General features: G+C 40.5%; 3 protein-coding genes across 6 annotated transcripts; 1 reads left to right on the top strand and 2 right to left on the bottom strand.

Annotated features, from left to right (window-relative positions):
* Nucleotides 1-12,774: 12,774 nt before the first annotated feature.
* Nucleotides 12,775-25,940, bottom strand: tctn1 (tectonic family member 1). 4 transcript variants are annotated; one of them, XM_084061382.1, is made up of 15 exons: nt 25,737-25,940; nt 24,559-24,665; nt 23,723-23,847; nt 23,446-23,575; nt 22,745-22,881; nt 22,556-22,652; nt 21,827-21,939; nt 21,396-21,416; nt 20,292-20,426; nt 19,611-19,736; nt 17,761-17,849; nt 15,937-16,074; nt 14,983-15,136; nt 13,910-14,041; nt 12,775-13,394 (listed from the first exon to the last, which is right to left on the bottom strand). In XM_084061382.1, the coding sequence occupies exons 1-15, from the start codon at nt 25,934-25,936 to the stop codon at nt 13,248-13,250; spliced, it is 1,851 nt and encodes a 616-aa protein (XP_083917508.1). In that variant the 5' UTR covers nt 25,937-25,940; the 3' UTR covers nt 12,775-13,247. The 4 variants fall into 4 exon arrangements, with proteins under 4 accessions (XP_083917508.1, XP_083917511.1, XP_083917509.1 ...); XM_084061385.1 differs by having other exon boundaries at nt 15,937-16,061; nt 17,799-17,849; XM_084061383.1 differs by having other exon boundaries at nt 24,559-24,662.
* Nucleotides 25,941-28,346: 2,406 nt separating this feature from the next.
* LOC311048249 (LETM1 domain-containing protein LETM2, mitochondrial-like) lies at nt 28,347-40,274 on the bottom strand. The gene is made up of 12 exons (XM_084061396.1): nt 40,145-40,274; nt 36,535-36,604; nt 35,549-35,854; nt 34,685-34,847; nt 34,111-34,254; nt 33,651-33,791; nt 32,706-32,909; nt 30,778-30,897; nt 30,024-30,143; nt 29,688-29,792; nt 29,488-29,565; nt 28,347-29,354 (listed from the first exon to the last, which is right to left on the bottom strand). The coding sequence occupies exons 2-12, from the start codon at nt 36,579-36,581 to the stop codon at nt 29,301-29,303; spliced, it is 1,482 nt and encodes a 493-aa protein (XP_083917522.1). The 5' UTR covers nt 36,582-36,604; nt 40,145-40,274; the 3' UTR covers nt 28,347-29,300.
* A 6,746-nt stretch (nt 40,275-47,020) lies between these two features.
* On the top strand, nt 47,021-49,727 carry btg2 (B-cell translocation gene 2). The gene is made up of 2 exons (XM_084061409.1): nt 47,021-47,520; nt 48,115-49,727. Exons 1-2 carry the CDS (start codon nt 47,355-47,357, stop codon nt 48,477-48,479), a joined length of 531 nt encoding a protein of 176 aa, XP_083917535.1. The 5' UTR covers nt 47,021-47,354; the 3' UTR covers nt 48,480-49,727.
* Nucleotides 49,728-72,089: the final 22,362 nt, after the last annotated feature.

Here is a 72,089-nt window from a genome sequence, read left to right as displayed (position 1 = left end):
ACCGAAACGAAAGTTAAATCCGAAAAAGTGTGGAGGCCAAAATCGTCCCCCCAAAAACCTGTTAGGAGTACGTTTCAGGCAATTTAGAGTTGATTGGTAGTACTTTGTAGTGACTTTTTTTTTTGTCCCTAACATTCATCGAGCTCTGGACTTAGTAAACATTTTTTTCACCATTGTGTCACTACCGAAACGAAAGTTTGTCACTACCGAAGCAAAAGTTAAATCCGAAAAAATCACTAAGTGTGGAGGCCAAAATCGTCCCCCCAAAAACCTGTTAGGAGTACGTTTCAGGCAATTTAAAGTTGATTGGTAGTGACTTTTTTTTTGGTCCCTAACATTCATCGAGCTCTGGACTTAGTACATTTTTTTCCGTTTCGGTAGTGACACTACCGAAACGAAAAGAATAAAAAATTCCCCCAAAAACCTGTTAGGAGTACGTTTCAGGCAATTTAAAGTTGATTTGTAGTGACTTTTTTTTTGGTCCCTAACATTCATCGAGCTCTGGACTTTGTAATTTTTTTTCCGTTTCGGTAGTGACACTACCGAAACGAAAAAAAAAATGTTCCCCCAAACACCTGTTAGGAGTATGTTTCAGGCAATTTAAAGTTGATTGGTAGTGACTTTTTTTTTGGTCCCTAACTTTCATCGAGCTCTGGACTTAGTACATTTTTTTCCGTTTCGGTAGTGACACATACCGAAACGAAAAAAAAAAAGTTCCCCCAAAAACCTGTTAGGAGTACGTTTCAGGCAATTTAAAGTTGATTGGTAGTGACTTTTCTTTTGGTCCCTAACATTCATCGAGCTCTGGACTTAGTACATTTTTTTCCGTTTCGGTAGTGACACTGCCGAAACGAAAAGAATAAAAAATTCCCCCAAAAACCTGTTAGGAGTACGTTTCAAGCAATTTAAAGTTGATTGGTAGTGACTTTTTTTTTGGTCCCTAACATTCATCGAGCTCTGGACTTAGTACATTTTTTTCCGTTCCGGTAGTGACACTACCGAAACGAATAAAAAACATTTTTCCCCCAAAAACCTGTTAGGAGTACGTTTCAGGCAATTTAAAGTTGATTGGTAGTGACTTTTTTTTTTGTCCCTAACATTCATCGAGCTCTGGACTTCGTAATTTTTTTTCCGTTTCGGTAGTGACACTACCGAAACGAAAAAAAAAATGTTCCCCCAAAAACCTGTTAGGAGTACGTTTCAGGCAATTTAAAGTTGATTGGTAGTGACTTTTTTTTTTGTCCCTAACATTCATCGAGCTCTGGACTTAGTAATTTTTTTTCCGTTTCGGTAGTGACACTACCGAAACGAAAAAAAAAATGTTCCCCCAAAAACCTGTTAGGAGTATGTTTCAGGCAATTTAAAGTTGATTGGTAGTGACTTTTTTTTTGGTCCCTAACTTTCATCGAGCTCTGGACTTAGTACATTTTTTTCCGTTTCGGTAGTGACACATACCGAAACGAAAAAAAATTGTTCCCCCAAAAACCTGTTAGGAGTACGTTTCAGGCAATTTAAAGTTGATTGGTAGTGACTTTTCTTTTGGTCCCTAACATTCATCGAGCTCTGGACTTAGTACATTTTTTTCCGTTTCGGTAGTGACACTGCCGAAACGAAAAGAATAAAAAATTCCCCCAAAAACCTGTTAGGAGTACGTTTCAAGCAATTTAAAGTTGATTGGTAGTGACTTTTTTTTTGGTCCCTAACATTCATCGAGCTCTGGACTTAGTACATTTTTTTCCGTTCCGGTAGTGACACTACCGAAACGAATAAAAAACATTTTTCCCCCAAAAACCTGTTAGGAGTACGTTTCAGGCAATTTAAAGTTGATTGGTAGTGACTTTTTTTTTTGTCCCTAACATTCATCGAGCTCTGGACTTCGTAATTTTTTTTCCGTTTCGGTAGTGACACTACCGAAACGAAAAAAAAAAAGTTCCCCCAAAAACCTGTTAGGAGTACGTTTCAGGCAATTTAAAGTTGATTGGTAGTGACTTTTTTTTTGGTCCCTAACATTCATCGAGCTCTGGACTTAGTACATTTTTTTCCGTTTCGGTAGTGACACTGCCGAAACGAAAAGAATAAAAAATTCCCCCAAAAACCTGTTAGGAGTACGTTTCAAGCAATTTAAAGTTGATTGGTAGTGACTTTTTTTTTGGTCCCTAACATTCATCGAGCTCTGGACTTAGTACATTTTTTTCCGTTCCGGTAGTGACACTACCGAAACGAATAAAAAACATTTTTCCCCCAAAAACCTGTTAGGAGTACGTTTCAGGCAATTTAAAGTTGATTGGTAGTGACTTTTTTTTTTGTCCCTAACATTCATCGAGCTCTGGACTTCGTAATTTTTTTTCCGTTTCGGTAGTGACACTACCGAAACGAAAAAAAAAATGTTCCCCCAAAAACCTGTTAGGAGTACGTTTCAGGCAATTTAAAGTTGATTGGTAGTGACTTTTTTTTTTGTCCCTAACATTCATCGAGCTCTGGACTTAGTAATTTTTTTTCCGTTTCGGTAGTGACACTACCGAAACGAAAAAAAAAATGTTCCCCCAAAAACCTGTTAGGAGTATGTTTCAGGCAATTTAAAGTTGATTGGTAGTGACTTTTTTTTTGGTCCCTAACTTTCATCGAGCTCTGGACTTAGTACATTTTTTTCCGTTTCGGTAGTGACACATACCGAAACGAAAAAAAAATTGTTCCCCCAAAAACCTGTTAGGAGTACGTTTCAGGCAATTTAAAGTTGATTGGTAGTGACTTTTCTTTTGGTCCCTAACATTCATCGAGCTCTGGACTTAGTACATTTTTTTCCGTTTCGGTAGTGACACTGCCGAAACGAAAAGAATAAAAAATTCCCCCAAAAACCTGTTAGGAGTACGTTTCAAGCAATTTAAAGTTGATTGGTAGTGACTTTTTTTTTGGTCCCTAACATTCATCGAGCTCTGGACTTAGTACATTTTTTTCCGTTCCGGTAGTGACACTACCGAAACGAATAAAAAACATTTTTCCCCCAAAAACCTGTTAGGAGTACGTTTCAGGCAATTTAAAGTTGATTGGTAGTGACTTTTTTTTTTGTCCCTAACATTCATCGAGCTCTGGACTTCGTAATTTTTTTTCCGTTTCGGTAGTGACACTACCGAAACGAAAAAAAAAAAGTTCCCCCAAAAACCTGTTAGGAGTACGTTTCAGGCAATTTAAAGTTGATTGGTAGTGACTTTTTTTTTGGTCCCTAACATTCATCGAGCTCTGGACTTAGTAATTTTTTTTCCGTTTCGGTAGTGACACTACCGAAACGAAAAAAAAATTGTTCCCTCAAAAACCTGTTAGGAGTACGTTTCAGGCAATTTAAAGTTGATTGGTAGTGACTTTTTTTTGGTCCCTAACATTCATCGAGCTCTGGACTTAGTAATTTTTTTTCCGTTTCGGTAGTGACACTACCGAAACGAAAAAAAAAATGTTCCCCCAAAAACCTGTTAGGAGTACGTTTCAGGCAATTTAAAGTTGATTGGTAGTGACTTTTTTTTTGGTCCCTAACATTCATCGAGCTCTGGACTTAGTAATTTGGTAGCACTTTACAATAATGACCCGTTATAAAGCATTTATAAACGTTTATAAGTAGTTTGTAGACTATTAACAAATCATTAACAACCTGTTTGTTGACATTCGTAAATGATTACTAAAACCTTTATAACTACAGTTACAAATCATTTGTAAAGTATTAGTAAGTAGTGAACTATTCATGAATAAGCCATTTATATACATCTGTAAAAGATTATTAAAGCATTTGTAACGACCCATTCTAAAGCATTTATAAACGTTTATAAGCAGTTTCTAGACTATTAACAAATCATTAACAACCTGTTTATTGACATTCGTAAATGATTACTAAAACCTTTATAACTACGGTTACAAATCATCTATAAAGGTATTAGTAACTATTCATGAATAAGCCATGTATAACACATCTGTAAATGATTATTAAAGCATTTGTAACTGATGTTACATAATATATACAAGCTATTGGTAGCTTGTTCATGTTTAACATATGCTTTGTTAAACATTCCTAAAGTATCTATAAATCCTTAGTACATGTTATTATGTGCCCTATAGTAAAGTGAAGACAGTTCATCATTTACAACTGTCTGTTAATGTGTTTGTTCATGTTTAACATGCTTTGTAAAACATTCCTAAAATATCTATAAATCCTTTGTACATGTTATTATGTGCCCTACAGTAAAGTGAAGACAGTTCATCATTTATGACTGTCTGTTAATGTGGACTTTCTCCTTACCTGTTGCAAACTACCTGGCTTTCATGAATGCAGACACCAAACAATTACTAGAATTATCATTCATGTTAAGCAAATGATGCGTAAGACATTCGTAAAGAGTATGTAAACATTTGTGGTGTTAGGGACCAAAAAAGTCACTACAAAGTACTACCAATCAACTCTAAATTGCCTGAAACGTACTCCTAACAGGTTTTTGGGGGGACGATTTTGGCCTCCACACTTAGTGATTATTTCGGATTTAACTTTCGTTTCGGTGGTGACCAACTTTCGTTTCGGTAGTTTAATTACAAAATGTAAGTTGTGTAAAAGATAATCTGACTATACTAAGTTGTTATTTGTTTGTTTAAGTCAGGCTATACTCTACTCAGAGTCATAAGTTTACAAAATGTACTAAAGTACAGTGAACGTCTGTGCGGTTTGTCTTCATCACTGAAAATAACGTACATGTAAACTGATGTCATGTGCAGTTGGGGTGAAGAAACACAACCATTTCACTCCTAATAATACCTATTTGATTTAACATCCTGACTTGCTGCTGTAGCTGAGGCTTGAACCTGTTACCTGCGGCTCACTAGTCAGTGACTCTATCCATTCACCTACAGCTGTTTCCTTGGAATCTGTGGTTCTGAAACGTTTTGTTGTCAACCCCCCAAATTGACATGTATTTGGGCAGTGGACCCCAATGTGAAAAGATGTAGTGTCAGGGCCCCCCATGAAAAAGATTTATATTTATGCTGTAACACTTTTAAAAAAAAGTTATTTGTCTTGTTTGTTGTTCAAGTCAAAGCACCAGGAAGGCTGTACTTGTCAGCCATCTGTTAGCTCAATGGGTTGAGACGCAGTATTCATGATCCAGAGGCCATGAGTTCAAATCCTATTGATGTCTTTCCTATGATTCTTTCCTTTGCAGACTGGCTTCCAGAAGATCAACTGAAAACTACCAGGAAGGCTATATTTGCCATCCAACTGTTAGCTCAATGGGTTGAGACGCAGTATACATGATCCAGAGGCCATGAGTTCAAATCCCATTGATGTCTTTCCTATGATTCTTTCCTTTGCAGACTGGCTTCCAGAAGATCAACTGAAAACTACCAGGAAGGCTGTACTTGTCAGCCATCTGTTAGCTCAATGGGTTGAGACGCAGTATTCATGATCCAGAGGCCATGAGTTCAAATCCCATTGATGTCTTTCCTATGATTCTTTCCTTTGCAGACTGGCTTCCAGAAGATCAACTGAAAACTACCAGGAAGGCTATATTTGTCATCCAACTGTTAGCTCAATGGGTTGAGACGCAGTATACATGATCCAGAGGCCATGAGTTCAAATCCCATTGATGTCTTTCCTATGATTCTTTCCTTTGCAGACTGGCTTCCAGAAGATCAACTGAAAACTACCAGGAAGGCTGTACTTGTCAGCCATCTGTTAGCTCAATGGGTTGAGACGCAGTATTCATGATCCAGAGGCCATGAGTTCAAATCCCACTGGTGTCTTTACTGTGATGCTTTCCTTTGCAGACTAACTTCTAGAAAAACAAGTAAAAACCACCAGGAAACCTGTAACTCTCAGCCAACAGCTTAGCTCAACTGGTAGAGCGTCTGTCCAATAACATGACTTGACTTGACTTGAGTAGGTTCGATTCCCACTCGAGTCAAGTGTCCCCGGTAACTTGAGGCAACGGATAAATTGACTGATATCCTTAGAGATGCTTCCCTTTGCAGACTAACTTCTAGAAAAACAAGTTAAAACCACCAGGAAACCTGTAACTCTCAGCCAACAGCTTAGCTCAACTGGTAGAGCGTCTGTCCAATAACATAACATGACTTGACCTGACTTGAGTGGGTTCGATTCCCACTCCGAGTCATGTGTCCCCGGTAACTTGGGACAACGGATAAATTGACTGATATTCTTCGTGATGCTTCCCTTTGCAGAATAACTTCTACAAAAACAAGTTAAAACCACCAGGAAACCTGTAACTCTCAGCCAACAGCATAGCTCAACTGGTAGAGCGTCTGTCCAATAACATGACTTGACTTGACTTGAGTGGGTTCGATTCCCACTCGAGTCAAGTGTCCCCGGTAACTTGGGGCAACGGATAAATTGACTGATATCCGTAGAATAACTTGTAGGAGTGTGCTGGTTCAATCCAGTTCTGGATTTGAGTGGGAATCGAACCCACTCAAGTCAAGTCATATTATTGGACAGACGCTCTACCAGTTGAGCTAAGCTGTTGGCTGAGAGTTACAGGTTTCCTGGTGGTTTTAACTTGTTTTTCTAGAAGTTAGTCTGCAAAGGAAAGCATCACAGTAAAGACACCAGTGGGATTTGAACTCATGGCCTCTGGATCATGTATACTGCGTCTCAACCCATTGAGCTAACAGATGGCTGACAAGTACAGCCTTCCTGGTAGTTTTCAGTTGATCTTCTGGAAGCCAGTCTGCAAAGGAAAGAATCGTAGGAAAGACATCAATGGGATTTGAACTCATGGCCTCTGGATCATGAATACTGCGTCTCAACCCATTGAGCTAACAGATGGCTGACAAGTACAGCCTTCCTGGTAGTTTTCAGTTGATCTTCTGGAAGCCAGTCTGCAAAGGAAAGAATCATAGGAAAGACATCAATGGGATTTGAACTCATGGCCTCTGGATCATGTATACTGCGTCTCAACCCATTGAGCTAACAGATGGATGACAAATATAGCCTTCCTGGTAGTTTTCAGTTGATCTTCTGGAAGCCAGTCTGCAAAGGAAAGAATCATAGGAAAGACATCAATGGGATTTGAACTCATGGCCTCTGGATCATGAATACTGCGTCTCAACCCATTGAGCTAACAGATGGCTGACAAGTACAGCCTTCCTGGTAGTTTTCAGTTGATCTTCTGGAAGCCAGTCTGCAAAGGAAAGAATCATAGGAAAGACATCAATGGGATTTGAACTCATGGCCTCTGGATCATGTATACTGCGTCTCAACCCATTGAGCTAACAGTTGGATGACAAATATAGCCTTCCTGGTAGTTTTCAGTTTATCTTCTGGAAGCCAGTCTGCAAAGGAAAGAATCATAGGAAAGACATCAATGGGATTTGAACTCATGGCCTCTGGATCATGAATACTGCGTCTCAACCCATTGAGCTAACAGATGGCTGACAAGTACAGCCTTCCTGGTGCTTTGACTTGAACAACAAACAAGACAAATAACTTTAAAAAAATGTGTTACAGCATAAATATAAATCTTTTTCATGGGGGGCCCTGACACTACATCTTTTCACATTGGGGTCCACTGCCCAAATACATGTCAATTTGGGGGGTTGACAACAAAACGTTTCAGAACCACAGATTCCAAGGAAACAGCTTTAGGTGAATGGATAGAGTCACTGACTAGTGAGCCGCAGGTAACAGGTTCAAGCCTCAGCTCCAGCAGCAAGTCAGGATGTCAAATCAAATAGGTATTATTAGGAGTGAAATGGTTGTGTTTCTTCACCCCAACTGCACATGACATCAGTTTACATGTACGTTATTTTCAGTGATGAAGACAAACCGCACAGACGTTCACTGTACTTTAGTACATTTTGTAAACTTATGACTCTGAGTAGAGTATAGCCTGACTTAAACAAACAAATAACAACTTAGTATAGTCAGATTATTTTTTACACAACTTACATTTTGTAATCAAACTACCGAAACGAAAGTTGGTCACCACCGAAACGAAAGTTAAATCCGAAATAATCACTAAGTGTGGAGGCCAAAATCGTCCCCCCAAAAACCTGTTAGGAGTACGTTTCAGGCAATTTTCAAGTTGATTGGTAGTGACTTTTTTTTTGGTCCCTAACATTCATCGAGCTCTGGACTTAGTAATTTTTTTCCCGTTTCGGTAGTGACACTACCGAAACGAAAAAAAGAATTGTTCCCCCAAAAACCTGTTAGGAGTACGTTTCAGGCAATTTAAAGTTGATTGGTAGTGATTTTTTTTTGGTCCCTAACATTCATCGAGCTCTGGACTTAGTAATTTTTTTTCCGTTTCGGTAGTGACACTACCGAAACGGAAAAAAAAATGTTCCCCCAAAAACCTGTTAGGAGTACGTTTCAGGCAATTTAAAGTTGATTGGTAGTGACTTTTTTTTTGGTCCCTAACATTCATCGAGCTCTGGACTTAGTCATTTTTTTTCCGTTTCGGTAGTGACACTACCGAAACGAAAAAAACAAAGTTCCCCCAAAAACCTGTTAGGAGTACGTTTCAGGCAATTTAAAAGGAAGGCTATTCCAGAGCCTCGGGGCAGCCGCAGCAAAGGCTCGGTCACCTCTAGATCTTTTGTTGTTGTGAAGACCGGGCCCATTGCAAGCTGCTTTATTCTGTCCTCTGATGATGATGATGACAACAATCTAACCTCTGACTCAGACACATGATTAGACTGCCCATGGCTGCCTTTTTCCAATTGTGATACTGAATGTGCATACAGTAAATAGTTGAAGAAATGAGCTGAGAGAAAAATCGTTTTCACTTTCAAAATGGACACTTCAGGTTATCAGAATCAGAATCAGAATCAGTTTTTATTGTCACTTCCAATACACACAAGGCATACAGGGAGCAAAATACCGTTCTCCACAACTCATAGTTATATGAGTTATAGAACTACTATAGTTATAGAACTACTATAAATTAAATGTATGTCATAGATAACACAGTTAAAACAACTTACAAGTGCAAAATCAGTATAATTCACGATGAGCTCTAGTCAAGAAACATGTAATAGTCACATAGGTAAAGTGCAAAAGACAGTGTTTCAAAGACAGTAGTTACAAAAGACAACAATGTAGTGCTTCAAAGAAAGTATATCAGGAACACAATGAACCTATCATCTGTCTAAACAACATCAACCACCAGGTAAACAATGAAGCTAGTATCTGTCTATACCAGTGTTTCTCAAACCTTTTCATTTCAAGGATCCCCAGTTTGGTAAGCATTAACCCATTAAGACCTGAGGCCGATTCTACAAATGCCTTGTAAATCAGTAGTTCTGAAACTTTATTGTGCCAAGTATATCCCAAAATGATATTTATTTGGACACTTGAACCAGTTCATGTCCTCACTCTGGGGGTCTACTGTCCTTGTGAAATCCTCCCCGTTTAGACATCCCTAACTCCTCATCTCCCTCTCCATTATGTCTCTAAAGGACACCAAGGGACATGCTAATCCTCTCTGCCGTCTTCTCTGTCAGGTTTCGACCGACGCCCTTTAGGAAGGATTTCAAGAAGCTGTTGAGGTGCCTGCCTCCCCTTGGTCAGCCGGGGTGCCTGATGTAGGGGGAAGTAACTGGTTGGAATAACACGTCCTACCGGGGAAACCCCCCTGTCAGGTGATGAGAAGCGGCCTGCTCACTCCTCATGCATTGAATGACGCATAAGCTCAGTTCGGAGATCTCCCCAGGCTGGCAGAGGGAGATTAGTTGCCCAGGATTACAGTTTAGGCAATTGGCACTGGGTGAAAAAATGGGTTACAAAAATCGTGGGATAAAAAAAGGTAAAGTTTACTAAGTATTGACCGTTTAAGTGGTTACATTTCTGAAAATACAGATTGACGTGAATCCAACATAATTGAGAGAAACAATAATGTGTAAACTGTATGAAACTATGAAATCTACAAAAAAGTTAATCTGCAACACAATTTTATACAATATGTAGTGGGAGCTCCCTGCTTCATCGCTCTCTCAGCTAAGGGGTCCTTGCTTATCACCTTCTTCAGGGTGAGATGATCATCAATAAAATAAATAAAAGATTATCTGATTCATTGTTGTTTAATAAAACATTATAATCCTTCTCTCAGTCCATTTATTGTCACATGTATTTGTATTAAGAATCTGTTGGTCATATAGGACACATAGACACAGAACACATAACTATCTAACTCCCCAGATCGACGTTTGACACGTGACAGCAGTTCATACTCTTTGACCATCACAAAAATCTCACTATATCATCTTTAACATTCTGCTTAGTGTATTTTATCCTCAGGGAGATCCTGAACATGTCCTGTACATTCAAATTATGTTGCTTTGTTGCTTGAACACACATTTCAAATTTCGCATTTTTCGTCATAGTTTTAGTGGACAAAATGAACACTGCTCCACACGCTGCTTATCGTGAACGCAGAAACCCCTGTTTCTGTTGGCTAATTAGTGTCCATTTTTAGTTTCTGTTGAATTAATGTGTGAATTAATTAATGAATGAATGAATGAATTAATTAATGTGTGGCTATATATATATATAAAATATAATATAATGTTGACATAAAAAAAGTTAGAGAACCACATATAACATAAGTGTTTCAGAAAACTTAGGATTTGGAAGACATTTGTAAAGACTTGCCATGATTTTTCAAAAATAGCAGATCTACAAGCTCATAGTGCGGCACTCAGTGCCGCACTATGAGCTTGTATATCTGCCATTTCTGAATAGCCAAATACATCTTAAAATCCGGCCTGAGGCTCTCTCCCTTTCTCTCTCTCTGCTGCAAAGAAGGAGAGGCGGGTGCTGCAAAGCGCCGTCTCCCCATTGGCTTAAAGGGGGGGAAGTGTGAAGGACAGCCAGGACAGCCAATGACAAATAGGTGTCAAAGGAGGAGAGGCGGGTGCTGCAAAGGACCGTCTCCCCATTGGCGGGAAGTGTGAAGGACAGCCAGGACAGCCAATGACACTTAGGTGTCACTCAGGTGTCGGACTAGGACTAGTGCTGTCTGTAGAGCCGCTAGCTTTCAGCATGCGGCTAAAAAGAAGTTACAGGAGTACTACTGGTATCCCTCAGACCACAGTGCTCATGAAAGGGAACAATGTTCAAGAGAGAGGCTTTGTACATTACATTACATTACATTACAGTCATTTAGCAGACGCTTTTATCCAAAGCGACTTACAATAAGTGCATTCAACATAGGTAGGGAACGAAACAACTAATCACCAGAAGTCTTAAGTGCATTTCTTGTAAAAAACAAGCAACCAAGAGTATACCTAGCGCCAAGGTAAAAGTGCAATATATCAGCTATCTACTTTCATAAACACATGAGATAAAATAGCCAAATCAAATGAGCACGAGCTAATAGATCCAATACAACAATACAACAATAGTTTCTACAACTAGTTAACAACAAGTAGGCCAGGCAAAGAGGAAGGGTAGTGTTTCCTGAAGAGGTGGGTTTTCAGCCTGCGGCGAAAGATGGGCAGTGACTCTGCTGTCCTGACATCAGTGGGAAGTTCATTCCACCACTGTGGGGCCAGAACAGAAAAAAGTCGTGACCGTGTCGATCGACCAGAAGGACCGTTGAGTGGCGAGGGAGTCAGTCGCCCCGAGGTTGCAGACCGGAGTGGTCGGGCAGGGGTGTGGGCATTGACCAAAACCCGGAGGTAAGAAGGAGCTGTTCCTTTCACTGCCCTATAGGCTAGCACCAGGGTTTTAAACTGAATGCGAGCCGCTACGGGGAGCCAGTGCAGAGAACGGAGAAGGATAGTTGTGTGAGAGAACTTGGGGCGGTTGAACACCAGACGAGCCGCAGCTTTCTGAACAAGCTCCAGAGGTCTGATGGCAGATGCCGGAGCACCAGCCAGGAGGGAGTTGCAGTAGTCCAGGCGGGAGATGACAAGAGCCTGGATGAGCACCTGGGCTGCCTTCTCCGTGAGGAAGGGGCGAATTCTCCTGTAGGTAAAAGGCCTAGGTAAAAGGCCTTTATTAAACATGGGCTACAAACATTGAAAAACACCAACGCGTGTCGGCTTGCACCTTCTTCAGGGTGAGATGATCATCAATAAAATAAATAAAAGATTATCTGATTCATTGTTGTTTAATAAAACATTATAATCCTTGTCTCAGTCCATTTATTGTCACATGTATTTGTATTAAGGATCTGTTGGTCATATAGGACACATAGACACAGAACACATAACTATCTAACTCCCCAGATCGACGTTTGACACGTGACAGCAGTTCATACTCTTTGACTCTTTGATCACAAAAATCTCACTATATCATCTTTAACATTCTGCTTAGTGTATTTTATCCTCAGGGAGATCCTGAACATGTCCTGTACATTCAAATTATGTTGCTTTGTTGCTTGAACACACATTTCATATTTCGCATTTTTCGTCATAGTTTTAGTGGACAAAATGAACACTGCTCCACACGCTGCTTATCATGAACGCAGAAACCCCTGTTTCTGTTGGCTAATTAGTGTCCATTTTTAGTTTCTGTTGAATTAATGTGTGAATGAATGAATTAATGAATTAATTAATTAATGTGTGGCTATATATATATATATAAAATATAATATAATGTTGACATAAAAAAAGTTAGAGAACCACATATAACATAAGTGTTTCAGAAAACTTAGGATTTGGAAGACATTTGTGAAGACTTGCCATGATTTTTCAAAAATAGCAGATCTACAAGCTCATAGTGCGGCACTATGAGCTTGTATATCTGCCATTTCTGAAAACTTTTTTTTAAAACTTAAGTAAAAGTAGCTATACCACAATATAAAAATACTCCGTTGCAAGTAAAAGTCCTCTGTTCAAAATGTTACTTGTGTGAAAGTGCCAAAGTAAAAAGTACACAAAAATGTTTCAAAATCTGTCACGCTTTCTCAAAAATAGCAGATCTACATACAAGCTCAGCTTGTAGATCAGTGTCAGCATTGTGCCTAGTGATATCAACTGTGGCCTGCACCTCGTGATATCAACTGTGGGCTGTATATTTTCATATCAACCGTGTGCTGTACCTTCTGTTCTCTCTGTTGTATGTTAATGGAATGAAATCAGCCTGTGAGTGTGATCTTTTCCTCTATGGTGATGCTAGTCTCTCATCAGGACAAACAAGAGGTTGAAAAAACTCTTATCCATGTGCTCCACAACATCAGCTCTTGGTTGGTGGATAACAGTACTCAACGTTCCTTAAATTAATACTCAGGTTCTTTGCAGTGTGAAGGCGCCTTTTACACGAAAGGGAAGAAGAAGTGGAAGGGTAGTTTGGCGTCCAGGGTGGGCGGGGCCCTGAAGCCTGGCACTGCCTCCGCAGACACCGGGGTGAAGGTCACCGAGGTCGTGACCTCTATGACCCTGCTGCCTCCAGAGAGCAACGCCTGAGGAACGACCAATCAGAAACAAGATAATTTACATGAACAACCAGTGAGATACAACATCTCATTCTTCAGCTTAGTTTAGTCAAAGATGGTTAATTTATGAAGATACACCATCCCGATTGGAGCCACTAGAGGCGACATGGTACACAAATATTACAAATTGTCTCCTAAGTGGGCACCGGCGTCTGACGGCAAATCTCGTGTCCTATGTTTACTGGTGCTAGATCCCGCGAGAGTGTGTTGCTGGGACAGAGAAAGGTTGATAATAAAGTACATTTTTCTCCTGATTTGTCTCACTGAAAAAAGCCAATTTTGTATGAAAATCTTGGGAATATTGTGTGGCTTGTGACGATAGGATCCAATATTTACTTCAGTGACCATGGGGCAAAAGAATAGTTCAGAAACTGTGTTCACGGTCACTCTTCCATTGAAATGAATAGACTCCAACGTGCTTCCGGTCTCCTAGAAAGTTACTTCATACTTTAGTACAGAATTAGATAGAATGGTGATCTTACCAAGTCACTGGTATTAGTGTTGATGGTCTCTGTGATGCTGACAACCTGTGCTTGAGCGTTATGTAAAGATCCATACTGGGTCCACTGAACCTCCAGGTTCAGCGACAGAGGGATGCTGCAGCCCTGGGCTTCCTGAACCAATCACAACACACCACATGTTTTTTAATTTAAAAACATCAATCGGGATTATACACAACAATTTACAAATACACAATACAGTCACAAAAAGTGGGGTTCACATTTCACAAAGTATTTTCTTAACAGGTTTACCTATGTACCTACATATGCATTTATTTTACCTTTTTTTGGGCGGTGTAACCGCCCCTATATGTGAGGTTTGGACATCGACATTCGCTGCACTGTGATTGGCCACCATTGTACCCCCCTAACCCTGCACCGTGATTGGCCACCATTGTACACCCCTAACCCCTACATATTCAATGCAAATCTATACTTTTCTTTAAGTGAGCTTCCATCACTGTGATGACCACTAGCTGCAATGTGATTGGCTGACTCTATTGACTGACTCTATTCAGGACTGTGGACAGGACAAAAATGGCGGTGTCAGTGATTTTCCACATTGTTTTGTGGTCAACGCATGACTTGTCTTAACATAATGATCCTGTAAAAAAAACATCAATTTAATCACAGTTTCTTCAGGGATATTGAATTTTTGGCAAACCCAAAGGTTTCTGGCTTTCCACAGACTTTCCTTGATGCAATTTACAATGACCCACCATTTATCAAAATTCCTTCCCAAGCAACCATAGTCTATGTCTTCATAGCATGCAGTAGTACCAAATAGTTCCCGCTGGGGATTAACCAAATGAACCCTAGCATCCCTATTCTGGGGGTGAACATTAAGCAAAAATTGCAGATCTTCAAGCTCACTATTTTCCCTATTTCTGCATGGCACCGTCGTACAAAAAAGTATAAAATAAGAGGTTAATACGGCCAGCCTCGGCTCACCTAATCATGTTGCAAAGTCACATTTATTCTCTGTAGTACGCTGGTGTCGCTTGCCGAAAATACCTGATCTTGTTGGCAAGCGACGCTGTGTAAATAAAGCTCACCGTGGGCTTGTATGTGTAACTGATGGGGAGCCAGTCCAGGGGGCTGTTGGCTGCAGAATTCCCAAACGAGGAGACGTACTGAGGGAAGCTTTGTCCTCTCAGAACATCCAGAAGAACCTGGGACACCCAGGAGCAGTTTGCTGCCTCCTCCAGGCTGCAGGCAGACACACATACAGATGTATGTCAGTTACTGGCTCACATACCGTATAACGTATGTTAGATAGACATGTGCTGTTTGCTTGCACACAAATGCACAAAATGTTATTTAGATGTTACTTTGAAGCACTTAATTGGTTTCTTTGCATTCTATGTCACATAGATGTCATTTTCTCTGATCTTACATTTTGTAAGTCACTCTGGATAAGAGCGTCTGAAAATGTCTAAATTGTAAATTGTTCTCTTTGCAAATCATCATCATCATCATCATTTCCTTTGGACTATATATGTCTGCATTTCTGTAGTGCAGGGGTCTTCAACATTGTTCAGCCAAAGGACCCCTTAGCTGAGAGAGAGATGATCAAGCAAGGACCCCCCACTACATTGTGTAAAATTGTGTTGCAGATTAAAGTTTTTTTGTAGATTTCGAAGATGGCTCATAGACTTGTCTGACAGCACCATCACCAGTATTGGATTCATGTTCATAATGTATTTTCAAACATTTAACCAATTAAACCGTCTCTTGTTTCCCTCTACAGTCTACACCAAACCTTGTTGCCAAAAATAGCCGATCTACAAGCTCACAACACCTTGCGCGTTGTGAGCTTGTAGATCTACTAATGTTCCCCTCAGAATAGGGATGCTAGAGTTCAAGTGGTTAATGTGAAGAAAAAAAAACATTCCTATCACACAAAGATTTGGCGGCCCCCCTGTAGTAACTCTGAGGACCACCTAGGGGTCCCGGACCCCCTGTTGAAGACCCCTGCTGTAGTGCCTTGACACAGCTCATCGACTCACCTTAACGTGCATCCAGACAGCGTGTCCACACCAAACAGCACATGGGAGCGGTGGTGAGGTCCTTGAAGACATTCCTGCTGTGCTGAACCCTGCAAAACAGTCAGCATGCCCCTCCTATCGCTGCTCTGAATCATCCCTGTGAAGAGATCCGTTAAGGATTTGAACCAGTGGAAAATATAGGCATATAAAATACTGCCTTTGTCTTGGTAGGGTCAGTGTGAACATGAGCAACGTGAGCCTGCAAAGTCTTCGGCTATGTTCACAGCCCAAACCCAATATCTGGCCTATCCACATGGTTTTTTATCAAGTCTGAACAGCAACAAACACATGGAAACAGGTTTTGTGAATGAGATTTGAACCACATTCCTAGGCGGTTTGAAATGCGATCCAAATCTGATTTCAAGTGATGAGTCTCAGTTTGTAAGCCCGATTGACAATGAAGCCAGATTTATACTTGATCGTATGACAGTGTCACTCGCCACATTCACTGGTCATAAACCTCAGAATTTGGGTAAAGTGATGATAAGATAATGACACATGTAAGTATCTGACAATATATAAAGTCACAATAGACCAACTTTGATGAGGCAGTATTGTGTTGTTTTAAAAACATGTTTTTTTTTCTTCATTTCCTGAAAAGTTAATATTTTGGACATAGTTGGTTTCTGCCCGACAGCAGAGATATAATAGATCTGCGACTGATCACTTGTAAATATCAGTGTGGACAGACAGTCCTTAAAGATGAGAAACACCTCAGATTTGCCTGCAGTCTGAGCAAAGCCTTTAAAGGGATATTTCACTTTCAAACTCATTTTGGGTCATTTTATCATCTACTCAGGCTTTTGTGAGCACCCCGGACAGTTTTTAAGTTGCTTGATTCAGTATTTAGATATTTGATATTCATTTTATCAGGGCCGAGCTCATGCATCCTTCAATGCATGAGAGCCAACTGACGTTCTTGTCACCTGACAGGGGAGAGTTTCCCTGGTTGGACGTAGCGCGTGGAAGGAACACGTTATTCCAACCAGTTCCTTTCCCCTCCATCCGTCGCCCCGGGTGGCCAGGGGGAGGCAGTATAGTGACCAGGATTACTGCATGTTTTTGTGAGGGTACCTACCCTAGGAGACACGGGGAGAACATGCAAAATCCACACAGAAAGGCCCTTTCGCCAACCCCACCTAGGGTATGGGCACTGATGACGCGGAGGAGAGAACACGCCCCCAGTGCCCACAGCGTCCCCTGCGGGAATCGAACCCAGGACCTTCTAGCTGTGAGGCGACAGCTCTACCGACTGCGTCACCATGCCCCCGCGCCATTGTGCCCCCACGTATTAGAAGGATGTTGTCCTTCTAATTTTGGAAAATTAAAAAAACTAAATACAACAAAAACAATTAATGAAAAAAGTAATCGGAAAAACACGTTCCCCCTCACGTATTAGTACAGTATGAGTCACCAGAACCAAGGACGGGTGTTTTTGATAAATCTAACATGGTTAAAATGGAGTTTGAAGTTACAATGGGTTTGTATAGGAAGGGGGTGTGTTTGATAAAACGAATATCAAATATCTAAATACTGAATCAAGCACCTTAAAAACTGACTGGGGGGCTCACAAAAGCCTGAGTAGACGATAAAATGACGCAAAAAAAATGTGGCGAGTGAAATCAACAAGCTCAAAACACGGCGCGCTGCGACACTTTTTGAGCTTGGCGATCAGCTATTTTCAGCAAAAAACAAAATATACACTAATCCTGAGGGACTCCGCTCAGTTAATCCAGCTCTGCTCCAACATGGTTACTGATCTCATCCTCAGCAAGTAAAGGATATTCTGTAGATTTTGTTCCAGCCACAAGGGGGAGTCCTACCACATAACCTGGATTTCCACTGTAGGGGAGATTGTCTTGCTCCACACCATCCTGTGAAACAGAGAAATGACAAATCAATCAACAAACAAATCAAGATTTCACACTTGAGTGTCCACTGAAAACTCTAAATCCTAATCGATTCTCTATCGCACAATGCTTTTGATTGCCGACTAGTCTTTTGAGACGCTTCCGCCATACAGTCTGTGCAAAGTCTGAAAATGCGCTGCCTTTGCTGACTTGCAGTCAAATAAATACGTCCTACTGTAAAGCAAATTAGGCGGAGCATATCGTCGGTGTCCAGGACGAACCAGCTAACTCCATTTTCATCTTTTTTTTTTTTTTTCATAAATCGACGCTATTGAACACCCTTCACATCTGTGTAAAAAATCTAAACATTTGAACCAATGAAAAGTATTAAAACGCGCCTCAGACGAAAACTCCCAACTCCATTGGATCCTCAAACTGTCCGTCAAAAACGAACAACTCCCCCCTCTCCTCTACACAGTGCTACTGAGCTACTGAGCTCACCGAACTGTGTGTTTATGTAGATATGAACTATATTTTAATTACGGACACATTTTTGTTTTTCCTTAACTTATTACGTACATTAAGCCACTCTCTCAAATGCACTTTACTGTACTTCTACCTCTTCTATCTTTTAACTGCATTAATGGGCTTGTACAATTAAGAATTTCACCCATATTACCTGTAATGTGATGTGACAATAAAGTTTGATTCTCTGATTCTCTGCTACAGCACAGCATTAGCAGAGCGCGTTGCGCAGTGAACGAGGAGTAGGAACACGTAAACAGACTCCCCGTAGTCTGTTAAAACTATGCAGTGTACCTGTTTATCAAACAGCACTGACGCTAATGTTATGAAAACAAGTAATTATATTTCTAAAATCTATGAAGTGTTTAATGAGGAGAGCATTGTGATAAGAAGAAAGACGTTCATAGCATTTCTGTCGCGCTAGTGTTCTACTACCTCTTAGCAGAAGTTATTGTAATATTTAAAGTCCTGTTTATTGTTGTAGGCCTATATAATAAGTGTCATGAAGCATCAGGGCATTAATTCACACGTTGTTGTGATGCATTGTGAGCTTGGAGATCCATTGTTAGCTTTTGGGAATCTGTACCCTTTTGAAACCTCTCTCTCAGCAGCGAGTGGAGCTACTGTTGTTTGGACACCTAACTCCATTTCAGCTTGATTTCTGCTTGTCTGAAACTTCTAACTCCACTCGCGCTGGGTAAAGTGTTGATTTACCCGCGATTTGGGTAAAGTGTTGATAATATAATGACACATGCAAGTATCTCACAATATATACAGTCACTATACCAACTTTGATGAGGTAGTATTGCTTTGTTTTAAAAATATAAGGTTTTCTTCATTTTCTGAAAAACGTATATTTTGTTTTTTCGTTTCCTGAACAATGAGCGTTTTGGAGTTAGCAGTTTCGCGCTGGACAGCAGAGATATATAACTTGCCGTTTAGCAGAAATGGACATTCAAAAAATACAGTTTAAAGATAAGACAGATGACAGCTTTCTGTGCGTTGCTTCCAGGAGGCGTAGTTACAGACTCTATGTAGCGTTCTTAAATTGTGGAATACTTGTCTGGCTTGAGAGACTACAGCTATTATCGGCAAGGGACACCATCATAAGCAATATCCTTCACATATTCAACAAATTTGACCATTTGTTGTGTAGATATTACAGCACTTCAGGTGCAATATTGATATTCATTAGTTTTTCAGTCTGTCTCATTATAGTATTATAATTGGAAAAATAAAAGTTGCGATATCATTTATTACCTGGACGAATGAAATAATAAATTGCTGCTCCATGGTCAGTGCACGTCCACGCACGGATCCAAGTGTCACGGACGCACTGCAGTTCACTATTTCACCAGCAGGGGTGTACTTCACCACAAAGTCCACCTGAGGTGAGAAAAAATACATTATTTACATATTATTATGACTATAATAAAACAAGTTCTACATTCATTTGGAATAAAAACAGGCAGGCTTCCATGGACCGCTACAGTTACGTATTGAGCGGTTCCATGGATTGTGAATGTGGTCTCTCTCTCTCTGGAATTGTTCGGTCTCTGTAAGAGTATGGTCTTGACCAGCTCTATATGTAAAGTGTCTAAATTAAAATGTATTGAAGGACCATTTCACCCATTTGACTCACACACCACCCATCATTTTTAACCTTATCTTCATATAATTGGTCCTCATGAATGCTCATTATAATATGACACACTGGGCGAGACCTGCTACTCTGATTGTCTAAGCAGAAGTACCGGCCAAGGACATTACGTTGATGCTTTGTAAATCTGCACTTTGTGCCTATAGCAGGCTTTTCTCCTTGTGAGATGGGATAACATATGAGATAGCAGTTTGAGCTTGTACATCAGCTATTTTTGAATATCCCATTCATAGCCATTCGAATCGACATTCATTCATTCATTCATTTATTCATTCATGTACCTTTAGCACCACAGCAGTACAGAGTAGTGGGCTCAGTAGAACTGGACTGAGGTTCTTCATTTCACTCAGCTCCAACTCAGTCACAGAACCTTCCAGAGACCTGTACACAACTGATGACAACTCCACAGCCACAGCCTAGAACACACACACACACACACAACACAAACATAAATAAACAACGAGGACAGCTCTGGCCGCGGGTGTTCTGAACCGACACGCCAGCTACACACGAGATATCATGTTGGCACATGGTGACAGCTGTCACTCATAACCTCGGACACGACCCCAATGTATTGCTTTAGCGCTGTCGACTCGGCATAAGATTCAATCAGCATTTACATTTGTATCATTGCATGTTACATTTTAAACATTTAACTCATGTTATTATCCAGAACAATAAAAAAGTTGAATCTTGAACAACGTAGCTATATATCTTTTGTCATGTATTATGGTTTGCACTCCTTTTATATTCACAAATCACACACCAGGCAATAAAAGGTTGTGCTTTGTTCAATGAACCCATTCAATCCGGGAAATCTGTGCCATTTTAGATTTTAGCTATATACTATATATATAACAAAAATCTTTGCTTCTGGGGTTCGCTGGAACAAAATAATTTGAGATGGGGGGTCCACAGCCAAATACATTTTGATGATATAGCATCAAAATATAGCCACATAGGTTTCTTCTGAAAGCTTTTAGGATTTAGAAGACATTTGTAGAATCAGCCTCAGGTCTTAATGGGTTAAGTTAAAGTGCTATAAGCTAGGCTTAAACTAGTCCATACCCGGTCGACGCATCCATGGGGGGATATGCGCACATGATCTGGCAACCCGGGAAGCAGTTCGTCCCATAGCTCGGCAGCCCCGTAACCATAGCGACAGTCTTTAACATGAAAACGCTAATAAACAGCTGGCGTTTGGTGAAATCGAAAAGCGGGCTTCGCAGTTGCGTTCAGATGGTAATGGTCAATGGCTGTGTGCAAATTCAGATCAATTGCTCCAGCCACTGAGGAGAACCGGGCATACAGTTTTGGGCTCACCACCGTCGCAGAGGTTTGTAGAATTATAGTAGGATAGGATAGTAGGCTAGTAGGCTGCTCACCTCTGCATCTTTACTCTTCATCTGTGAAGCAGAGTATTTATCAGTAAGTATTTATCACAACATGACAACTTGAACAACAACTACATTGTGTTTGCGTATTACTAGTATAAAACATTTAAGCTACAGTGACCTGTAAATCAAAATGTTGCATTGCGACGTGTTGTGTTGCGATAGGTTGGTTGTGTGAGCTTGAACACCTGCTATTCTGCATAATGAGTGCTTGGTATTTAAATGCTTGTTTCAATGTTAATACCAGTACTTTTGTACTTTTACTCAAGTTAAAAGAGATTTAATACATTACAATACACTGATACTTCGACTTAGGTAAAAAAAGAAAATCACAAAATTGTGTGTAGCTGGAAGTCAGTATAGGTGTAGATGTTCAGAGACAGGGTGGTGTGTGTGATATATACAGTATTATGAGGACTTACAGAGCGTAGCTGGAGGTTAGTATAAGTATAGACATTCAGAGCAGGCAGAGTGGTGCAGTCCTTCTCTACAACAATGCTCCGGGAACAACGGCTGCTCTGTTGCTTTAAGAACGCTGAGGAGACACATGTTATTGATTTAAATACTGATCTACAAGCTACAACTGCGACACGTTGTTAATAATAATAATTAATAAGTAGACCACCAATTATTTCAGTTTACAGTTAGGGGTTAAGTGTCTTGCTCGACACATTCCCGGGGCCGGAAATCGAACTTGAGCCCTTCTGTTATTTTCTGGTGTTTTCACTGTTTGTTTAGGTAGACAGGGAAGTTTTTGGGCTACCAAAACAAACAGTGAAAACACCAAAATACAGCGAGAGCACCACCACACTACTCCAGTGGCTGATGACTGCAGGTATGCAGTAGGGAAATGATGAGTATAAAACATATTGTTTTGTTATGTAAACACAGGGCAAAGTTACACGCAATGACTTTACGTAGAAAATTAAATGTATATTCATGTTATAAGTGTCCCTCTTGTTTGCAGTCAATACGAGGAATACTAATACTACTTCCACTCCTGATGTCACAGCCTTAATATAAAAGAGTGGGCAATGTTTAAATGTTCAAACACAGATTTCCAAAATATACATAACATATTTATTGTTTATGAAAATGTCAAATTAAAACATAGGTTTTAACTGGAGAATTTGATGCTCGCTGGTACCAACCTGCAGGATTTGTGTCTAAACAGTAGTGGGCGCTCCCACCGGGCACAGGCAACTGCAAAACACCCTCCTGTTCCATCGTGGCCATGACGTCCCCAAACTAGTAAGTAAAAAAATAAATGTAGTACAGTATATATAATGTAGTATTTATTTAGTATTAAAACAGCCTTGTAGACAGGGTCTGAGACTCACCAGATATGCGTTTGAGTCCTTGTTCTCTATCTTAGCTGATAAAACACTGAAGCTTGCGTCTGCAAACTGCTCAAAGAGGGAATCAAAACTCCTGACGGTTGGAAGAGAAGGCCAGGAATATGATAAACCATCAACACCTAGAAGACACACAGACAAATACCAAGAATATGATGAGGATATTGCAGGTGGGCCCTGAGGAAGAATTTAGGCGTGATAGCTATTGTTTTTTAACAGACTGTCTTGTTATGGTTCAGCTTGTCCTTGTAGCAGCTAATGTAGTATAACTATGGTCTGACTCTGATCCCTGTGCTCATTGGCAGAATTACCCGATCGGAGTGTTATTGTACTTCTCCCCATGATACCATGTACATTAAAATCAGGCATGGCGACTGACAAATGTAATCCATGTGTACGGTTTAACTCTTTGTTTCCCAAAAACAGGGTTGGGACTTAATTTTGGGTTGCAAATAAATACCCCACCCCCCTTTTTTCCATTTCCTACATCTAGGAATATTTATATAATTATTTCAAAAGATTTTCAAAAGATTAAAAGATTTTTTTTAAATAATTTCATACATAAATGAGCAAATCTAAGTAGTGAAAATAGCAGATCAGCTATTTCCACTAGTTTGGGTCTCTAAAATGTCTCTTTTGGTTCTCGAGCTAAAAGGTTTGGGAACCGCTGTTTTAACTTAACTTACGGTTGTGGGACTGAAGGCAGAAGATGTCGTAGTTAAAGAGTGTCTGGAGTGTAGTGAGCGGAACGGAGAAACCATCCACGCTGCTGCCTAAAGAATAAGAGGCTGTGAGACGACTGCATTTCTTCTGGCTCTCACTGGAAAGACAAAAGCACACTACATTTAATAAATAAAAAGTACAGACAGACTAAAACATGAACACAATTTATAGAATTCCAAGAGCTACTTTAAAGTGATTTTTTGTTTTGTTTAAAAATGCTTCACACACACACACACACACTTGCCTGACATGTGTCACAGAGCATGCGGTGAACAGAGGCACGTCGTCACTGCAGTCCATGATGTCACAACAGCAGTTGATGTCACACACGTCTTGCTGCTCATCACAGGGACACACATTGGCAGCTAGAACCACAAAACACACACACACACACACACACACACACACACACACACACACACACACACACACACACACACACACACACACACACACACACACACACACACACACACACACACACACACACACACACACACACACACTGACATCATGGGATGCTGCAAACATGCACAATTTAAAGTTTTTTTGTATTTAACACTTTAAAACAACACTTTGTTGTTTTAAAGTGTTAAATATCTCTATGTTGTGATAGTAATCATTGCTACAGAGTGTGTGTTCAGCAACAGGGGTCTCCCGTCTCTCCAGCCCTTTAGTAAACTGCAAAAAGTGCAATTTCAGTAGAGGATACCATTTTTATCCAATCAGGAAAGAGAACTCATACAGGATAAACAAGTGCAATTGGAAGTGATGACACAGGAATGAGCAGACAAAATTGGAACTGTCTGGAAACCTATACATTGTAAGTTGATAAAAGGGTACTCTCTCCTGATTGGCTGAAATTGGCAACCCACCTGAAAATGTATTTTCTGTTTATGAAAGAGCTGGAGAGATGGGAAGACCCCTGTTATTGAACAAACACTATAAAGCAATGAGTACTGTCAGAAAATAGAGCTATTTAACACTTTAGCACTAATCACTTAATACTGGCTGCATGTTTCAAATAAGTCCTGCATTGCAGCTTGATATGAACATTGAGGGTTTTAAATGTGCACCATCTGTGAGTGGAGAGAGCAGGCGTCCGGACAGAGGCAGGGGCTCAGCGGATGGTGGAACCGGTTCGGTGGGCAGAGGTTCGATTCCCGGAGTGTCCGGCGTGCTGCTGTAGGCAGTAGTGGAAAGTAAGTGCACTTACTCAAATACTGTACTTACTTACTTATGTTGAGGTACTGTTTTTTTTTACTTGAGTATGTCCTTTGAACAATACTTTATACTTCTACTTATACACACATCTCAGAGGCAAATATTATACTTTATAGTTACTACTACTGGAAACTACTGAAAAAAAGCTGATTTATAAACCCACCACATCAACGTTGTGTGGCCCTAAACTAATGATATCATTAATCTGATATCATCTGATATCATCTGATATCATCATGATTTGTGTGCATGGGGATCTCATCTTAAACAACCTCAGTGCTTAATGAGTCTTCCAGTTTAGTAGACCTTGTATTGTGAATTTGTACTTCCATGTACTGATGTTCTCATGTCTTACTAAATAAAGTACATCATCAATCATATATTAACTTTGGTTAAGTCAGTAATTTCACCATTAATTAACAGGGATAAATGATGATTAATGTATGAGTTAATCATTAATTACGTTATGAATTTTCCCATTATATCATGAAGAAGTGTTAATAATACCCATATTTTGATGCCTTTAGTTCTTTGACTCAAATAAAAATCGTACTAAGTATTTCTTCATTGTGGTATTCAGTGGTGTAAAGTAACTAGTATATTTACTCAAGTACTGTAGTACTGGGAGTATTTCCAATTTTCAGTACTTTTACTTCTACTCCACTACATCTCAGAGGCAAATATTGTACTTTTACTCCACTACAATTATTTGAAAACTTTAGCTACAAGTCACTTTTTTATTACTACTATACTAACCACTTCAGCCAAAAATAGCAGATCTAAGCCCAATGCATTGTGAGCTTGTAGATCTGCTATTTTCTAAATATTGTAATACATTTTTAACATTTGAAAACTTGTGAAACGGGACATTCTGCATAATGACTACTTTCTACTTTAAGTACATTCTTATACCAATACTACTTTTACTCAAGTACATTTTAAATTCCAGACTTTTACTTAGTAACGGTATTTCTACATTTCAGTATTGATACTTTTACTTAAGTAAAATAAATCCCCAGTAGCTACTTACTTATTCCAGTGCTGGCTGTAGGGTTCGATCCCCGGGTCCTCCGGCGTGCCGCTGCTGTAAGAGGGCGTGGTGGGATCCGCCGTGGGTTGTACGGTGGAATTATAGTCTAGGAAGTTGAAATCCGTTGAGTTTTGCTCAGAAATCGAGGAAAACAACAAAGTACATAAAATACACCGAGACAAAACCAAAACGGACGCCATGTTCCGTTGCTATGGCAGAGAGAAACGCGCTGTTGCATTCTGGGAATCCGCGTTTACGTCGATGAGCGCAAACCGTCATTGTACGTACATTTGTTGCCTTGATACATGACAGTCATGGATGAACTTCAACCTGGTGTTTGCAATGTTTCTCTTTTTAGGCCGTACATCTACATAAACGTTCAGATTTCAAACATAAAGTGATTCCTCATGGAAACGGATGTTAAAATTATGCACGGGCCATCAAATGTACCCGTATCTTCCGTATTGTTCAATAAAAAACATTTTAACCCGATGGGTGGTTATTTTCTCATAGAGTTATAATGTATCAGAGTGCAATACACCTTCCAACCAATAGGGTAACGTAGTTAGTTAAAATGCTGAGAAAATGGCCACCAATCGGATTAAAATGCTTTTTATTGAACAATACGGAAACTACGGGTACATTGAGGTCCCGAACAGAAGTGTAACATCTGTAACCACGAGGTAAGCACTTTATATTTCACATCTAAACGTTTATGTAGATGTACAGGTCAGGTCCAACAGGGAGAAAGTACAAACACCGCAGGTTGAAGTTCATGTATGACACTAGTGTAACGTACGCCGTCTCTCGCAAAACCCTGGTATATTGATCCACCATCCGACTCTCGTTGCGCATTAATAGTAGTGTAATTACGGTAAGAGCAGCTCAGTGACCCCAGAGCCGTATAAGAGAGTTACGACACTAGCGTTGACTGAGTCCCATCGTAAGAATGGAATGCGGACGTACTGTCTATTTCAATGAGATAGTTCCAATGTTTGGAACTATAGCCTTTTTGTTAATATAAGAAGACACAGTCTCAATTGGAGCCACTAGAGGCGAAATAGTACACAAATCCTACAAATGGTCTCCTAAGTAGGCGTGGTTTGCTTCTCCCCTACCAAAATCGTGTACATATTGTGGGGCTTGTGATGATTGGGTCCAATATGTAGTTCAGTAACTATGGAGCTAGGGAATGGTTCGCCAATAGTTACGCCACGGAGTAGAGACTATTAAATTAAGTAATTTGCACTAGGCCTACGGTGTCGCTTGCCAAAAATAACTGATCTTCAAGCTGCCAACGCTTAGTGATCAGTTATTTTTTAGCAAGCAACATTGTGGAATTAGATATTAATTTAACTATAATGACCATCTGACTTCTAACAGCTGTGATGAAAGTGCAGTTGGACTTCAGTTAAATAGCTTTTCAAATGTAAACGTATAATTGTGATACATTATGAAATCGAGAGAGAGAATCTAGATAAAACCCTTGTCTAATGGGAAAATAAAAAAAAGACCAGCACAATTTGATGGGATAACTAATTTAATGTTTCTTTTACAAAAAGTAATTCATGATGATGAATATCCTCACAGTATGTTTCATTTGGACAGCAGTATTTCAATGGGCAGAAAGCAGCAACAACGCTACAATTTAACATTTCTGATGCCAGGTTTTTGGGCGCAATGCAATTCCATAAAGTCCTAAATACATGTCCATAGGGTTATATTTACACTTCTGAAACAAATCAGATAATTGGCATTGTTATGTATGGGAGATTGGGCTCAATATCATGAAGACTTACATGTACCGTCTTCAAATAATCAGCATGTTTCTAAAACATATAATACAGGAGGACATCTAGGTCAGTGGTTCTCCTAAGTGGGGTCTGGGGACACCCAGGGCAGGTGTCCTTAGGGAGTTCCAGGGGGTCCCCAGCAAGGCCCATTTCATTTTTCGGCTTTTAGAAAATACCCAATCTACAAGCTCACAACGCATCTCGTGGTAACCGTTGTGGAATGGCAATTTCCGAATATTGTTGACAAAATCTTGACAAATGTTGCCGAATATATATTAATTTGGGGGCTCTTGAAATTGAAACGTTTTAGAACCACTGATCCAGTTAATGGCACCATACTTAACTTGAAGCCCCGAGTCATATGGGACACACAGTGAAACCACTTGACCAAAGGGGAAAGGAGTAAATACAGCGTTTTACATACTCTCATTTTGAGGTATAATAGAATAACAAACTGTTCTGTATCCAAAAGCAGCCACGGGGTCGGACACTGACATTTTGATACTTTGTCACATTGACATGATCGTTACGATGGTTAAGAGGACAGGGAGGAAAGCCTCCATCTTTCAAATCACACCATTCAATGATTAATGATAATGCTACCATCTCTGCTACAGATATAGTATCGTTTAGAGTAGACCAGTGGTTCTCAAAGTGGGGTCCGGGGACCCCCAGGGGTCTTGGAGGAGGTTCCAGGGGGTCCCCAGCAAAACTAGTCAATATAGCCAGGCATCACAATCGGTTAAACTACGTTATCCCTCATTGAACCCATTTTATACTTTGACTATTTGAAAATAGCAGATCTACAAGCTCACGTGTAACCATGTGACAAGTTGCGAGCTTGTAGAGCTGCTATTTTCAAAAGATTTTGACTGCTCTTTTTCCCTTTACACCAAATCTCTTTGCCAAAAATAGCAAAGAGATTTAGGGTTGATGTGCTCAACAATCAACACAGATATACTTCTGAAGAGCATTTGTGAAGTTCTCTTGACCAATCAATACTAGTTCTCAACCATTTCTTCTAATATCAGGGATCAAGACATAGTGTGGCTTGAGATTAAGGCTTGCCCTTAACTATGTTGTTGACACAAGATTCAGTTACCCCCAGATGTTTTCATTTACAAAAAATAAATAAATTATATTGACTGCAATAGAAATTTCTTTATACACTGGCTGAAAAATACAGCAACTATTCCCTTTAGCAGCACTTGTTCAAGTGACAAGTCATTAAATTGCACTCCTTAGAATGATCATGATTCACTGGTCTGATTCCAATTAATCAGACCAATGCTTCAGGTCTTTAAAGAATCATTCTACAGAAAATGTCCATGTTTACAAGTAACATCTGCTAAACAAATACTTCGTAGGTGGAAACCTGCAAAGAACACTAGCTTGACATGAACCGTGTAAATAAAAGGCACATCTATATGCAGTCTCTGTTTACATACATAACACACTGAAGCCAACGCAATCTGTCCGTTACAGTACATATGAGGTAATGCCAGTAGTAATAGCAGGACTGGTCTGTACATGCTATTTACACATTTATGTTACAGTGCAATATCTCCCCCAGTGCAGTTCTCTTCCCAAACAAGAACCTTTAGTTCTGGTATGTTCTTGAAGCAGCAGATCTTCAGACGAAAAGAAGCCTATGTGAAGAATGGAGACGTTACAGTTCACGTGGAACAGCTCAGCTCCAGTGATGTTGGATCGGGACTTTGGGGACATTTGGCAAGGTAAACCGTTCCCCTGCGCAGAATCACTACAGACTTCACATTCCTTTAGCTGCCATCTGAGCCTTTTGGGCCAATTCTGCACCTTTGGCCTAGAGGGGGAGGAGAGAGATAACAAACAAACAAAAAATATTAGATTGGATTTAAAAATAAAAAGTTGAATAAGAGATTGAAGTCGAGTACGATTTCTGTGCACCGATGAAAGTGACAAGCGAGTGAACATACGTGGATCAGCTGGGCTTCTATGGATGGCATGTCGTGTGACACATCCAGAATCCTGGCCGGGTCCAACATGTGCTCCATCTAAAAAACAGGCAAGTTAGTTTGAATAAAGCGACACCGCTGTACTATGGAGTATAAATGAGGTTTGAGATGGAGGCCTACATAAAGCAGTAAGAAGCCTCTATGAGGATGAGTTGTGCTACCTTTCTGTCCATGAGGACCGGGGCAGGGTCCACCATGACTCGTGAGACTGAAAAGGACTTGTCTTTCACTGGAGCTTCATCCTCCTTAGGAAGGACCGTAACGCTCTACAAAACAGTAGTGTGGAAACAGGTTTAATAATAAAAAAAGAACGCAGTGTGACACGTTGTGAGCTCATAAATCTGATATTTTTTAACAATTTGGCAATCAATGACCGCCTACAATTCAAAAGTGGTTAAAAATCGGGACACATCGGCTGCATTAAGTTGCCGATTGCAGTGTCAGTCGGGCTCAATAGACAGTATATAAATACAGAACAGTACATATGAAATGTATACCTCCAGTTTGGGCACAGCAGGGATGATGGGGGTCTTCGGTTTGAGTTCAGTCAGGTACAAGGCACGAGACAGCAGCAGCAGAGATGGAGGAACCTTCTCTGTCAGGTGGAGATCCAACCACTGCAAAGATACAAGGGTTCATTGATCATCTGACACAAACAAAAACCCAGGAACACACTCAATCTACGAGACAATAGCTAAATCCCAACATTCAAATTTCTGCCTCCGCGCCTCCTACCTCCTCCAGTGTGACTCGGAAATCGCGTCCCAAATGCTAATTTGCTTTCGGAGAGAGGAGGCTCCCCAAGCTGCTAGGGAGCGAGGATCAGCGAGGATACATCAAGTGTATCTTTCATGTCTCTTTGCAGAAGATTTTTCATCGGAATGTTAACATAAATTCTCCTTCTCCACATGACAACCCTCCAGGCTCCGGAGTGATCCAGCTGTGTGACACGTCATACGTAACTGCCATCACTTCAAAATGACGCTGACTGAGCGAGGAGCGTTCCCATTCCTTAAAGCGAACCCAAATGATTCCTCTGTCCTCGCCTCTCCTCCTCACTCAGAGGCGAGGCTAAGGCACGAGGAAACGACACGAGTGGCGGACGCGTGGGCAGAAGATTGAGTATTGGGATCTGGCTATTAACCTGCTCTTTGGAGAAAAACAGCAGTCTCAGCTAAATCTTTGCAAAAGAGAGGATGGATTCACGGGGTTGAGGAGGGTTGAAAAACGAGACAAGCGTAGACATGGTACCTGATGTAGTTGCTCCTGGAGCAGCTGGGTTGTCAGACCCAGTGACCTCATTCCTCTGCTGTGACAGGCTGCCTGCAGCTCCGACACGCTCAGCACGGACACACCCTCCTTAGCGATCATCTAGAGAAACACAAACACGTTTGTATTAGTACACTTGTGAGGACATCAATATTTTAAGATGGTGATTTAATGAATGCAATTTTTTTTTTAATGTTTAGCTATTTTTAACCATAACAATAAATCCAAAAATAGCAGATCTACAAGCTCATTGTAGAACGTCTATTTTCGGTGCGAAACACCAGCACGCAGCTAGTATAATTCTAACCCTAACCCCTTAAAGGGCAAGACCACTTTGTTAGAGGTTTGGGTTGTGTAGTTACCTTGCCATGATGTAACTCCAAAGGTGGGCAAGAAATAAAAAATAATTGCTCCATTGATTAGAAATTGATAATTCAAAATATGCTCCTCATTGACTTACATTGTACGGTAAAACTGCTCTCAAAGTCACTCTTTTAGCACAAAAACGAACGCAAACAAAGTTGATTCAGACAATATAGAACATCACCAAACCCAGTACTGTTTTTTTTTTAAATAAAAATGTCAACTTCCTGTTGATTTTGCCATTTTTAATAAGTAGAAAACCCGGACTGGATCGGCGGATCCGGATCCAGATCTTCAAATAGTAAAATCAACAGGAAGTTGACATTTTTATTAAAAAAACAAACAGTACTGGGTTTGGTGATGCTCTATATTGTCTGAATCAGCTACGTTTGGGTTCATTTATGTGCTAAAAGAGTGACTTTGAGAGCTGTTTTACCGTACAATGTAAGTCAATGAGGAGCAAATTTTGAATTATCAATTTCTAATCAATGGAGCAATTATTTTTTATTTCTTGGCCACCTTTGGAGTTACATCATGGCAAGGTAACTACACAACCCAAACCTCTACCAAAGTGGTCTTACCCTTTAAAACCTGATCTCCAATTGCCTAATCATAACCTGAATCTTTTCCTAAAAGTAAGCCCAACTCTAAACATTTTTTGCCATTAACACAACCATTTATTTTGTGAGGACCAGGAAAATTGTCCTCACAATGTCCATTTGTCAAATGCTACTACTCTTATAGGGACATAGTGTTACAGGTACACACACACTCGAGTTGCATAACTGTGCCGTATCGGCAAGTCCTAACAAAGAAAGAACACCTAGTTCCTACCTCTTGGTTACGTCTGCAGACATGAATGTTAATGATTTATACGTGGTTGTGCGCCACAGAAACAGCCAATTAAGCTCACAATTCATCACGATGCATTGCATTGTGAGCTTGTTGATCTGCTATTTACGAACGACACAGACACTTAAGGAAGTATAAATCAGGATTTAGGATATTGTGTAGATTTGCAGGGTCTAGCTTTAAAACCAAAGCTTCATGTTTTTCCTCCGGGAAGTGAAGTTCATTACAACATTGTGATATGCGTTATTAACTGCATCTCAACGTTTATGTGCACATAGGGGATACAGCACATACTAGCTCCTAGTTAAAGTAGACAGCTCACTGATTATGGAACAATAAAACATTACCGTTATTTGTTTAAAAAAAAAGACCACCAGAGATCTCTGCCCACCGATACATTGAATACAAATTCAATGTATGAACAGCGGTAACAAACCCACAACCACTGCTTTGAAAAAACAATCCTGATAACGTCCAAACATGAAGTTCCGCCCTAAAATAAGGTCTTTGCAATGGTCCAGTGAAGTTGTTATAGCCCACATATTGAATTTAGATGTCACCAGACGTATCAGTAGGACGAGATCTGATCATCTGGCTACGACAGACTACATTTGTTGTACGCAGGTGTCCTGAGCAAAAAACATCAGATCTACAAGCTTACAACTATGGCAGGTGTTCCGAGTGGTTGTTCTCACCTCATCGTCAGCCTTGATGCTCCTGAGCTTCATGAGCAGGTGGAAGCGCAGCAGGTTGTTGGTTCCTATGGGCTGCAGCTCCAGCAGTTTACACAGCGCCACCAGCTGGCTGCGCTCCAGATGCTCCAGAGTCAGCTCGTCCTCAAACAGCTTGGAGAACTGCACAATGTCACGGGTGGTAGGCTGCTCCCCCGTGTGACGCACCTGGAACATGACCCACACACACACACACACAGTTTGTCTACAATCGTTTAGATGTGCGACTCATATCTGCCCTTTATCTGATGAAATTGGGACAACTCAGCAGCTTACAAGTCTTAAGAACATCTATTAGCAATTTTAGTATGATTAAACAAGAATTAAATAAGAACTGAGAATAGAATCGATTCTTATCAGCAATAATGAATAGAAGTGTATAAATTAGGCTCAAGTCATCCAAATACAAGGGAGAGACATAAAGACAAGTAACTTTCAGTTAGGGCTGTCACGATTACAAATTTAAGTTGATGATTAATTGTCACTCAAATAATTGCGATTTACGATTTAATTGTGTTTGGCATTGAACATTGGAACATATGAAGCCTTTTTGGGCTTTGTAATCAAAAAAATGCACAGGGCAGATTTGACAAATAACTGAAATATACAAAGACATTTACATATTTGATAATTTTTATACATGTTAAAAAAACAGAAATAGCGTATCTACAAGCTTAACACGTAAGCTTGTAGATCTGCCATTTCTTTTTTAATATTTGAAAATGTGTGAAAATCTTTCAACATGGAAACAATCATGACGATTATGCAAAAGTAATTGTGATTCTCAAATAATTGCGATTAGACGATTATGTAATGATTGTGACAGGCCTACTTTCAGTAAATCATCTTTTTTGTTTGGTTTGTTTCTTTTCTGAGTGTTCATATCCAGGCAGACAGGTGCAGACTGACCTTCTGTACAAAGGTGGAGAAGCGGTTGGTCTCGTCTCCCACCGCCTGGGCCTTGTTCCTGCTGGCCATCTCAGTGATGGTCTCCTGGAGGAACTTGGCCAGCTCCAGCTTAGCAGCCAGACCCTTCTTCTGCTTCTCCTCCTGACCATGCAAAGAAAAACACTCAGTTCTCAGTTCACTTGCTCTGAAGAAATGTCTCTACGACTGAAGAGAAAATAAATGTGTCATTGCTGATTCTGATCCTAATTTATCATTTAATAATACAGGAGGAATGCCATAACCACTTGAACCCTTGCGTATGGGGCGAACATACCGTGAAAATAGACCATCAACAAGCTCACAACACATCGCTGCGTGTTGTGAGCTTGTCGATCGGCTATTTTCCGACAAGGACATTTGCTGTAGAGAGGATAAGAAGAGAAGCCAAGTACAGATCCATGGGGGACCCCTGTCAACGTACCTTCTTGGACTCTGTCTCGAAGGTGGACGGCAGCATTTCAGGAAAAAGTTTGAGGAAGACGGGCAGTAGGAACTCCATGAAAGGAACGATGATGAAGACCGTGAAGGGGACCAGACGGAACAGATCTGCACACGTCCTCATCAACTGGAGACAAAAAAAATACAACGACATTGATGTAAGGTGTTACTGCTCCCACTCTAGTCACAGATCTCAGCGGGTGATATACCCGTTTCCTGTTTCAGTTCATTTTCTCATAGCTTCATTTGATTGGCTCAGCATTAGATTTGAACCGGAAACACATGTGAAGGTGTCACGCTTTCTGGTTAAAATCTGCTGATGCTGCCTCATCATAACTACATGTCTGACATTTGTAACAAACCAAACCACATGACAATTGGTTGACAATTCATCGAGTTATGATGAATTTAATTGTGGAGAGACTCTGCTTCAATAGACCGCACCAATATGGCGGTCACAATGTTGCATCGCTCAAATGAACCAATATAGGCATCTACGTGCATATTTCTATGGTTGCCAAAATAAACAGCATTTAATAAATAAAAGGTTTTCTTACTCTTCGGCGCTCTCTCCTGGTGAGGTTGTGTCCGTGCAGTAACCGCCAGACCATGCTGGATGCGATGTTGGTGTCTACAGCCAGTAGTCTGAAGCCGTTGTAGTAATGCTTCAGCTCCTCCATAACTCTTTTACTCAAAGGCTTCCTGGCCTCCACCAGCGGCCTGGCAACACAGAATTCACTGTTGTACAAATTATTGCCATTACATTCAGTGTTTTGGCATGAAAAATATATAAAGTCAAAATTACTTCTGTTTGTCTTTAGGCTTTTTAAACAAAAATTGCACAAGGCAGATATAACAAATACCTTTAAATATACACAGAAATAACTGACTATATCTAGTACCAATAATCAAAATAAATAATGTACTATGGGCAAAACAGGCTATATATATTTAATAAATGGTAAATGGCGCATTTATAAAGCGCTTTTATCACTTTACTAATGAATAATTTCACACTTTCAAAAAATGTCTACAGGATTTAAAAGCTCACAATGAACTTTTAGATAGTCCATTTGTGCCATTTCTCAACATATTATATTCATACAGATTGAACGGAATGAATGTAAACGATTTTGACGATCATTTAGCACATATATATATACTGTATATACAGTGGTTCTCAAAAATAGCAGATATACAAGCTTGTACATTTGCTATGTTGGAATAATCTTGATTTTTTTAAACTCAAATCTTTTCTTTTTGGGGTTCCTGGCACAAAACATTTTCAGATGGGGGTCCATGTCCAAATACATATAATTTTGGGGTTCCTTGGCACGAAAACAAAATTTGAGAACTACTGATTTAGAAGGCATTTGTAGGATCGGCCTCAGGTCTTAATGGGATAATCGTCACAGGCCTACCTGTCAACGGCACCACTGCTGGCCGATGCTTCGGTCTGTGGGGGGGTGGGCTTGGCCTCGGCCAGCCTGTCACATGACTGGTGGAAGAAGCGCACTGGAACGCAGCCAAGATGATGCTGATGAGCTTCTGTAGTGCGTCCAAAGACGTAGGGTCTATGGTTCTGTGGAGGTGGTACGGCCCAGTTAACTGGCCTACGGCGCTGTGTGGGTGGTACGGTCCGGTCAACCGTTTCTGACAGTGGACCACTTTGAGACACGGACACGAGACGAGCATGCTGCTGGTGTCTGGAGATCAAATGGGACCCCCTGTGAAAAAAAACAGACAAGCATTAAAGCCCTGTAACACTTTGTTACCCACCAAAAATAGCAGATGTTATATATACACACACGTGTATATACAAAGATATTTTGGTGCGTGACACAGGCCTGCAACAAAGTACTAGCATTAGTTCAGCTAATGACACCACGTGTCAGACATCATTCATTCAAGTTTAACTAATAACAAACTGTAGCAGAAATGAAGCCAGCATGTAGGTCAAATGAAAGAAAGGGAAAAAAAGACAATCAGTAAACCCTATAATAATTATAATTCATTGCATACCAAAAGTAGCAAATGCACATTTCAGCTAATAACACCACATGTCAACCATCATTTATTGCCTTTTAAATATACATGGCCATAGCTAATAAACTGCTACAGTCAGTGTAGCTTGTAGGAAGTAGTGTCTTATTATTAGCACTTATTTTTAAGTACTTAAGCTTTAGAAGTATTTCCCCCTGGAATTTACCCAATACCAGTATCTATTCGGTGTAAAATTCTAATACTTGCAAGTCCTCCATCCCACCCATGACCCAAAATGTAATTATAAAACAAAATGCCAGACGCCAGAGGATATCGATTGAACTGTGTGCAAATAGTTTGTACACTCCGAGTTAAATGAACTCTCAGGATTTTACTGTGTACTGTTGTGGCTGAAGTCTTTTACCTTGAACGAGTCACAGCTACCAGGACTTGGGATCCAAACACAGCCATGGTGGGAAGCAAGTCTAACGGTCCTGGAGGTGAAAAGATTCATATAACAGATCACAGTTAAGACTACGAGTTAGACAAAACAGAATTATCCAGCATAAGTAAGACAGGTTTGTCTGCTTTGGCTCCCCTTTCTAGTTTCTTCTACGTGTCAAAGTCTCCCTGAGCAAGACACTTAACCCCTGAACGAGCCATCTGCTGTGTGACTGTGAACACAGAAAAGGAATTTCACCTCCCCCAGAGATGATACAATACTCCTCCTTTCCTATATGTAACTCATGGCCAAAGTTCAGTACAGATAATTATCCTGTACAAGATGTTTGTCTTGTTTGGCTGCTGGTGTTTGTGAAGGGCAAGGAGCAGGGAGATGACCTGGCTTGCCTTGTATGTTGTTTGTTTACAACAGTGGTTCTGAACCTGTGGGTCGGGCCCCACATGATTTTTTGGGGGTCCCCAGATGACAGTAAAGTGTCAATTTAAGGACTTTTAAGACCATTTGAATACCAAAAAGAAAGAAATGAAAAAATACCATTACTGCATCAAAAGTAATCAACAAAATATACAGGCACTATAACACTGGTCAACATGTTATAGTGTTGACCAGTATATGAAATGGGGTCTGAAATGGTTGAGAACCACTGGTTTACAACATGTAGTGTGACAAGCAGCTACGCTCCCCCTCTGAGGGGCGAGAACTTAACTTTATCACCAGGGGACACGTGGGATTGTTTCCAAATTTTAATACAAAAACATAAACACTGACAAGCTCACAATGTGTTGCAGACAGTGCAACATGTTGAGAGCTTGTAGATCTGCCATTTTGGTGTGCAACACCACACTCATTCACTTTCAAGGAAACTTGGCGGTCCAGCTCCAGTGTGCAGAGACAACAAAGTTGTCTTGATATGAGTGATCAACTTCAGACAGCTTTACAGACATAAAGCATTTATGTTGGCTAACAGAAGGTTACAGATTGTGGTGTCGTGGATCTTTTGTCAATGTTAAGATGTCAATCAATGAAAGGAAATGTTACCTTTCATGCAGCAGACCATATAGATGGGATCCAAACACGGCTTAATTTATGCTTCGGTGTTGCAACATTATGTCACTCAACTGCTTTGTTTCAATACTATACACAGCTTCATATATCTGTTCTGCAGTCTAGCTTATTATTCTCAATAACCACAGAGCACATTGTAATTTATTTGTGCAACTCTGTTGCACTCGTTTTGTTGTTTCTTCTGTGCAATTTGATACCATTTTCTGTATCAATTAAGTTTACTTTCGTTAAATCACCATTGGAAAATATTAATAAATAAAATCAAGTTATTACTTATCTATTATTGTCCTCTACTATAATAAAATACCTCTGCGTAGTGCTCTGTTGTATGCTGTCATTGGCTGGGAGAGAATGTCAGTTGATAAAAGTAGGATCCAAGTAAACTGATTAAAAAAAGCAGGCTCTGTTGTGGGCTGGAGTCCAAATTCCATGTAGGTTATTACAGAATGTACAGTACTGCAGTGTGAGGCCACACCCTCTGTGCTAGTAACACAGTTTCACTGTAAAGTCAGTGTTCTACCACTTGTCTTTTAATGCCTGCAGCTGTTAAAACTATTTTAACCACTTTCGACCTTACGTGTCCCTATTTAGACAGGTCATAGTGTGGGAAATCCTAAGAAAACAGTGAAGATAGCAGGTCTACAAGCTCACTAGTTGTGAGCTTGTAGATCAACCATATTTTTTTACATTTTTGAAATAAGTAGGGCTTAAATACGGCGACCGGACATCCAGGATTGTCCCCGTTACAAGCTTTGTGTCCGTCTCTAAAGCACAGTGTTTTAGAGACAGAGACAGCTGTCCAAGTTTTACCACCATTTCAAATATATTATCATGTTCTGTTGAAAGTTGCAGTCACTGGGTGTGCTAAACTAAGCCATTCTCCTTTTTCATTTCAAGGACCCCCAGTTTGATATGCATTGGCCAAAGACCCCCATTTGATACCATTTATTTTTACAGTGTAGACCCCAATCTACATTGTAAAATATTCCGTGTTAATTGAACTCAGAGTGTTCAAATGGAACCAAATTTGTATACACTCAAAAGTTACAGACCCATAATGGTTTGATTTGGAGTGGACCCCAGCTGGTCCCCAGACCCCACGCTGAGAACCAGTGTGCCGAGCAATAATAAAATAATTGTTCCACATCCTGATGGAAATAGATACAGTATACATAAGTCCTGGATTGGGTGTTTGAAATTGTAAAAGGTCTAGTGATTAATAACATGAAGTGATAGTTATTGTACTGACTGGGTGCATCTCTGCAGCTGACCGTGTTTTCAGCACGTTTGTTTGTTTGTCAATGCGTGTAACCTGGGGATAAAGCTGTCAAATCAATTAAAACAGTGTCACTCACACCCCTCTTGACACCCAGTGAGAATAGTCTGCTATATATATAGAACACACACACACACACACACACACACACACACACACACACACACACACACACACACACACACACACACACAGGGGTGAAACTGAGTATTGTTGTGGGGTGATACTGATGTCATCAGTAATCTTTCTAATCAGTTTATATTCTTGTGGGGGTGATACTGATGCCATCAGTAATCTAATCAGTTTACATTCTTGCCAAAATATCACTTACACCCTTCTGCACAATAGGTAGTCACAGCCACACCTAACAATCTGATGAAAATGTACCAATTTAGCCTAGGCACTGTATACACACACTTTAGTTTGTTTTCACAGTCTGCCAGGCTCTCTGCATGCTAGAGCATTGGTTCTCAAAGTCGGGTCCGGGGAGGGGTACCAGGGGGTCCCCAGCAAAATTAGTTAATATAGTGCCACAATCATTTTAACCATATGTTATAGTTTGGCTATTCTAAAATAACAGATGAGCAGCTATGAGCTTGTACATCTGCTATTTTTGGAGAATCGTGAAAATCTTTGTAATCTTTGTATATATATATATATATATATATATATATATATATATATATATATATATATTTTTTTTTTTTTTTTTTTAAAGCGACCATTTGTAACTCAAATCTTTACTTCTGGGGGCCCCTGGAACAAAATATTTTGAGAGGGGGGGGGGTCCGCGGCCAAATACATATCATTGTGGTGGTCCTTGACATGGAAAAGTTTGAGAACCACTGTGCTACTGTGCTAGACAGAGTGTGAATTACTTTGAGACAGCGCCCCCGGTGGTGGCGGGAGGCCATGATGACCTATCGGCTCACGTGTATGAGCTTTTCTGGTCCGTGAATAATGACACGGACAGTCACGACTCACGATGCAGTGCGCGTGCACCGACTGTTATTATTGATGCCACCAATAATACATAAATAAAACCACCTAAATCACAACCGAACGCGACTTCGCCCGTTGTGTAACGAGCCGTCAACCGTTACATAATTCACGACGAACTCCGTGAACTTGTATCATAAAACCATTTAACCCAACGTGTTGATACTGATAGGAAAAAAACACAGTAAAGCGATTTTAAACTAAACGCTGAAATAAATTGACATCACTTACCTAAGAAATGTTGTGGGGTAGTTGTTTTTTTAGACTGTTTGCGTTTTATTCGTCATGAAAAGGTTTTATTTATCCACTTCTAGGCCGGTAAATTTCCACCACGACGTCCTCTGACTGTCATGAAAGCACAGTGACAGACTGTTCTTCTGGGAAGGAAGAGCGCACGCCCATATCCGAACATAGCCGACCACCGCCGATGAGTGTTGCCATCTCGGCTTATTATAAGCGACTTTGGGCTTTTTTTTCTGTAAAGTTGTTTGTAAAAGATAGTGTTTTTTGGGGGGCTTGTTTCTAGTAGTGTTGTTTAAAACCAGTGTTTCTATATTTGATATTTCATATTTTATGCCAGGGAGTGGGACCAAGCCCTGGTCCACTCCAGAGCGTTTAATAGCGAGTTCTGGGCTGACTATCGCTCTGGTCTGGACTGGACGAGGGCCATGGGAGCCATAGCCCCATTTAGAACCTCTCCCTCCGCTATGTAGCTCCGAGATGAGAGGAGGTCCTACATGGCCCGGTGCCATTTTAGCGAAACTTTTTTGCACATTTTCCACTTTACATATTTCTTACCCCTTTCTGAACATCGTATCCAAAAAGTAAAGGTTTTCTGAAATGCTCTCAGATGTTTTAACTTCTAGCGCGCAATAAAATCTATCCAACGAGTTTAAAAAAGCGTTTAAATAGCTTCTCTCCTAAATGTTTTTAAGACATACCCGGAAGTTGCGCCCGTAGAGATAACTGATTCCCCTACTGGTCAAATGTTGAATTGCATATTCTAATGCATAATATTATGGAACCGGCTGAGGAGAGAAGCTATTTAAACGCTTTTTTTCAAGTCGTTGGATATATTTTATTGCGCGCTAGAAGTTAAAACATCTGAGAGCATTTCAGAAAACCTTTACTTTTTGGATACGATGTGCAGAAAGGGGTAAGACACATGTAAAGTGAAACATGTGCGAAAAAAAATCGCTAAAACGGCACAGACAAACGAGGAACCTCATCTCGGAGCTATACAGCTATATGTGTTATCCCATACAAGATTTGTGTTGTTAGAATTTTTCGAAAATATTTTTCATTTTCTTCAAGATTTGTATTTTTGTATTTGTATTTTCAAGAAGAAAATAGCCAATGTAGTATGTTTAAAAGGCGAAGGGTTGCTTGTTTCTATCGCAAAACTTGGCAACGCTACCAGCGACCACTACTATCGGCTAGAAACATAGCAGATCTACAAGTTCACAATTCGTCGCGGACGTGACGCGTTGTGAGCTTGTAGATTTGCTATGTTGCTGGCGCGCGTACGGACGAATCACAAATCCCCCCTCCCCGTATAGAGGCACGTCTCGTACGGAGAGCAGTGTGTGGACAGAAAAAGATGACAGGCAACGCTCTCGGCCAATCAAAATGGTAATAAGGCGTCGTCTTTCCCCAGAGTGGTGGTCTGCCTGACTGCCCATATTAAGGGGTAGGGGTCTGCAGTTGATACAGGAGGGTGTCACGTTGCAATAGCATCCAACTAAGCATCTATTCTACACATCCTAATCCTTTAATCCTAGTGAAGCAGTAGGCTACAGCACACACTTTATGATTTTCACTTTTTCATTCAGATATTACATTTCATCTGTGAAGTCTGGCAGATGCTAAATACTACTTTACAAGCTACAATAGTAGGCCTACACCTTATTCATGCCTACTCTGTACTGTAGCCAAGACTGCAGGACTGCAATGCGACTTTACTATGGTACCTACCATATTATGCATAACTGTGTATGTATGGTATTTTAAATTGTCTAAATAAATGAATCAAATAATGAATCAATCAATGGAGGAATGAGAGTTTGTGAACACTGTTTTTGTATAATGGGATTCATGTGTGTGGCTGTGATCAGCATAAATGTTATGATCCCATGGTCAACAGAGAACTACAAGAGTTACTATCATACTGTTGAACAAGGCCTGGCCACCGCCTGGCATTCAAGCCGGCCTTGGTGTGGATTTTACCTGTACAAATGTACCGTGTGGACTATGTGGTTGAACCACATTGGACAATTACGTTGATACTCTATTAGCATGTTATCTCATGTACAATGTGCTGACACGCTTTTGCACCTTAATGTCTAATCTCATGTAAATACCTGCTACTGGATCTACATGTGCCACCACCTTTGTGTCTAACCTTATGCACATTATGTCTTCTCTAACATCATGTATACATACCAGCCCTGATTATGCCATACGTGTATATTATGTAGATATCTTAGCTTTTTGTTTATATCCTTGACATATTTTTCTGTTTTTCTTTCTTTTCTCCCTGCTCTCCCATGCCCTCCCCTTCCTGAAAACAATCAAAAATGATGGAGCTCGCACAAAAACGAATTTCACCCACTTCTTTACACCTGTAAACCTATGATGTGAAAATAAATAAAAAATCACATAAATAAAGAAAACGTAGAAAAGGTAGTGCTATAAAGTGACTAGGATGCAGGTAAACATCAAACCTAGTATCTGTCTAAACTCTAAAGTTTAAATGACATGCTATCTAAATAACATTGTGTACATTTGTGGTCAAGCAAAGAGTACATGTACGTATCTAAATAACATATCATGTGAACAAGTAACCATTAACCAACATACATCTGCATAATGAGCATCCATCAAAATAGACAACAAGAACTTAAGAAGTGATACTAGGTAGAGAGGAGTGCTGGGGGGCTGAGGTGATACAAGTATAGCCCCTAGTTTAGAAACCCCCCTACCAGTGACATCATCGATGGGGAATCCAAGCTAAATAGAAACTGCGGGAAAGTTGGCATGCTATAATGGTAACCATTGTTCTCGCGATAATAGAAATCGAAAAATAAAAATTGTGAAATCTTGTTTGAAAAAAATAAAACATGTCACAGCTCCTTCTTACCGCCGGGCTCCGGGCTATGGTCGATGCTTACACCCCTGCCCGACCACTTCGGTCTGCCGCCAGGGGGCGACTGGTTGCCTCCCTCAGTGGTCCTTCAGGTCGATCTACACGGTCACAGCTTTTTTCTGTTCTGGCCCCACAGTGGTGGAATGAACTCCCCACTGATGTCAGGACAGCAGAGTCACTGCCCATCTTTCGCCGCAGGCTGAAAACCCACACACTACCCTTCCTCTTCGCCTTACCCACTTGTTGTTAACTAGTTGTACGAACTCTTTTATTGTTTTATTTGATCTTGTTTATTCGATACACGTATTTGTTTTAGCTATTGCTCATTTGATTTTCATATTTGTCTCACCTGTTTGAGAAAGTAGGTAGCTGATATATTGCACTTTTACCTTAGCGCTAGGTATATATAGTTGCTTGTTTTAGAAGAAAATGCACTTAAGACTTCTGGAGATTAGTAGTTTTGTTCCCTACCTATGTTGAATGCACCTATTGTAAGTCGCTTTGGATAAAAGCGTCTGCTAAATGACTGTAATGTAATGTAATGTAATGTGTCCAGACAAAGACCATTTTATCATGAGCATTAGTGAAGATTATATAAAGATAGGTTAAATTGGGTGAAGTCGTTCTTTAATGAATCCACATGCCGATCTACAAGCTCAAAACACGTCACAATGACTGTTGTGATATTGACTTGTAGATCTTTTCACAACTTAAAAGTTTGTAAAATATAAGTATGGAATTTATTTGATTTTTTATCTTTTGAAATAATAAATATTCCTACATGTAGCAAACGAAGGGGAGAAAAGGGACAATTTTTACTTGCGCCATATAAATGACTCATATAAATGGGACTCATTTTAAACGCTGGAAATTCAAATAACGTGAAATAAACAATTTGGCATAATTTTCTCATAAATAAATGTTGTTTGAACATCAAAATAGTTGTGATGTCAGGAGTGGGAGAAGTCCACCATGGTAAACTCACCCAAACTCGTAAGCAAGTACAAGGATACTTATATCATCAGTGTGCAGTTAATATTTAACTGTAGAAAAGCTTCCAGAGAATTGTAATACTTGTGATGTCATTACTATGCTGTGCCTGTACAGTCACCTTTTCAAAACGTCTTATTCTCATTTTAAGGCATATGACCACCGCCTGTCACCAGGCTGGCCTTGGACTTTTGCTCTTCCTCATGGACCTACCTACCTTTGGATTCTACCAGTGAAAGTTACATTTTTGATGACTATTGATTGATTGAATACTTTATTAGACATAAATGCAAACAGCACGAGGTACAGTCAGACATTTGGGCTAAAAGGATAACACTTCCATTGTGGTCCTATGTATTCAATTCATCAACATAGCATAAAAAATAACACCAAAAATACAATATCATCAACAAATAAAACACAGAGTATAAAAGGGGGAGGGGGATGTAGTCGGTGAATGTCATCACCTTTCTATGGGAGAGGTGAGTTTACCTCCCCCTTTGGCCTCCTGAAAGATGGATCCACATTTTCTAAGGGATGGTGTCACGGCATTCCACACTTTGGTGGCAGTGCAGTAGAAGAAGAATTTACCCATGGTTTGTTCTATATGTGGGTGGTACCAGGTCGTCCTTGGCCCCCTTCCCTAGTATTGTACAATGGAGCTTGCACAAAAACTAATTTCACCCACTGTATTACACCTGTAAACATATGATGTGACAATAAAAGTAATTCTGATTTCCATACAATTATTTTAAAAAGAAACTGATATTTTTGTCTTTTGCCCTACCTCGAAGTGATTCACCAAAAAAGGTTTTTGGGGCGTGTGCTGAACTGGTAAGTGGGAAGAGGTTTGCATGTGAACAGCCCAGCAATGCAAAACTAACCACTGGACACATTGGCCTCTCTGACACCTCTGTTCAAAGAGGAACTGAGTTGTATTGTTATGTAACACACATACGCATGTCTAAGAGAATGTACTTTATTGTAATGATTACACACTGAATTAATTTGATGATGAATGATAGGATGATGACAGTGACGACACCGCCCCCACCTCCTCAGACACAGCTTGGCCATTGATTTACAAGTCATATGTTAATTGTGAGACTGATAGACAGACAGACATGGTTGAGGTTAAAATAATAAAACAGATACTTAAAAAGCATAAATACTTGAAATGTAATATTCCTATAAATAAATAAACAAGTGATAAAGTGCCACTTGGTAATATTCCATTGCACAGTCCAGTAAGAGTCCAGAGGGCATGGGTATGGGACAGGGAGATAGTTGTCTTATAGTATAATTATGTTTGCTTCCAACCCTATTAAAATGAGGTTGGTATTTTGTGGGGAATATAGCCATATCCATAATGCATTATCATCTTAAAATGTATCACATATTTAGTCACGAGAAGGGAACGAGAAGAGGCCATTATGAAACACATTGTGGAACTGAATATGAACAAGTCCAGTTGGCTCTTGCTGGCACAGCAACTATATTTCCTACTTGCTTTGGTTTTATTATTTTTTGTTTTTGTTTTGTTTAACTCCCTAGTTTATTCCCTATACGTCTGCTTTCGTCTGTTTGTTTGATTATTATGACATACGTTTCATCTGTACGTTTGATGGGAAGTGCTCTATTTATATTTTATATAAATAGCATACATTCAGATTTATGGTGTTTTATATCTCCACCACCAGGTGTCACCGTTGTATAGCCGATTCATTGCTATGTGGCATCCAACTCAGCCAAACAAACTTGAAAGTCAACATACACTTAAAACTTCCACTGGGTCTCTAAACTATAATTTTCAAGCCATTTAAGTTTGATTCAGTGCTCTGGTTCCATGATAAAACATATATATTTTTCAATTTAAAGCTGTAGCACTACACATACATGGGTGTTGGTGGCTCTGTGCTGTTTTAAAGGTGACCCATTCAATCATACATATTCATCATATCAATCATAACAATATTCGACGTTATAGACTGCCTACATGATTATTATTATTAAATATATATATTAATATTTTGGTATCCTAATGGCTTGGAATTGGTAAAATGTGTTATACTTTCAAATATAAAAATGCGAGTTCTAAAATAAGGCATTAATGTGGTTTTAGCAATGTGGATAAATGTAGCAGTTGGCTACTACTGGTTCTCAACGAGTTAAATAAACACTGAGCAGTTTATAGTGTAGATTGGGGTCCCAGTGATAAACACACGGCACCAAACTAGGTCGTCGATGTTAAAGAAGTTGTCTATCACTGTGTTATGTAATCAAATCAAAATAAGATTGGTTGTGTACTATGTAGGCTACGGGCCATTGTTGTTACAGCACGTTAGAGCCCAAGTGATAGGCAGTCAGTTTCGGTCATTGACGTCACAGGCTGCCTAGGCGATAGTAGCAGTAGTGCTGACGTCAATTACCATATTTGGAAGTGATCGGGGAAAGGCGGAATCAGTGTTGCCAGATTCTGTGAGAGAAATAAACAACCAGGTCAAGAAAACAAGCCCAAAAGTATCGACTACTATGGGTCCACATGAGCACAACGCGTTGTGAGCTTGTAGATCTGCTATTATATACAAATAAAATGTTCGGGGGGAAAGGGGAAAATTTGAAATATTTCGGAACGCAACGTCCCTGGCACAAAGTATTTTTAGATGAGGGGGGGGGGTTAACATGGGAGGTCCTTGACATGAAAATGTTTTAGAACCACTGGTTTAAACAACATTATGAAACAAGCCCAAATAAGTAACTACACTACACTTTAGAAACAAGCCCCAAAAACCGAAACCACCAATATTTACAAGCAACTTTACAGAAAAACAAGCCCAAAGTCGCTTATATTAACCGAACATGGCAACACTAGGCGGGCTCAGAGAGATGAAAGGAGGAGGAGGGTGATTGGCTCGATCGCCCGTCGATCACGGCAGGGAGGACAATAAACCCCCCTGCGGCCCACAGGACGTTCAGGCCCTATAAATAAACAGCCTGGCTGGCAGTCTGGCATCCATCTGCTCTCATTCGGACCCAAAGCCACACAGTGGACGGAACACAGCACGGATCAAACACACATTTGTTTTACAATCAGGACGTTTCTTTTAAAATTTGACCATTTTCTATTCTTTGGCGTCGAATTCCAACTGATTATTACCTCGCCGATCCCGGAACTGGAGCTACCAATCTACCGACTTTTTTCTACCAATCTACCGATTATTCGGTCTGAAAAACAACCGAGTTGTCGTCTCAAAGAAAGCATCTTTCTACGTTTGGATCGGAACTAAACTGTGATCAGACGATATAATGGATCACTGTGAGGGAGGATCGTCCGGATCTTGTAATAGGACCAAGATGGCTCCGGAGGTGTCGGCGGCCGCAGGCTTCGTGTCCAGACTGCTGAGGACCAGAGGTTGTCTAAACGAGAACCAGCTGCAGGTCTTCAAAGACTGTCTCCAGAACTCACTATCAGGTTGGTACAATGTTCTCTGAAATCAAAGAGCTATTTGTATAGCAGTGATTTTCGTATAGCAGGCTTTTTTAATGTAATCAAGAACCAGCATAGTTTGGTATGCATTGATTAGGCCACCGACCCCCCATTTGATACGATATGTATGGGTAAGGCTAAGGGTCCATTTGGATCCATGGTGGTGCTGGACCCGACGTTCAAAAAACGGATGCACTAGAAAATATACAGGATATCAATCAACACGTAGAATCCGTAGATGATCAGTTTGCCTTCTAGACCAGTAGGCCCAGGTAGCTAATGCTATTAATGTGTAGCCTACTGGCTGGTAATATTATTTTAAGGCCCTGGTTCTCAAGCGGGGTCCTTGAGGGGGTTCCAGTCGAACAGTGTAAAGTAAACACAATTTGAAACAGATCTACAAGCTCACAACACAGTAATAACAAACTGTGCAGCAACATGTAGTATAGTTTGCAAATAGTACAGGGGTAGGATTCTTTGTTTTGCATGAATTGGAGACATACTGTAAGTGTTCATTCGAATGCAATTGTTGCCTACTTAGAACTTTGCTGATAGTTTGTTGTTTTTAATATTTTTTAGAACGCTACCAGCACCACTGGTTCCCAGAGAGACCCCAGAAGGGTTCTGGTTTCCGCTGCATTCGCATCAACCACGAAATGGACCCCCTGATCGGCCGGGCAGCCCACCACATCGGAATCACAGCCGAGCGGCTCTTCAGTCTCTTACCCAGGGAACTCACGCTATGGGTGGACCCTTACGAGGTCTCCTACCGCATCGGCGAGGACGGCTCCATCTGCGTGTTGTACGAGGCCGACCGGGGCACGGCTAGCCCGCCGCCGTCACTACAGGCCCTCCGGGCCGACCTGTCGTACTGTAAGAACCACTTTCTGATGAGTGGCCGCAATAGCCCCCCGAAAAACTACCTGATGACCGTGTCCAGTTAACGTGAGCCGGCCAACGGGCCAATGGCAGCACTACCATGACACCTCTGACGACCTCTGACCTCCTACCTACTTCCTGTTTGATTACGTAGCGCTGGGGACAGGCACTAGACTTAAGACTTTTGGCAGATGTTTGGCTGTTGCTTTACAGACTTACTTTGCACTGCCAGTGGCTCTGGACATGTAGCCACTACTGTCATTCTCAACCTTTTTTTTAATGTTTTATTTCAAGGACCCCCAGTTTGATATGCATTAAGCCACGGACCCCCATTAGATTAAAAAAAACATTTGTACGAATGGAACCAAATGGACTTTACAGGTACATTTCGTTCCATTCTTATACTTACAGTTACAGACCTGTTCCAAGGTTCTGTGAGGGTCCATTTGGTCCCTAGCTTTCAGCCATTTAGCTGAGGACCCCGTGGAACCCCACATTGAGAACCGGTCCTGTAATGTGAATGTTTTGTCCAGCCATCTTTGAGCACTAAATCTAGCCACCATGGATGTGTCAAATGTTCTCTCAAGGTGCAATAATAGCCATGATTCATCATAAAACAGCTTTTTTTGGCAGATGTGAATGTTTATGGGTCTTTGTTCTGGTACATTTCCAAGATCACATTTGTAACTCTGAGAGTACAAATTGATAAATGAGCACTGAGGGTTTTACTGTGCTGTGTTGTTACAGTGTGATGTTTGTATGGGACATGCCTGTGGGTTTGGACTTTCCCAACTGAATTCCAACATGAAGACTAGTGTCCCTATTCTGGGGTTAACATTTCAACAAAAATAGCAGATCTACAAGCTGTTGTGTGGATCTGCTAATTTTGCTAAGAGAGAGTTTGGGTGTCTTGTGATAAAAGCAAACCAAACCATTGTCACAGTTGAGGCTGGTAAGGTGGTTTATATTCTAACTGAAGTCTGTAAGTGGTTGTGGCAGTGCTGTTGGCCTATCGTCTCATTCATACTGGCTTTACACTCCATCATGTCATGTGATGGGTGTAAATGAGTCCTTGTAGCATTTTAACGGGCCTGTTGAACAGTCCATGTTATTTACCTTTTTCTAGGAACTGAAAACATTTTAGTTTTGTAAGCTGTTTGAAGCTCAGTATACATTTATTGTATATTTTTGTAATGAGTTAGTATGCATTTATTGTACATTTTTGCAATGAGTTTCTGTATAGACTTGTACAGTTTATTGTTTTTCTTTTTACAGTTTTTGTTACAATAAACTGAACATGAATTGAACGTGAATTGACTGTTTTGCTTGACTTTCCCACAAAATAAGTGCAAGGTTGAATTTCATTTGATAGTAATGAGATCTATGCATGCATGAATTTTAATGCTTAGAAGCTTTGCAGACTTGAATGTCAGAACATTTACAATTGTAAGAATATTTAGTCCGGCAAACTCTTATCAAACTGATAATATCTTAATATCTTGACTTAAAACATTTGGACCTCTAGGACTGAATACCTTAACTAAGGAGAAAGCCGATAGATACAGCCTTACAGTGAGTAGATACTGTTTTTTATCTAGCTTTTAATACATGCAAGTTTACAGTGTTGGCAGTCTTAAGAATGTTTACTCAAGCTTTATTATTTCTGTTCCAACACAATTCGGCATTTATTATATTGCAAAATTATCATTTTATCAAAACAAAGCATAATTGTGTTATTTCCATGATAATTCAAATGCACAGAAGCATAAATGTATTTTTTTCTGCCAGGTTTAGGTTGTGTAGAATGCAGTTTGGTAGAGAGCCTGAAGAGGACATGTTGGCTAACAAAAGTTCTACCAGGACAAAGTTCTGACATATCAATGATGCTCTTTTTAATTTCAAGGACCCCATTTTGGTATGCATGAGGCCACAGACCCCTATAACTCAGAGCGTACAAAAGGGCCGTGGGTCCATTTGGTTCCATTTGTACACTCAGTGTTACAGACTTGTAGGGGTCCATTTGGTTCCTAGCTATCAATCATTTAGCTGGGGATCCCCTGGAACCCCTTTGAGAAGCAGTGAACCACTGTCATATAGATGAATGACGTCACAGACACATGACACTCAGATCAACATGGAATGTACATCGTTATTCGTCAAGGGACTTCACAACTTCAGCAATCTGGTAATACATCTGGTTTAAAGTAAACAAAACAAACATATTACATTTTTTTGGGGGGGGGGGGGGGTCTTGAGATTACATTTTGGGTAACTTCAACACACCCAATCAGGTCTTTGTGGGCAAGGGACACTGTGGTACTACAGAGTATAAATTATAGGTGTAAAAGGCCCCACTGGGCTGGCTGCCCCTGGGGTTCCTCCTGTAATGGGGGGCACGTGGAGGCCAGCAGTGGGGGGTCGGCATGACTCGGCAGTGATGGGGGGGGGGGGGGGGTTCATTAAAGTTGGGATAAAATCATGGGGTTGATTCACTGAAAGCAAACCAACACAGCAGCTTAAAAGTAACTAGAATGAACTAAACTAAAGTAACAAAAGGTAAAACTAAAACTACAGTAGATAAAAGTAACAAAAAGTAAATAAAGTAATTAAGATGTACTTATTTAGATTTACTTTAGTACTTTTGCTCAAGTAAATTTTGGATAGTCTACCGAATACCGAAGTTTTTTGACTGTGTGTTATCGCTACTTTTACTCAGTAAACAATGTGAGTACTTCTTCAATCAGTGCTCAGAGTTAAATCTTCACCAAGAATTGTATCCCTCACATCCCCCCTCAGTGTAGAGTGGAACATCCCCCCCAAAAAGAAAGAAAACCACTTCCCCCCTCAGTGTAGAATGGAACATCCCCCCAAAAAGAAAGAAAACCACACCCCCCTCAGGTTAGAATGGAACATCCCCCCCAAAAAAGAAAGAACAATCACATCCCCCCTCAGATTAGAATGGAACATCCCCCCCAAAAAGAAAAAAAAATCACTTCCCCAGCAGCCAGCCAGGCAGCCATGCTTGTCTGGAGGGGGGGGGGGGGGGGGGGGGGGGGGTTAAATGCTCCATTGACAATGAATGGTCTGCTCTGTGACCCTCAGGCAGCTGCTAGAGACTGTCAAAACACTGGAGAGCAGCCCGCAAGCTGATTGGTTGACGACCAGATCCCAGTATCCAGGCAGACTGTCTCGTCTTCACTTTCTTCTCTCTCCTTCACTCCCTTGATTCTCCCCACAAGGAAATACTACTTTGTTTGGGCTACAAGTTACAGCAGTGACAAAATAAGGGATATTATATACACGTATATATTTAAACTTTTTTAAAACTTTCTTTTTTTACTTTAGTACACAGATGAGTATTTATTCAACAGGTTGTTACTAACATATCGCTGCTGTAAGGCAGAAGCCTTGTATCTTCAAATTACTAATAATAACTTTTTATGTTTTTGAATGAATGCCCTATGCAGTGTCGCACAAAAGCCGATCTACAAGTGTCACAACGCGCCGCAAAGTGACGTGTTGTGAGCTTGTAGATTTTTGCTATACTTTTGATGATAGTGAAAGGAGGATAAGTGTGTCTCAATGGAAAGGAATAAAAAGGAACAGAGTATGATAAGAGTAAGTACACAATAAAACATTATGTCAACAACAGTTGCATCTGGTATCACTAGGCATACAGTGATAAAGCTTTCACAGATGGGAGTGAATCAGGACAGATAACAGATAACGGTTAAGCACATAAGCCTAAATCATATAACATAACAAGTAAAATCATTACATAGATCCGTCTATCTAGTCTAGTGGGTACTATTTCAACAGGTTTACTCCAATATGGAATGTTTAATCTCTTTAAATACTACTTCATTAGAAAATATTAATTGGAAGCAGTTCATTTAGAGTTTATTTTGTACCTACTACTATAGTGAGAAACTATTCTCAACATGAAGCAATTCTGCATTAACTATTACATAATGAAATATATATGCTGAATAAACAATTACAATGTGATGTAGTGTTTCTAATGTCATAATGTACTGGTCAGCTGACTCAACTGCACCGTTAGAAAGGTTTGATTCAACAAGCCTCGAGTTTAACTCAACAAAATCTCTCTCAGTCTCTGGTCTCTCTCAATTTTCAGAGACTCCCCCCCACCCCCCGGCCCGGCCCCTCCTTCTTCATCTATATTTCTTTGTCATTGGCCCTTCCCTCGCCCAGGGCCAGTGACACTTCCTGCAGTGTTGTCACTTGTTGCTCAACATAAGAATGCCAACTAATCCCTCAAAAGTGGCATACACACTCCTACCAAAACACATTGCATTACATTACAGTCATTTAGCAGACGCTTTTATCCAAAATCGACTTACGACTTAGTGCATTCAAATTAGGTAGGGAACGCCGGAACGAAACTACTAATCACCAGAAGTCTTAGTGCATTTTTTGCTAAAACAGGCAACCAAGAGTGTACCTAGCGCTACGGTAAAAGTGCAATATATCAGCTACCTACTTTCTTAAACAGATGAGACAAATAGCAAAATCAAATGAGCAAGAGCTAAAACAAATAAGTGTATTGACTAAAGAAGATCCAATAAAACAATACAATAATAAAACAAGAGTTCGTACAACTAGTTAACAACAAGTAGGCAAGGCGAAGAGGAAGGTTAGTGTTTCCTGAAGAGGTGGGTTTTCAGCCTGCGGCGAAAGATGGGCAGTGACTCTGCTGTCCTAACATCAGTGGGGAGTAAATTCCACCACTGTGGGGCCAGAACAGAAAAAAAGTCGTGACCGTGTAGATCGGCCAGAAGGACCCTACACCTGCAAGTCCTGGAAAAAAAAGTATTTAAATTGGATGAAAACCCAGGCCGGAAATTGTGTTTTAGTATTTGTTGGCGGTTGTGTTTCATTCAAACTTTCTTGAACGTAGCCTGCTCAAACATGCACTGCGCTCACCTACTCACACATACTATAAGGCACCGGTTCTTAACGTGGGGTCCAGAGACCCCCAGGGGACCTATAGGAACCAAATGGACCCTTAATGCCCTTAAGGGTCGAGTGTACAGAAATAATATCTACAAGCTCACAATTCATAGATCTGTTGTTTGTTTTTTTTGCAATTTTTGAATAATGCTGAACCTGAAAGTGGTTAGCGCTTATGAACTAAATAATAACTATATTTCCTGAAAAGTAAGACATATATACACACACACACACACACACACACACACACACACACACACACACACACACACACACACACACACACACACACACACACACACACACACACACACACACACACACACACACACACACACACACACACACACAGAGTGTTGAAATATCTTCAAAGCGTCTTTACAGTAGCTGGTACAGTCAGTATATGACAATGGCTGTAAACGCGGACGTGTCACACATACAGGGGTGACACCTTGAAAGGCGGTGGGTGACATTTTATGGTATTTATTAGCAGCTGTTTGCCAAATCTCTGATCACACTCGTCTCCCTCACCCCCTCACCGCCACCCCTCCCGACCCACCACAAAGCTTGGTATTGTCTGCAGTGTGTGATGCATGCTGGGACCTCTGTCCCTTCCCGCAGTCTCGGAGCAGCTGCTAGGGAGGACTCCTCCTCACCCTCCCCCCAAGCCACCAAAACAATCTCCCCTCCAGACCAGTGTTTTTCCAAACACTCTGGGTCAGGAGGACCCATTTGTGGGTCGTCGTGGGCTTGTTTTTTATGGGTCCCGGGTCGTGACTGAGTAAATATCCCTTTCTTTCTCCCATTTCCTAAAAGACGTTTTTTAAGAAGTAGTGAAAATAGTAGATATACAAAGCTCACAAATCCGCGATGCGTTGTGAGCTTTGTAGATCTGCTATTTTCACTAGTTTGGGTCCCGGGGGCGAGATATCGAATTTCTCTTTTGGGTCTTGAGCTAAAACATTTGGGAACCACTGGTCTAGAACCCCACCCTACCCTCTCCCAAGCCACCGACCACCCAAATCAGTGGTGGAAGAAGTAGGCTACTCAGATCTTTCTAGAAGTAGCAATACCACAATGTAGAACTACTACAAGTAAAAGGACTGCATTAAAAATGCCATTTGAGTAAGAAGTACAAAAGTATTGGCATCAACTAAGATATAGTATATAGTATAGTATAACATAAATAAATTGCCAAAATTATTCAAAAATAGCAGATCTGGAAGCTCACAAAGACTTGTCGTGATGCGTGAGATTGTAGATCTGCTATTTTTGAAGAGACTATGTATAAAAATACGACTTAAAGGAGTTGTTCGCTAAAAAATGACTTATTTTCTATCAATTACACACCCCATGATGACCGCCAGTCTCTGACAGGAGACTCAAAGAGTCTCCAACTGAGTCTCCTACTGACCGATGACCCAGTCATCAAATTATTGGCTTAGGAATGCAACAAAAACAAAACAATCTTCATGAATTCAAGGCTTCATGGGGTGTGTGATTGATAGAAAATAAGTTTTTTTTGGGTGAACTACTCCTTTAAGTGGTTAATGTATGTTTTGTAACAATAATCTTCTTAACCAACAAAGTAACTTGCAAGTTTTCGAATAATTGTATTAAGTGGCTCTTTTATATTTGCCTCTGAGATGAACAGCAGGGGAAAGGGGAGGGGGGGTTCCTTCACCCCTAGCACCAAAACAATCTCCTCTACACCCTCCCCCCAAGCCACCGACCACGACCAGCCAAACACAACCACAAACATTAAGGTCTCGGCTGGTTGACCCTTGAGCATATTGAAATACTAGGGGACAGGAGTCCAGAGCTGAGCGTGCTCTACTGTCAATAGTTTGAGAGAAGGTGCAGACTCTCAGTGAACAGTCTATAGAAACATTCCACACTAACAAGTTGAATTTTCTTTGATTTTTTTTATTTACTGCAGCAGCAGTCTCTGACAAACGGACGAGTTTCGTCTACTCAGGCCTTCATCAGCGTTTGCCCCGACTAGGCAGATGTGACCTATATATAGCTGTTTTGCAGTAATTAATTATGTCAATCACAATGCAAAACAATATAATAACAGTGCAAACATGCCTCAACAACAATACAAAATCTAAACATTAAGACATATAACAAATATGAAATATTATTAGTATGGTGTCAGAGACTGCTGCTGTGCTAAATAAAAAGATTCAAAGAAAAGTCACCTATATATAGGCACCTATATAGCCTTGAGCATATTGACCATAAAGGAAGTGTTCATTCACAACATCCACCATATTGTTTTCTTTTTTTGTACTATTATTATTTGTATTCGCTTGAGGAGAGCTTCTACCTGTCGGCTGTTAGAGCCATAAACAAACACGTGGACAAAAGAGGGAAAAAGAGGAGGGAAAAAAAAATGGTACAATGTATTTATGTATGTACAAGGAATACACACGCTCATGCCTTATTTTGCATGTTTTTAATGTTATGTTGATGTTAACACTGCTGTTATAGCAAATAATACAAGGTAACTGTTGATATTGCTGCTACAGTATATATACAATGTGTCTTGCACATTATGGTTATGCCGTATTTTTTACCTCTCCCTTTATTGTTACGCTGATATTACTACTGCTGAAGGCTTCTTCTTATCTTATCTTAGTTTTTATCATCGTCATTGATATGTTGAGGACCTCACCTACTTGCATTTCACTGCCTATATCTGTATAAGTATAGTGACAAACAAACCTTCTCCATTCTTCAGCTTGTATGTTTACCGTTGCTGCTTACCAACAACAACTGCAGTAGAAAGATTAGCAGGTGCCTACTTAGTACTAGCTACAAACTTTAGCATACCACAAAAACACACATTAACTATTCTGTTCTTTTCACTCTAGACATACAAGTGTTATATGGTATACACTATACAGTATTACATAATACAGTATGTTTCATAATAATAAGTGCTTAACAAGACGGTTCATTTGTGGAAAGACAACATAACTGAGAGGAAACAGATATATTTGTATTTTCCTGTCTGTTATTTTGTCACAATTCTTTCATATTGTGCAGAAATTAAAGTCATAGGCGTACTTCAGCTGACCCTTTGAGACAGGAGAAGGTTCAGTGCTCGAAAAAGGTTGAGAACCCCTGCCACAGTCAGCAGTGGACAGTTTTTAGTTACTTTCAATCCACCACATTTCAAAGCCAAATATTGTAGTTTTGACTCCACTACATTTATAGGATTCTGAATTAACCACTTCAAATAAAGTGAAAATAGCAGATCTATAATAAATCTTGTAGATATGCTATCTTTTTCTCTATTCATTTTTTCTCTATTTTCACTATTAATGACCCTAACCCTTTTTTTATGTTTTGGAAAATCATTCAAACAATTTAAAGAGTCAAAATGTTAAGGAAGCAGTGAATTGATATTGAAAGAAAATTGACTTTCCTATTTGAGTTACTTGAGTCATTTTTAAAGCATGTACTTTTGAATACTTAAAAGCAAGCACTCCAGTACCTCAACTTGAGTACACATTTGACAGAGTAACTTTCACTTGTAGTCGAGTCATATTTGACCAGGAGTATCTATACTTTCACTCAAGCACTGGGTTTGAGTACTTTGTCCACCACTGATAGTAATGGAGGTAGGTGATCTGCATACGGGACAGTGTGTGTCTGTACTTTGCACAACATCTACTGAAACACAGATATCTACCCACTGTGCTTACATAACAATGGAGCGACACTGACCACAGTCTTCACAGAATACCTGTGGAATTGGAAATGTATTGTTCTCTTCTCTCCATGTCTGGCAGTTCAATTGTAAATGTAATGGTAGTTTTATTGTGTGTGGGTGTGTGTGTGGGGGGGGGGGGGCAGCCTTTTCAGTGCAATCTCAGGTGATTTCCTGCTCATGCGTGTATTCACCATGTGAATGGCTGACCCATTCATTCCATGCATTCATAGTTAAGTAGCATTGTTTTGGTGGCAGGTAAAGTCACACTGAACTGTTGTCACCTCAACAAATAATCAAAATGATAATAAAATAAAATGACCATGGTCAGGGTCCCTGGTGTTCTGCTAGTCATGTCTCTGGCATGTACAGGGTGGTTCTCCCAAGTTGTGCATTGCAAGAAGCAAGATTAACTTTCAACTGTCAAGGCAAAAGGTAATCACATGTTCCATCTTTTTTTGGTTCATAAATTAATGCAGTATACTTATCGCCTATAATGACATGCCCATTGCCCAAAAACAGGGACGCCGGGTTGAAAGTGGTTAATGTCTGTCTGTGGGTTTTATACTACATGTTTACACTTTTTTGCCCCCCCCCCCATCCCCTCCACATGAACACACTAGGTGGAGTTTATCTTGTTTGGAATGTAGAGGAGCTCTGCTCACTGTTGCCATATTTTGTGAGAAAATAAGCAACCAGGTCTACAAAAACAAGCCCAAAAGAAGCGACTATATAATAGGCCACATGAGCACTTTAAACCTATATACTTATATACTGTACATTGGCTATTTGAAAATAGCCAATCTACAAGATGTGAGCTTGTTGATCTGCTATTTTCAGGAAGAAAAAAAAAATGTGGAAGATTTTTGACACAAATCTGATACAGGGCTCCCTGGCACAAAACATTTACAGATGGGGGTTAGGGACAAATGGTTTAAATAATATATATATATATATATATTTTAAAGCAAGCCCAAATAAGCAACTACACTTTAGAAACAAGAATCCCAACCACCAATATTTACAAGCAATATTTACAGAAAAACAAGCCCAAAGCCACTCATATATTTAGCAGACATGGCAACACTGGCTCAGCTTGATGCCACACTTTGTGAGATTCTAGATTGGCTCTTTGGGCGAGCGACACCATGGTATGACAAAATATAAACCAGGCTTAACCCTGCCATCTGCTCCTCCTTTGAGCCCAACAGAGGCATGCAGGGTGGGGTGAGGGTGGGACCCCCAAGTGCCTGCCCCCCCCCCCCCCCCCCCCACACACACACACACACACACACACACACACACACACACACACACACACACACACACACACACACACACACACACACACACACACACACACACACACACACACACACACACACACACACACACATCCCACACATAAACAAAACAGAGAGGTGGAGCTTGCCAGCAGTAGAATAATTATGACCATTCAACAGGAGAAAAACAGTTTCCTCTCTGCAAGTTTGAGTTTTCTATCAGCCGTCTCATTTTTAATGAATGCGCAGAGCTGAAAGCAGTACTGAGATGTTTTACAAATAAATTTAAGTTTTTTTAAGTTTATGTTTTATTTAGTAAATACTAATAAAAATTCTACTTGAGTGAAAGTACGTAAGTATTGGCAACAGTAGCTTACCATATAAAAGTACTCATTATGCAGAATGGTCCATAAGTAAAGATTTCACTTTAATGTTGCAGATTTGAAAGGGGCTGATTTTAATGTTTCAAACATTATGTGCTGATAGGAAGATTAATTTATAATGATGCATCACCATTTATCACTTAAACTATGTTTTGTATTAATAATCTAAATCTGCAAAGTCAGTAGTAACTAAACTGCAAAATAATTGTAGTGGGGTAAAAACCGATCGATGTAGTGGAGTAAGCTAAAAAGTATAATACAATGGAAATACTCAAGTAACTGTTTGTCACTCGCTCTCAAATTGAAGTTGGGTTTTTACATTTTTGCATTTCTTTAGAAGCCAAAGAGAGACTTGTTGCTGCATATTTTATGCCATGTCCTTAAGGCAAGGTATTTTTTAGAATTATTATTATGCTTGCTGCCACTATCTTCACACAATCAGTAGCCTACTCTTCTTTCTCATGCAGCTTTGAGATGTAAGCCCTCACACACCATTGTGACTTGCATGCTTGAGTTGAATTGCCTTGTCTTTATTTACAAAGCTCCCCTAGCTGCTGCTACTTATCTTTGTAATTATAGAGTGTGGTAACCCACTGTTTCTCAACTTCTGGTCCGAGGGGCCACTGGGGCCCCCCTAGGAGTCCTAGATGGACCCTTAGCGCAGTGGCAAAATAATCATATTTGAACTGGGGACCCCCACCCTTACAAGCAAGTGTAGGAGTTGAGGCATTACATTTAGCTTGACTCGGTTCCACTGATAAATATTGTGAAATAGCAGATTTACAAGCTCACAGCGCCTCGCAAGGCGTTGTGAGCTTGTAGATCCGCTATTTTCACAAATTTTGTCTCAATCTTATATTATTTGACAATTTGGCCAATGTTCGACTATGTTTTTAGTAATGTATTAAAAAGCTCTTAAAAGTCCTTAAATTGTCACTTCACTGTCATCTGGGGACCCCCCCCAAAAAAATCATCCCGACCCACAGGTTGAGAACCACAGCCTGACAGGTCCATTTGTACCCTCTCAGATTTAAAGACACTGTAACACTTACTCAAGTAACATTTTGGAAGCAGGCCTTTTACTTGTAGCAGGGTATTTCTACATTGTAGTAGTGCTACTTTTACTTTCTGAGAACTTGTTCCACCGCTGGCTAGTGCATTATTTATTCCACTGCAGAGAATTTTGATTGATTATATCTTATTAGGCAAAAAATGTAAAACAGCACAGTTACATTTAAAATACTTTGTCTAACAGGTCCGTTCATGAAAGTCATTGTGGTCTTGTTTCCAATGAGGGCCTTGGCCGACTCAATTAACGTACACTCTCAGAATTGGTCAATTTAGAGATAAACTCTTTGTCCTGTCCATGTTTTGTTTAACTGGTTTCTTTTGGTATTCATGATTATGATTATTGGTCACAGTCAATTAGGTCTCCAGCTAATTGATTTGAGCCTACATACTTAAGCATTATTAAGTAAACACTAAACAGAACGATGTCACTGTTATCCCTAAGAGACAGCAGATAGATGTTGATTATATAGGCTACACCTGCAGCATACAGACAAGACAGACAGACAGACAGACAGATCGATATAAAGCATATAATATCATACTATATAATGATGTCCATGTTTACATATAACTAGCCCATATAGACCACATCAGAATGCTTGAATGTTTGCAAACAAACGTGTATTTCCGCCTGTCTGTCTGTCAGAATGTCGATGGACGTTTTAGTGTCCAGAACATTGCTATGTATAGTTCGCCAACCTGTGGATATTTAGAACAAAATAATATATTTCTAATAGTCAATAACAATAATATCATATGTGTCCTCCTGTTCTTCCAGAAAGGATAATGAAGTGAATAATATACTGCTCCAATGCGATATGCTACCCGGAAATAAAATGTTGGTTGTGGTGGTGATGTCATGATGATAATACGTGGGATAATATAGGATAATACATAGCAAGGACAATAACAATCCACAACTTTGAATAAATATCAGCCTGTGACTCTGATATTACACTACAAACTGTGAATTTCCTTGCCTATATCTAGCCCTATATCGGTTGTGGGAAAAATACTAAATAAAAAAAAACTTAAGTAGGTAGAAATACTCAGTAAAGTAAAAGTCAGGAATTCTAAATGTACTTGATTGACTTGTACATAGATACGACAATAATAAGTCCACTACTTTGAATAAATATCAGTCTGATAATTCACTACAAAATGTGCATTTCCTTATAGCTAGCACTAGAATCATCGTCGCAATACAGTTAAGATGTGCAGTGCTATGCTGCCCTCTAGCGGTGGTAACGATACATACTCTATGTATGTCCATAAACAGTGGTGGAAGAAGTACTCACATGTTTTAACTTAAATAAAAATAGCAATACCACAATGTAGAAATACTCTAGTCTGTTACAAGTCAAAGTCCTAACATATCACTTGAGTAAAAGTACAAAAGTATGGGCATTAACATGTACTTAAAGTACCAAAAGTAAAAGTACTCAAAATTAATGAAAACCTTTTGAAAATAGCAGATCTACAAGCTTGCAATGCGTTGCGACGCTCGCACTGAGATGTAGTGGAGTAGAAGTAAAAGTAAAGAAAATTAGAAATACTCCAGTAAAGTAAAAATACCTCAAAATTGTACTTAAGAACAGTACTTGAGTAAATGTATTTGGTTACTTTCCACCACTGTACACTACAAACGGTGCATTGCAGTGGTATGCTGCCATCTAGCGATGGTTACCAGATGGTAACCTGACCTCGCTGCAAACCATCCTCAGTCAGTAACGTGCACTGTGTAATGCTGCCATCTAGCGGCGGTAACCAGTACATACCTGACCGCGGTGCAAACCATCCTCAGTCAGTAATGTGTTCATGTTTATAAAGTCAACCAGCTGATTGATTGGTTTTAATATGAGCCCGGGAATTATTGTATTGATGATCGAGGCTACATGGTGATATGCTATTAGTCAACCAAGCAGTTGCGACAGATGTATAGCGTTGGTGGTATAGTGGTGAGCATAGCTGCCTTCCAAGCAATTGACACGGGTTCGATTTCCGGCCAAGGCATATTCTTTAAGGCTTGTGAATCAGATTTCTAGGGATTCATTTCCGGCCTGAGCAATTATGTCAAGGTGTGCTTTGACACGAATAACTGCTCACCAGTGGTAGAAAAAGTAGGCTACTTACATAGTTTGCTTGAAGGTGTAGTGAAATGAAAAATATGTTTTTCACACTTTTAGAGCATATCCGTGGTCATCATATGGGCATACCTAACAATAGATGCAAAAAAAAGAAAGAAAAAAAACAACAATTTTTGTGTATTTTTACATCTAAAGTCCCTAAAAGGCCAATATTAATTACTTCCTGTAAACGAAAACGTGCTGCGTGATGACAAACGCAGCCTTCATGACTATAAATGAATCTTGATTACATGCACCTGTTTGATTCCCATAGCTGCACGTTCTTCAAACACAGCTGATTTTAATTACAGAGATACTCTGTTTTGAATCTCATTGAAGATGAGTGTATTACTCATTTTAAACTTCATCTGCACACTAAAATATGTATCTGAAAACATTATAGGTTAGAAATAAGCCAGGTAGTAGCAAACGTGCTTTTCACTAGCCGTCTCTCTCTCACTTGTAAACAGACACTAGCCTTGTTGCGCACGGCTGAAGTGATTGAGATCCAACGTCCCATAGCCTGAAGGGATGGGACCTTCTGATTGGTTTAGAGTCGTTGAGCCGACGTTTCAGGCTGAACCTTCAAAATAAAATGACCGAAAGTGTCACTTCAGTGCGTCTTTAAAGGTGTAGTGAAATGAAAAATATGTTTTTCACACTTTTAGAGCATATCCGTGGTCATTATATGGGCATACCTACCAATAGATGCCAAAAAAAATGTTAAAAAAACAATTTTTGTGTATTTTTACATCTAAAGTCCCTAAAAAGCCAATCTTAATTACTTCCTGTAAACGAAAACGTGCTGCGTGATGACATAACACAGCCTTCATGAAAATAAATGAATCTTGATTACATGCACCTGTTTGATTCCCATAGCTGCACGTTCTTCAAACACAGCTGATTTTAATTACAGAGATACTCCGTTTTGAATCTCATTGAAGATGAGTGTATTACTCATTTTAAACTTCATCTGCACACTAAAATATGTATCTGAAAACATTATAGGTTAGAAATAAGCCAGGTAGTAGCAAACGTGCTTCACTGGCCGTCTCTCTCTCACTTGTAAACAAACACTAGCCGTGCCGCACGGCTGAAGTGATTGAGATCCAACGTCCCATATCCTGAAGGGATGGGACCTTCTGATTGGTTTAGAGTCGTTGAGCCGACGTTTCAGGCTGAACCTTCAAAATAAAATGACCGAAAATGTCACTTCAGTGCGTCTTTAACATTTACTGTTGTAAATGTTGTAATTTAGTTAAAGGTAGGTTAAGTGATTTTCTTTGGTTAAAATAAGTGTTAAATAGCTCTATATTCTGATAGTACTCATTGCTAGAGTGTTTGTTCAGTAACAGGAGTCTCCTTGTCTCTCCAGCTCTTTATTAAAAACGTTAGTACTTTGTATTAGTAATTCTAAGAGAATATCTTAGTTATACCAGCATGGTCTCTTCTAAGCAGCACTACTGTGAAGCAGAATGAAACTAAGAAAGATCGCCGGCAAACCAGAAGTAGTAGCGGGAAGCGCTACTTATGTTTTTGTTGCAAAGGCTTCACCCCATGGGTTAGTTTGATTCATTATTTTGATTCATTGATTGCACTGCAAATGTCTTAGTTACTGCAACATTGGTGTAAGTTTATGTTAAATGATGAAACTAAGAAAGATCAAAAGTGCCTTCATTCATTCATTGTTTGCAGAGAGAACAGGTAATTTATCATTGCAGCTGAAAAAGCCCAGAGGAAAAATCACCATTCTTTATTTTATTTTCTTTCTTTTGTTTTTTACTTTTAAAACACGTTTAAGGGCGCGGTCACACCAAACTATTGCTGCCGGCTGATAACGGTTGTGCGCAGCCGACTGTCTTTTGCAGCCAGTGCATTCTAAAAAACAGAGTAGCTTGCATCGCCTTCTATCCCAATAACCAGTGACGCACCTGTCACTCACTTTTAGGACCCTACCCATAGCCTGCACTGCCTTCTGTCTTCACGTTGCGAGGCAACCACTGACGCACTTCGGCATCTGTCGCTCGCTTTTAACCCCCCCTTCCCCGTAGCTTGTAGACTAGAAATTGCTTTGTCTGTAGCCCGGTTACGTTCTGACTTTATTAGGCGGCCGCGCTTACTATCTTTATCAAACTGGATCTCAGGTGTAGTGTCTATAAAGGACAGGCGGAGGGCACTTGCCCTTGCTTTATTGGAAGTGGAAATGCAACAGCAACAAGCTAAAAACTGAAAGATAAAGGGTTTAGGTTCATGAGACTCTCCGAAATAGGAAACAAGAAGGGGATCACATTGCGACTGGTCCAAGAGCTTCGCTTTGACGATGGACGGTTCAGATTATGTTTTAGAACACAGAACCAGTTTGACAAGCTCCTGAGTCTTGGGAAGGCTTCCGCCTTCGACCCACCCGATTGGACAGAGGGGGAAAAGCAGCATCTGTCTCGAGCATTTATCTGCTTCAAATAGACATGGCGTAGAGAACGCGACACACGGAAAGATGCGCAAGACCGTCAAACCATGTCATTCCCATTGAAAAGCATTGGCAGAATCCACCCTCAGAGATAGAATTAAACTTCGGTGTGACACAGCCACTTTAACCTCACTTCATATGAGAAAATAAGCCATTGCCGTGGCTTATTTTGTAAAAAAAGGAAAATAAAATAAACAAACAAACAAAGAAAAAAGAGATACATTCTACTTAAAATAGATAAGCATTAATTATTTTGTGGTGAGCTAAAGTGATGACCTGTGAAGTGAAGGCATGTATCAACACTGACAGTTATTGAAACCTCCCTTTCACCTTTTTGCTACTGTTTCAAGCTGTTGGCACAGCTCCTGGATGTAGATAGAACCTGTCGTCGTGTTCCGGAATGCAACAAAATCCTCTATGGTTGCCATGCCCATCAGGAAGTCTGCGTCATCTGCAATTGACCGGTTATCTGCCTCTAAGTCACTCTGACTGTCTATTGTCATTCCTTCCTGGTGGCCGCTCCCCTGGCATGCCTGGACGAAGAACAGCTTGGGCTTCTCTGCCAAGGTCGGGGATCTTCGACTTTTGAAGGGCTGCTTCAATTCATTGATAGACACTGGCTTGTCATCGGTACCGGACACATATCTCAACCCCCCATGAGACAGCACACACACCACCTATAAGATCAGAGGTAGAATGACTCATTACTATGAAAACAGGAATGCACAGTGAAAAACTTTTTGAATATGTTGAACACCATTTACCAAAGCATCTGACTCTGTGAAACTTTCCCTCCCCAGCTTTTCCAGCACATCACGTAATCTCTTGTGCTGTCAGGTTGTTGTGTACCTTCACCTTAAAGCCCAGCCTGGTGAACACAATTGTCAGAGCCTCTGTGTGATACAATAGGGTAGGTAAATTAAATTAAATGAATGTGGGAAGTAGAGGGAGAAATAAAGAGATAATTTTATTATACATCATAAAAGCAAAAATCACAGATGACAAGACTCTGAACAGAGGATTGATTGATTGTAACTATACTGTCTATTATCACAATGTATCAGTAACTATTAACCCCACACAGGAATCAATTTAGATAATCAAAGCAGGGATACGTACTCTCATCTTCCAAAGTTCCTTGTCGTTCAGTTCGGGCTGAGTCAGTGAGTAGCACTCAGTCTGCAGGACCAGCACACACGCACACGCACACGCACACGCACACACACACACACACACACACACACACACACACACACACACACACACACACACACACACAGCTCATGTAATCTATCTAAAAACAACAAATGGGAAGTCATGTGATCATACTGTAGTAATGGATGTGTAAGACCAATGCAAGTTGATATGTATGCATTATTTTCACATATACGTGGCCGTGCCAATTTCAGCACTAATATTTAGGTTACATAATTATGATCTAAGTCATTTTTGACAGAAATCATGTGCACGAATATCAGGTCTTTACCCCACTAGCCTGGCATGGCCAGACTAATATCACTTGTAGATATTCATTTAGAATGGAATCTCTGTGTGGAACCTGCATTTGCGAGGGGCAAATTCCGAAAATGCCTCTGGTGATAAACCCGCCCCATATTTGCATACCGGGCCCTGATTGGTCCTTCACAACTTCGGAGGGAGAGAAATCCAATATCTATTGAGAGGGGCCAGACCTAATCTGCAGAGGGCAATTTCTTTTTGCAATGGCAGATTCGTCTGGAACCAGGCTATTACTACACTGGGTCACATTAATAAATTGACTCTTGCTCCGATTGCAGAACAGTGTTATTAACTACTTTCAAGCCGGCATCCCTAATTTGGCCATGTCATTGTCAACATTTCCAAACATTTTCAAATATTTTCAAAAATAGCAGAAATAGATGATCTACAAGCTCTACAAGCCATGTGACACTTTGTTAGGTTGTAGAGTGGCTATTTTAGCTCGAGACCGTCATACAATGAATTATAAAATGGGGCTAAAGTGGTGAAGTTTCATTGTTTGAATAAAATCATGTGCCTTGCTTTTGAGGCTGCCTTCTACAGTTGGGTGTGGCTCATCACCTGCAGTTGTGCTCCAGTATCTAAGCCTTATAAGAGAAAAGAAAATCAGGGTTAGTGTATTGGACCCAGTCAGTTCCTTTCAAAAGTGTTATTGACCCAAATGTTACAACCAACGTCATTTGTAGCACATTTTACTTCTTTCCACTAAAGGATGTTCTGTGTAGGTATCGGAATGTTCTCGTGCCAAGTGACGGCAAGTACTAGGGATTCCATTGTAAATAATGCTTGTAGACCTAACCCCTAAATGACATGTCTACATTTATAGTCAACTAACTTTAAACTGCACTCACCTGAGACAGATGCAGATGCTCCTTTGGGAGAAGAAATACAACAGCATTTAGTTGTTAAGTCACTGAAGACAGTCACAGGCAGCTAAATGCATTTATATATATATTTGAAGAAATGCCACATAATCCAGGGAAAATAATATTGATTGTATGACCTTCTACAGTTCAAGAGTTATAGGCCAAAACGTGAATCTGCCTGTTATAGCACCACCATGAGGCAGATTTGAAAAGTGTAGGGGGGCATTTCTTCTTAGTGGGGATGTGCGTAGAAAGTTTCACAGGAATCGGACGCTGCGTTCATGATCTGAGGCATTTCATACAAAAGAGGCCACTTGTAAACTTTGGAAGACAATCTTAGCCAATAAGGATGGAATATGAAAAATCAGACACATCTGTCTTGATCACATGATTATAGAGATATTGTGTACCAATTTGTGTGAGTTGAGGACAGCATTTGTAGGAGTAAAATTTAAAGAAAATTGCATGTTTTGCAAAAATCGGCTTCCTGGTGGCGCTATAACAGACCAATGTGAAACATTTGGGGCAGAGGTTCTGCCCTGACCTCCGTGCGGCCTTGCAGATATACAAATAGCCTGCTTATTGAGTAATTCTTTTTTTTTTTATACCAATTTCCTGAATGCCCCCGCCCCCCAGTTAAAAATTGTTATAACGATTGAAAGCAATACATGAAAATATTTTAAAACCCATCTTTTAATTATTATCATTACAAACTAATAAAAGAACCCATGTTGTAAAAAAAACTAAGTTCTCCTTTAAGTCACTATTCCAAGTAGAACCCCTAGGCAGGGGTTCTAAAACTTTTTCATGTCAAGGACCCCCATATTAATATGTAATTGCCCCCCCTGAACTCCCATTCAAAAATTGTGCCAGGGACCCCCATAGTAGATTAGTGTTGTTAAAATGTTTCAAAATATTAAAAATTTGTCACATTCCCTCAATATTTTATTTGGAAAATAGCAGATCTACAAATCTACGTTGTGAGCTTGAGCGGCTATATTTTCATGTGCTTGTAGAGCCTCATAGTGGCTATTTTCAATTAATAGTTAACCCGGATCCCACTTTGAGAACCACTGACTTAAAACATTGACTCACTGTCACAGTCATAGCTTTTTGCCCACTGAGAATGTAGGTCTATATATCTTTCTGTGCCTCAACAATCAACAAGGTCCAGCGAGAGAGAGAGAGAGAGAGAGAGAGAGAGAGAGAGAGAGAGAGAGAGAGAGAGAGAGAGAGAGAGAGAGAGAGAGAGAGAATTAAATCTCACAAAGTTCAGAACATTGTGGGCTGGGGCACAGCTATCCTTTCCATCACATGGTGCAAGCCTATAGACTAGAGTCTATAGGTAAAACTAAACTAAAGTAAATAATATATGAGCAGATTCAGCAGAGTGATGAAAGTTTAAAAACAAAATTGTGTTTACTATTATGCAATAGGACAATTAGTGCTGATATGTGTAAAACAGCAACGACAGTTAGCTGTAATGTGGTGTTGTATAAATGTTCAAATGTACGGTATTTAATCATTGCAGATATATCAATAGGCCTAATTTTTACTCAGATTTTAAACAGCTATAACTCCAGTTTGCAGCATGCCACCAAGTCCACATTTGGTATGTGGACTTAGACCAACAATAGGCACGAGCATGAATTGATGAAGTTGTCAAAGAGGGGTCCAGGGACCCCCAGCGCCCGTATGAGCACGGGATGAGCATGGGATTTTAAACAGCTATAACTCCAGTTTGCAGCATGCCACCAACTCCACATTTGGTATGTGGACTTAGACCACCAATAGGGACCAGCATGAATTGTTGAAGCCCCGCCCCCTGTGTCTTCCCATTGGCTGGCCTTCAAACAGCCATAACTCAAGTTCGCAGCATGCTATGGAGTACACATTTTGTACATGGACTAAAGCCAGCAATAGGGACGAACTGTAATTACTTAAGCCCCGCCCCCTCTGTCTGCCCATTGGCTGGGCTTTAAACAGCCATCATTCCAGTTTGCAGCATGCTACCAAGTACAAATTTGGTAAGTGGACTCAGACCACCAATAGGGACGAACTGAAATGAGTTAAGCCCCGCCCCAAAGGCACCGCTTCCTTCACACAGGGTGTGGTGAACAAGTATATACTCAAGTAAATACTCAAGTATTCAAAAGTACAAATTATAAAGAACATTTTCAGAAATTGTCTGAATAAATTGTGCGTGCGTGCGTGCTTGCGTGCGTGTGCGCGCGTGTGTGTGTGTGCTTGCGTGTGCGTGTGCGTGTGCGTGTGTGTGTGAATGAAAGAATGTTTTTTCTTTTTTGTGTCTTGTCATAAATCCCTTCCCTTATGGGATTATAAAACACCAAAAATATCAATAAACAATATCACATTGTGATACTCCGTTTTGAACAAATTGCTTCAAATAATGAACATGATATCTGTAAGATTTTGCACGCACATTCCGACTAGGCCGAGGAAGAACTGCCACTTGAACATTTTCAAATCAACCTCATGGTGGCGCTATAACAGGCCGATTCGCATTTATAACTGCACCTAAATTGCCTGTTTAACTACTTCTGGAGCCAGGTAAAAATACCTAGCTATACTGAGCCGGGTCCAGACCAAGATCCATACATCGGCAGCAGCCTGGCTCTGGGAGGACTTTGTGGGAATGGTGCCAGGAACATTGCCTTGGGTCTGTTGCCACTTCTCCCAGTGCCCAGTTGAAGCCTCGTGGGAAGTCTGGTCACCGCAACATCCGTCGCCACGCCACCGGCTCACTCCAATTTCCAGAGATACAGAGTCATCACCGCCCAGTGCTGACGAGACGTCGCCGCAGCCCAACGCCACAGAGGGCCTGCCGCCACAGCTCAGTGCCACCGCAGCTCAGCTCCAGAGAGGCTCAGCCTCCGCCGGCCTACGCCAGAGAGGCTCAGTCGCCAGCTAGCGCCAGAGAGACTCCGCTGCGGCCTACTTTTCTGCCTGAACCCTCGCCAGCCGTCATCAACCTGCCTGAACCCCTGTTGGCTTTCTCAGCTGACACACCCGAACAATCTGAACATTCTGAACTGCCACCAGTCGTCAAAACTGAATTCGACCATGCACTCCAGAGGTCTGTCTCCATCCCTGACCCTCAGTCTGTACCTATAGCCTCCCCTTCCCAACCCACTCGTGCCACTGTTTTTCCGTCCACCAGCTCTTTTGTTCCCCGAGTCTCTGGCCCTGCAGTTTCCCCAGACTGTTACCTCTCCCCAACCCCCTCTGCTTGGCTCTGGAGCTCCATGCCCCTATGCAAGAGGTTTGGTTGGTCTGTGTTCGGTTGGTCTGTGTGCTTGTTGCATGTCTGTCTGCGTGTCTTCCCACCTGCCTTTCTGTGTGACTCCTTGCCTTGCCCTACCAGTCCAGTGTTAAGTTCTTTGCCCCAGTTTTCCCTCCGTCCGACCCCCTCCACCCACCCTGCTTGGTGTTCGACTTTTCAGGTGCTCTCGCCCTGTGGCGCGGGAACTATGGGGCTGTAGGGGCTGCAGCCCCTCCTGATGGTGTGGAGGCGAATTTGTCTTCTTTTTTGGTATATTCTTTTTTTGTAAAACAAAAAAAAAGCATTTTTAAGTATAAAAACATATATATTAAAACAATAATGTATTTCACTTTGGGGAACAAAATAGATGTTGAAAAAGGTGCTGGGTCACTCAAAGTTCAATATGGAAGGGAAGTTGAAAAAGTTGCTGGGTCACTCAAAGTTCAATATGGAAGAGAAGTTCATTGTTGTTGAGAGAGCATTTCATTCAGAATGAGATCTTGGAAATCCCATGGAGTTATAATATATATCGGGAAATCCTCGCTCATGCAGTTCAAAGACAAATTTTGATAGACGCTGTAATGTCTGTAGATGTCTATCTTACAGGACATATACTGTAAAGTTCTGTGAGTTCTCCGTGAGTATCAGACAGTAGTATTTATAACGCTCCCTCCAACACCGGTATCAACAGAACATCTCACGTGCTTCCGCATAAATCACACAAGCCATGCACACTCTCTAAAGTCTAAACTCTTAAAGTGACAAGACCACTGTCTTAGTAGCCTCATTCGTTACAGACGCCACACGAGAGAGTGCACTTTCTCCCAAATAGGTAGGACATATACATTATATTATACAGCCTAATAATTAGTGTTTATTACAGACAGTAGAATACTAGTGCTGCTGCACTAGTATTCTACTGTTGTGAAAATGTGGTGTTTGTAACCAGTGGTGTAAAGTAACTAAGTTAATTTTACTTAAGTACAGTTTTGAGGTATTTTTTACTTTACTGGAGTATTTACAATTTTCAGTACTTTTACTTCTACTTTAGTTACTAGTTACTTTTTACTTTAGTTACTAGTTACTTTGTAGATTTTAATTATTATTACAAAACATACATTAACCTCTTCAGCCCTATTTAAACTTTGACTTTTAGTATTTCTACATTGCAGTATTGATACTTTTACTTAAGTAAAACATGTGAGTACTTTTTGCACCACTGTTTGTGACTGAGGCTTATAGGACCCTTTTGGTTTTAATCTGCGTGTGTCATCACTGTCTAGCTGCTGTGTTTGCATAATACACAGGCACAGGTGTGTGTGTGTGTGTGTGTGTGTGTGTGTGTGTGTGTGTGTGTGTGTGCGTGCGTGCGTGCGTGCGTGCGTGCGTGCGTGCGTGCGTGCGTGCGTGCGTGCGTGTGCATGCTGCACTGCGTGCTAAATAAGTCATTGCTAAGCCATTGTGTGAAGAAAAAAAGATGTTTAAAAAACATAAACATCTTGCATATCCCTGATATAAATGACTCCCCGCGCCGCGCTTCTGCTCTCGCCCCTCCCAAGGGAGAACAGAAGGGAGGGGGCATGGGGAGGGTTTCCTCTTATCATCTTTCTAAGCCAGAGTCATCAGGTGGCCTTGGCCATTCAAGTGAACAAGGCACCGTGTGTGTGTGTGTGTGTGTGTGTGTGTGTGTGTGTGTGTGTGTGTGTGTGTGTGTGTGTGTGTGTGTGTGTGTGCTGCAAACTTAACATCAACTTCCCATGGCTGTGGGAGCGACGGGTCTGTGTGCGTATGTGCGTGTGTGTGTGTGTGTGTGTGTGTGTGTGTGTGTGTGTGTGTGTGTGTGTGTGTGTGTGTGTGTGTGTGTGTGTGCTGCAAACTTAACATCAACTTCCCATGGCTGTGGGAGCGACGGGTCTGTGCGTGCGTGCGTGCGTGCGTGCGTACATTGTTGGTTAGTAATGGATAAATGTTTCTTTGTTTAAC

The sequence above is a fragment of the Gymnoscopelus microlampas genome (genome assembly GCF_963454915.1).
Source record: "Gymnoscopelus microlampas genome assembly, chromosome: 7".
Classification (NCBI taxonomy): Eukaryota; Metazoa; Chordata; class Actinopteri; order Myctophiformes; family Myctophidae; genus Gymnoscopelus; species Gymnoscopelus microlampas.
Note: the sequence above shows the minus strand (reverse complement) of the source record. Positions and strands in the feature narration are given on the sequence as shown.

Coding starts and splice junctions, on each gene's coding strand:
- tctn1 (XM_084061382.1), bottom strand. CDS start 25,936: ATGGCGTCCGTTTTGGTTTTGTCTCGGTGTATTTTATGTACTTTGTTG. Junction 23,576..23,722: donor CTGTGACACATGTCAGGCAA/GTGTGTGTGTGT, acceptor CTTTCCAGTGAG/AGCCAGAAGAAATGCAGTCG. Junction 22,653..22,744: donor AGGACTCAAACGCATATCTG/GTGAGTCTCAGA, acceptor TTTACTTACTAG/TTTGGGGACGTCATGGCCAC.
- LOC311048249 (XM_084061396.1), bottom strand. CDS start 36,581: ATGGCTGTGTTTGGATCCCAAGTCCTGGTAGCTGTGACTCGTTCAAG. Junction 35,855..36,534: donor GTAGCTGTGACTCGTTCAAG/GTAAAAGACTTC, acceptor TTTTTTTCACAG/GGGGTCCCATTTGATCTCCA. Junction 30,898..32,705: donor GCATCAAGGCTGACGATGAG/GTGAGAACAACC, acceptor GTGTTTCTCTAG/ATGATCGCTAAGGAGGGTGT.
- btg2 (XM_084061409.1), top strand. CDS start 47,355: ATGGATCACTGTGAGGGAGGATCGTCCGGATCTTGTAATAGGACCAAG. Junction 47,521..48,114: donor TCTCCAGAACTCACTATCAG/GTTGGTACAATG, acceptor AATATTTTTTAG/AACGCTACCAGCACCACTGG.